At 37.4% G+C, this 72,089-nt stretch overlaps 3 protein-coding genes and 1 long non-coding RNA gene across 9 annotated transcripts; all 4 read left to right on the forward strand.

The window, feature by feature from the left end:
* The first annotated feature begins 5,065 nt into the window (after positions 1 to 5,065).
* LOC136233458 (glucan endo-1,3-beta-glucosidase 4) lies at positions 5,066 to 11,969 on the forward strand. Of its 5 annotated transcripts, none has more exons than XM_066023122.1 (6): positions 5,066 to 5,285; positions 5,401 to 5,484; positions 7,694 to 7,803; positions 7,941 to 9,188; positions 11,542 to 11,569; positions 11,653 to 11,969. In XM_066023122.1, exons 3-6 carry the CDS (start codon positions 7,737 to 7,739, stop codon positions 11,798 to 11,800), a joined length of 1,491 nt encoding a protein of 496 aa, XP_065879194.1. In that variant the 5' UTR covers positions 5,066 to 5,285; positions 5,401 to 5,484; positions 7,694 to 7,736; the 3' UTR covers positions 11,801 to 11,969. The 5 variants fall into 5 exon arrangements, with proteins under 5 accessions (XP_065879194.1, XP_065879196.1, XP_065879197.1 ...); XM_066023124.1 differs by having other exon boundaries at positions 5,455 to 5,484; XM_066023125.1 differs by lacking the exon at positions 5,401 to 5,484.
* Positions 11,970 to 14,781: 2,812 nt separating this feature from the next.
* LOC136232063 (constitutive photomorphogenesis protein 10) lies at positions 14,782 to 21,765 on the forward strand. Of its 2 annotated transcripts, XM_066021107.1 has the most exons (6): positions 14,790 to 14,827; positions 15,898 to 15,951; positions 16,042 to 16,273; positions 18,463 to 18,536; positions 19,513 to 19,660; positions 21,521 to 21,765. In XM_066021107.1, the coding sequence occupies exons 3-6, from the start codon at positions 16,066 to 16,068 to the stop codon at positions 21,616 to 21,618; spliced, it is 528 nt and encodes a 175-aa protein (XP_065877179.1). In that variant the 5' UTR covers positions 14,790 to 14,827; positions 15,898 to 15,951; positions 16,042 to 16,065; the 3' UTR covers positions 21,619 to 21,765. The 2 variants fall into 2 exon arrangements, with proteins under 2 accessions (XP_065877180.1, XP_065877179.1); XM_066021108.1 differs by lacking the exon at positions 15,898 to 15,951 and having other exon boundaries at positions 14,782 to 14,827.
* An 8,757-nt stretch (positions 21,766 to 30,522) lies between these two features.
* Positions 30,523 to 32,278, forward strand: LOC136231972 (uncharacterized). Its single transcript, XR_010690208.1, has 3 exons — positions 30,523 to 30,639; positions 30,830 to 30,932; positions 31,169 to 32,278. It is a non-coding gene; the product is annotated as an uncharacterized lncRNA (long non-coding RNA).
* Positions 32,279 to 43,224: 10,946 nt separating this feature from the next.
* On the forward strand, positions 43,225 to 56,647 carry LOC136232856 (probable CoA ligase CCL12). The gene is given in 15 exon segments (XM_066022300.1): positions 43,225 to 43,632; positions 45,910 to 46,039; positions 46,116 to 46,372; positions 47,706 to 47,760; positions 47,762 to 47,908; positions 49,450 to 49,490; positions 50,358 to 50,486; positions 50,645 to 50,718; positions 51,057 to 51,277; positions 51,386 to 51,480; positions 52,324 to 52,540; positions 52,645 to 52,770; positions 53,263 to 53,361; positions 54,433 to 54,639; positions 56,245 to 56,647. Coding segments are annotated over 15 exon segments (2,193 nt in total). The 5' UTR covers positions 43,225 to 43,351; the 3' UTR covers positions 56,359 to 56,647.
* The last annotated feature ends 15,442 nt before the right edge of the window (positions 56,648 to 72,089 follow it).

Raw genomic sequence — 72,089 nt, forward strand, 5'->3', positions numbered from 1 at the left:
TCTGATTATCCGTATCCACTCTGAGCTTCGACTGAATATCCCTTGACAAATCAACATCTATCAACACCCTGGCGTAATGGCCAAACTCTCTATTAACAGTATTATGGTCGAAACGAATAGGCACCCCTACCACACGTGCAATACTCGCAATGATCCCAGTGTCCCAAAATTCCCAAGGCAAATTGTAGAAACGTACCCAAACTTGCGCAGAGGTGGACTTGTGTGAGTCCGGATTGAATCCCGGTGTCCAAGGTGAAAACCGAATGATTCCAGGCTTGAGTGAAATGGGACCGAGCCCCCAAATAGTCTGTAGGGCATCCCTATCTGGCATAATAATTGTTGAAACACCTTTCCACATAATTTTGATTTGACAAAATTGTTTAAGTATAAATTAGAATACATATTCTAAACACACTAAGTTTAAATGCGTTGATTTATTCTACTAATGTGTTTGTTCAATGTTGAGTATAAATGTTATAAGTCATAAGGATTGGAAGGCCCAAGCCCAATACGAAAGCCAAGGCCCAAGTCAAACAACTCAGTACACTCGGCCCGCGTATGTCAAGACGCTGCCGTTTTTGTTCAAAACGCAACTCAGCAATCGGAAGGATCTAGAAGACCTTCGGGAACAACTTCAAGATGAAGCTGCTGAGTAGTCTCGACAAAGCGTACAAGACAGCAGCTGGCAAAGAAAAACTTCCAGATAAAGTGTTTCTTCTTTTGGCAAAGTTCAGACGACACAGTATGCTGTCCAGTTGACTTTACCATAAAAGGAGAGACCATCTGCTGTGCTGACCGAGGACAGAAGCTACACGATTGTGATTGGCCAAGAGCTCTGTGCAAGTCAGGATGACAACGACACATAGCCGTTTCCCTCCAACGGTTATTTCGAAATTCGAAATGACCGAATGGCCAGACGTCTCTATAAATAGTGCCATCACAAGCTTCACAAATACAAAACTTGATCAAGCCATTACGCTGTCCAAATCTCTACAAGTTCTGCAAGCAAGAAGCAAAGCAAAATTCTTACACTACAAAGTCTATTCATTTGTGTAAAAGTCTAGAGTGATTGTTTTTCAATCATCTAAGGTGTTCTAGCAATTGTTGTTTAGGACAAAATCTTTATCTTTCTAGAAGTAGAAAGGAGAGGCTGAGTACTCGGTTTTAAGTACTCAGCGGAGAGATTAGGATTGAGTAGAAGTATAGAGGAATGTACTCTTGTCATACTCAATTGCTGATATTGTAAAAGGAGAGATTAGGATTGAGTAGAAGTATAGAGGAAGGTACTCTTGTCATACTCAATTGCTGATATTGTAAAAGGTTTGAGGCTCTACCTTTAAAGAGCTCAGTAGAGGATTTGAAATCTCAGAGGTGTTCCGGGGACAGGACGTAGGCTTAGAAGAAGCCGAACCTGGATAAATCTGCTGAGTGAAGTTTTTCTAAACCTTAAACTCCTTATTCATTTTGCTTGCTTAAAACAAACTAAAACTGACCAAGTAAAAGAGGTCAAGCTGAGTTGTGCGCTACAAACGAGCAGGTTCAGGAATAGACTCTAAGTGCTATTTCCTGACCTAAGCAACGAAGTTGTCCTAGTCACTAGTTGACTAAACCAGTGTCTTGCTGAGTGTTAAGTGCCGCTGTTTTATAAACTTTTCTTAAAAAAAAGAAATCTGCCCAAATAAATTTAAAAAGGAAAAATAGTTCCTAACCCCCCCTTGGAACTATATTTGCAACCTTACAAGGGACCAACAATAATCTGGTAGAAACCCTTACCCAACGATATAAGCTTCCAATCCATATTTCTCTTCCAAAGCTGATTCAGACGCTGCTTCAATTCGGCATGCTTCCATGGACGATCTCCCTTATTTAGGGATATCCTCCCAATGACTGAGTGCTGAAATGCTTTAACTCGTTCCTCATAAATGGCTTGTGGGACTTTAATGGCCTTGAAACCCCCTTCCTCTGAAATTAAAGGCTGCGACGACGCTGGAATTGCCGTTGTGGTGATTGATTTCTTTACAATTGACGCAAAGGAAGGTGCGGGAGTTGAGGGATCCTTACTGATTGTAGTTTTTAGTTTGCTGTAAGACCTACGATTAAATAAATGGGCGATTGCGAAGGCATCTGATTCAGTTGCAGCGGTGGAAGCAGAAGCCATGGTGAATCTGATGAGAACGGTGACAAAAAAAAAGGCAGAACTAGGTCGCCGGCGGTCGGAGGTCGCCGGAGGTCGGCGGTCGGTGGCGCGCGGTCGGCGGTCGGAGGTTGGCCGGCGGCCCAAGGATCTGATGTGGCTGTGGAGATTAGGTCATCGTCTCATAAAAGAGAAACCCTAGGTCTCCAAAATGTTGCTGTGCGATTTTCTGCTTCCATCCCATAAAGGATAAATCACACACTAGAAAGTTGATGTGGCCCCGAAAAAGTTAACTGTGTAATTGTAATACTTTGCTTTGTAAATAAAACATGTCACAAATCTTTATTTATAAATTTTTAAACCACAGACCTGTTTGCAAATTAGACAAACCACGATTTTTTTTTTCGCACTTTTCCCTTTTTTTAATGGTTTAAAAAATAGATTGGTACCACCAGTTTCAGTTTCGGGTTAGAATATTCAAAAACCGTGGTTAACAGTTAACCGAACCATTTAATAAATATACATTTAAAAAAAAATTAATATATTATATAACATATATATATATATATTAATTTTTTTATAAAAAAAATTGCGCACATATGCTCTCAATCACTAGAATAAGAAACATATATTATTAATATTAATATTAATATAATGTACTTCAAAAAAATAATTTACCAAAACACATATATTATTACTTCAAAAAAAAATAATACAGTTCTTCAAAATATTAATCTCCTATTTAGTTCCCTTATTTGTTAATTTTTTAGCCATTGTTTATTTTTTTTAAAAGTAACTGTTACATTTGGCATAAACAGACAGATAGAAAATAACAGAATAATAAGTTCATTTTGTATTATATTATAACTGTCGTGAAAGCGAATATATGGTCGGTTAAAAATCTAAAGAAATAGATAAAAAGACCGAAGAATTAGACCTTGTTCTTTGTTACTTAATTTCAGTTTAGTAGCATTCAGTTCAGAAATTTATTATTATTTATTATTATTATAATTATTTATATATAATTTATTTTATTTTTTTATGGATATATATAAGTTATTTTTATTTATTATAATTTATAAGTTAATATTATCTATACACGATTCATCATTATTTATTATAATTATAATTATTTATATATATTATTATTTTTTTTAGGAAAGAAAAGAAAAAAAAACAAACAAACAAAACAACTCAACCCGGGATCAGCCTAGGAAATCTGACCCCCACCACATCCTCCAAGATCAAAGAAGAAATGAAGCCCGGTGGAGAAGAAAAGGTAGAAAGACCCAACAAACCAGAGTGCCCTTCCATTGCAAGACGGTCCGCGACGTGGTTCTGCTCCCTATAAATATGAACAAACTTAATATACTCAAAGGAGGACTCAATCCTTTTAATTCCTTTAATAATATTCAAGCTATTCCGGCAAACAGACTTGCCATCAGAAATCATTTTAACCGCTTCTTGGTTATCTGACTCAACCAGAAGCTTCTTCACCCCTAGATCCTTAGCCAGCTTCAGGCCAAAAAGAATCATTTATATATATTATTTATAATTTAACATTCTTTATATATAATTCATCATTATTTATTATAATTCTTTATATATATCATTTATATATTATTTATAATTTAGTATTCTTTATATATAATTTACTATTATTTATACATATCATTTATATATTATTTATAATTTAGTATTCTTTATATATAATTTATTATTATTTATTATACTTATAATTTTTTTAATGAAAGATTAGAACACGATTAAGAGGTTAGACATCCCAACTAGATTGACACCCCTAACGTACTTAATCAACCCTTAATATTATTAATAAAAAATAGAAAATTACAAAAGAGGGAGAAAATTAAAGGAAACGAACATGAACAACATTACAAAGGTCATCGAAAACATGTTGGCAAAAATAAGGTGCAGAGTACCACTAGTGGAGCGCTGACACAGATTTGTCAAAACAGAAAAGACGATTCGCATCTTGATTATCTTCACTGTAGATATGAGTGATTCTGCAGTTCACAGACGAGCAACGTGATAAGCAACTTAACCATTATTACTTAATCCTCCATACTTATAATTATTTATACATAATTTATAATTTATTATATATATAATTTATTATTATTTATTATAATTATAATTATTTATCCTTATATATACAATTTATCATTATTTATTATAATTATAATAAATAAATATAAAATTTATCACTAAAAAATAAAAAAATAAATATAAAATTTATCTGTGGTTCACGCCATCAAGGCAGCGGATCAAGCTCTATCCTACTTTTCTGACATTATTTTTGATTGTATTGCATTAATAAGCGAGTTAGGCAATATCTCTATCTCTTTTGTAAAACGTTCAGCGAATTGTGCTGCTCATAGCCTTGCTCGAACAGTGAATTCTGAGTTTGTTCGTATGGAGTGGTTTGAGAACCCTCCATTTCTTGTTACTATTCTTCCGGCTGAATTCAGCTAATAAAGTATTCTTTCGTTTCAAAAAAAAAAAAATTTCAATAAAAAAAATAAAAAAATAGTGCCTTAATATTGAGAAACGATAAAGATTTTATAATGTATTTTTAAAATAAAGAGACTAAGCACTGTATTACATAAAAAGTAGAGACTAATAAATTATTTACCCTTAAATAAAAAAGATAAATTTATTTCAACTGCATTAATTGTATAAGATTTATAATTAAATCAATTAAAATTTAATTTAGCTAAAAAATGATTAATAGTAGTAGTATTAATATCCGTTTATCTCAAAGCTAAGCCGTTTACTTTTTTTGACTTTTGAGTTTCTCTTTCTTTTTTTCAAGCTGAGCAAAATGACTTTTGGAGGGAATAAAATTTCAGAAAAAATAAAAAAGGCGTCTTTCACTCTCCCCTTTTGTCTTTAATGTTTGTTTAATACTCCAGTTCATTACCACTAATTAAGAACATAAATCATTTATTAATCTCAATTTTGATTTCCAAATTCAAATAAATCCTCCGAATACCAAAAAGATACAGTACAATCTCTACTCACTCAGTATTCTTTCAAAAAGATGCAAATAGGACAAACCAAAAGACAGTAAACATTTTCAGTCTGCACAGAGATTTATTTTTCTTTCTGTTGGCTACAGCTGCCATTAGAGGTTTCTTCTTAACTTAACTCTGTAATTTCTTCTAATTATGGTTAATTTTGTGGGGTATAGCTTGAATGTACTCTCTGTTTTTTTCTGGGGGCCTTTTGGGTGGGGCTGGCTGTAGGAATTTCAAATCTGTTCTTTGCTTTTAGGGCTTACTTCACTCTTTGATTTCTAGGGGACTTTCCGCTGAGCAAAATTAGATCAGGTACTTTCTTCTTCGTGAGGTTTCTATTCTCACTTGTGTTTATTTTTGTTCTTCTGGTTTAGTTGGGTTTAGTGTCTGGTTTTTTTTCCCTTTTTGGGAATTTTGGCCTCTTGGTTTGTGAGTTACTTCAGTTTTTGAGGTTCTTGAAACTAAATTGAAATAGATGCAGATTTATCTAGAAGTTGCTTACTGGAGAAAAGGTCTCTTTGTATCTTTTAAGGGTAATGCTGTGTTAATTTGGCAAGTTTTCAGTGTTTTTGAAGGTTGTTTTTGGTAAGTCTTTCAGTTTTACTGGTTCATTACCTTGTGTTCTTATTAATGGTGTTTATGCTTGTACCTATGTTGCACGGAAACTCTTCTTCGTTAGTGTTAGTTTAGTGTCAGTTTCCATCTCTTTTCTGTTTTCGTTACCATTTCGTAGCTAATTTTACTTAGAAATAACGTTTCCGGTATCTGTTTCGGTTTCATTTCCTGTTTCCGTCACTGTGCAACATAGGCTTGTACTACTCTGCCTCTTTCTCTTCTCTACACATGTTTGCATTTGTATCTTTTAATTTAGTTGGTGTTTTAAGATGTGTCTAGAGTTCTATTTAGTTTGATTTTTTTAATTAGAATTTAGAACAAGAATTGGAAACTTTCTCTTTTAAGTAAATCTTATAAGTAAGGTTTTTTTGCTTATTTATTTGTGTTGAGAGAGTTTTCGAGCTTGTCTGTGAGCTTTTCGGTGTAATAAGGTCTTATGGGATTTGAGAGTTAGGGACATAGTTGTTAAAGGCGCGCCTGACGCAAGGCACGGAGGTTAGAGGTTAGTGCCTGTACAGGTGTGAGGTGGGCGATGTCAGCCAGGCGTGCGCCTTAGTGTGTCTCGTGCCTTGACTCAAGGCGCGCGTAGGCACTGTTATAGTGGTTTTGGGGGTTTTTTTAAGGATCTTTTCAGCTTCTAATCACAGCCATAGGAAATCTTTAGGATTAAAGGCTCATATTAAATTAGAAAAAGAAAGAAAAAGACGACGACGACGACGATGATAATAGAAATGTTAAGTGGTGTTATTTATAATTGTATATGTTATTTTGTTTTGGTGCGCCATGTGTTGCTTGGGCACGCGCCTTAGCCTTGCGCCTAGGCTCCAGGACCCCTTGCGCTTTTCACAACTATGGTTAGGAACTTGAGCAACGGATGAGATTTCTTTACTATTGTATTGTTACAACTTGCCGATTACTAATGAATTATGTGCTTTTCTCACCTGTGGAGATAGCCAGCCGAACCATCCAATTCGTAAAAGGTGTATGCTTCTTATTTCTCATAATTTCGTTGTGCTGCCATAAGTGTATGGCTGTTTTCTTTCCCTATGTTGAAAGGGAAGTTAAAAATGTGGAATTTCTGTTGTTAATTGTTATGAGCTATGTTGCACGAACACTTCTTGTTACTAGTGTTTCCGTGTTTCATGTCCGTTTTCGTTTGCAGGCTATTTTATGAAGGTTATGTTTTAGAAATAACGTTTTCCGTGTCCGTGTCCGTGCAACATAGGTTATGAGTCTTCCTTGATATTTGTTAAGTTGGAAAGAGTATCCTATATAAGTGTTTATTTCTTGGTGAATACTTTGAAGGATATGGTGAACTTCATGTGTTTGTTTTCTTTATAAGTTCGAACAGATCACCACAAATAGGTTAATTGTTCTAGTGGCGGAGAAGGATGCATGAATTCGGTTTTTTCTAGACAGTGGTTATGCTGCCAATACTAGTGATATGATATTGATCCTTTTTTCTTAACTGGGGGTGTTCTTTACAGATTTATCCGTCCAATGGAATGAACATAGGTCTACTTTTGGAATTCGAATAACGAGTAATGGCAGTATTGGGGGTATGTTAGAATATGAAATGGACATGTCAACTTGCTGGTAGTTAGGCCTGGTCACTGACTTATTGAGCTTTTCGTTTGCTCTAAACATATGGTTTGTACCAAAAAATGGATCATATGGGGTGAAAAATGATTTATTGATGGTATGAGCGGGTTGAAGTTTTAATTAGATGCAGCTCAGTATGCCTATGATTCCCGGTAGTTTACAACTGTCATTAGTACTTGTCATTGCTGACTTGCTTTTATGTTTCGGTTAGTCTTGATGTTTGAATTACGCATCTAGTAGAAGTTCTCTTTTGCAGCTGTTTCGTGTTGTTCGATTTGGCATTAATTGGTTTATCCCTTGACAGGTTAGCACCAGCTAAGAGCGGAAAGCAAGTTTTCTTGGACCGAATGGTGCTCAATACATGGCTTCGAACTCTTCTTTTACTCCTTATTGGCTTGTCCGGCAATGCAATAGGTAGACAACTTGCATCGAAAACTTGTTCAAGTACTTTCCACTTTTGAAATTATTGTAGGATTTTGTCGTAGAAGAGGAGCTCGTTGATAATGATGATGCGTTTTGTGCTGTTAATGACTTGCATTGTTGAATTGTAGGTGCATATGTAGGAATAAACATCGGAACAGATGTTTCGAACATGCCACCGGCTTCGAATGTGGTAGCAATGCTCAAAGCCAATCAAATAACTCATGTTCGCCTCTACGATGCTGATGCTCACATGTTGAGAGCCCTTTCAAATAGTGGGATTGAAGTAATGGTTGGTGTCACAAACGAGGAAGTCCTCGGGATCGGTGAATCTCCGGCAGCAGCTGCAGCATGGGTCAATAAAAACGTCGCCTCTTACTTGCCTACAACCAATATTACAGCCATTGCAGTAGGCAGTGAAGTTCTTACCGCAATCCCGAATGCTGCTGCTGTTCTGGTTCCTGCAATGAATTACCTTCATAAAGCATTAGTCGCTTCGAATCTAAACTTCCAGGTCCGAGTTTCATCTCCTCAATCCATGGATGTTATCCCGAAGCCTTTCCCTCCGTCGACTGCAGCTTTTAATTCTTCGTGGAACTCTACAATTTACCAGCTTCTTCAGTTTCTAAAGAACACCAACTCATATTACATGTTAAATGCATATCCTTATTTCGGATACACAACCGGAAATGGTATTTTCCCGCTTGATTACGCTCTCTTTCGTTCACTCTCCTCAGTGAAGCAGATCGTTGACCCGAACACACTTTCTCACTACACCAGCATGTTTGATGCTATGGTGGATGCAACTTACTATGCTATAGATAACTACAACATGTCTGGAATCCCTATTGTTGTTACAGAGACCGGCTGGCCTTGGCTCGGTGGAGCCAACGAACCTGATGCAACTTCAGAAAATGCTGAGACATTTAACAATAACTTGATCAGGCGTGTTCTAAATGGTTCAGGTCCGCCGAGTCAGCCATCAATACCGGTTAATACATACATTTATGAGTTGTTCAATGAAGACAAGAGGCCAGGGCCCGTGTCGGAGAAGAACTGGGGCTTGTTTTTCACCAATGGATCTGCAGTTTATAGTCTTAGTTTGGGCAGCTCGGGACGAGTAACGGGGAATTCTTCAACTGTGTTCTGTATTGCTATTCAAAATGCAGATTCTGATAAGTTGCAGAAAGGGATAAACTGGGCTTGTGGTCAAGGCGGAGCAAATTGCGCAGCTATACAAGAAGGGAAGCCGTGTTATCTTCCTAATAGCATTCAGAACCACGCCTCGTATGCTTATAATGATTACTATCAAAGAATGCGTACTTCTGGTGGAACCTGTGACTTTGATGGTACTGCCACAACAACTCAACTTGATCCAAGTAAGTTTCTTATCATTTAGAAGTAGCTTAATACATCACGGTCCTATGTATGTAAGGCTGTAATCGAGCCGACCCGAGCTTTAGTCTGCTCATGCTCAGCTCGGCAGAAAATGGACGAGCTTGAGCTCAATATCATATTCGTGAGCTGCTAGCGAGAAGCTCGATTATTCGTTAATTAATCATGTTCATGAACTTTGCTCGCCCAACTCATTAATTATGTTCATTTTTAACACAAAACTATATAGTTTTGAAACGTATAAGACTAAAGTTTTCACACTAAACTACGTAGTTTTACATTTCCCTCCGTTATAGAAATACTACCGTTAAAACAATAATTGAACCAAACCTCATGAGCCTGTTTATGAATATTATAATTGAGCTTGTTCATGAATCTATAACTGGGCCTGCTCTCTAGCTTTCAAGCTGAGTTTTGCCGTCCTCAAGCTCGGCTTGTTTATAAATTGAGCCGAGCGTGGTTGAGCTTTTATCGAGCCGAATAGTGGCTCCGCTCATTTACATCCCTACATGTACTTGGCCAAATAATTTGATTGGCCCAATAAATTGAAGTTATCTCGTTAGCTATGTAAACTTACTTAAAATGACATGATCAACCTTCCTAAGTCCTACTTGGCAGAGTAAGTGGAGGATTTGAACAAGTTGAATCTCGTATCACTTTAAGCAAGTTTAGGGGGCAGTAGTACTTTGGACAAGTTCAAGGGTCAATATGTCATTTAAGCAAGTTCAAGGGGCAATATGTCACTTTACGTACGTATTGGACGTTTGATGTATTAAGCCTTTAAAAGTCATTAAGGAGTCTGAAAATGCTAAACATTTGCTAAGTATTCTGCTAATCAAGCAGTTTTCCTGCTTCTTGGGTCATGTGTAACTATGTTTATCTGAACCCGTGATCAATTCAGTTTTTTCCGTCCCAATCTTTTAAATCGGAGATTGATCAATTATTTTTTAACATATTAAGCTCCTATTGGACAACCTAGTTAATGTTATGTGTGTAAAATATATCTATGGCTCTTGAACTATAGCGTTACTAGCATTATAGGTCATAATCTTTATTTTGGGACATTAAAGTCCTTAAACTTTACATTATACTAACATTAAAGCCACAAAAAAAAGAAAAACCGCTAAAGAGTCTACCAAATGATGACTTTAAATGGGTACTTGAGCATAATCTATGGCGACACAGATAAAAAAGAGTAGAGGATTTAGGTTATCATTTAGTTACTTTTTTAAACTGATTTTCTTTGATTTAATTATAATGTTAGTATAATGTAAAGTTCAAGGACTTCTATGTCACGACATAAAGTTTGGAGGCCATAATATTAGTACGACTATAGTTTAGGGACCATGAATGTATTTTACTCCATGTTAGTTGCCACTAGTGTTCCTCCTTCTTTAGTCATGTGTATGTATGTAGTATTGTTTGTTCTTGGTAAAATGCATATTTGAACCTCTTATCCATTTAATTTTCACTAATTAAGCTCTCGACGCTTTAAATGGATACATTAAGTCTTTAATCAATTATTTTTGGCCTAATACATGTCTTGTCCCCTGTACTTGTCCAAAAACGTCAATTGCCCCCTTTAAAAATGTACTATTTACCCATGGACTTGTTTAAAGTGATCTATTAACCCCAAGTAAGGAGAAATTTTGAAAAATTTGAAATGGATACACTTTAAGCAAGTTCAAAAAGCCAATAGATCACTCTAAGAAAGTTTAGGAGGCAAATAGTCAATAAGTCACTTTAAGCAAACTTTTTCAAAGTGTAATGGGGCAACTGATTTTTTTAGACAAGTAAAGAGGCTACAATAGTGTTCACTCGGACCCTGAATGACCAAATGAAGATTCAAAGCATTCTAAGCCTTAGATTTAATAAGATTAGATCTTGATTCAAACTCCATTTAGCGTGCTTGGAACTGCGAGCATATCAACCCCTAAAACGACCTTACTGTAAACAGACCTAACTCACCCTAAAAGATTAGTATTGCCTCACATATCTAAGGAGCCATATCGCGTATGGCTTCCCAATTTAGCAATATGGGCAATATGGGATGTTTATAACATGCTCAATTCATTTGGTGCGTGATGCTATATGAGCGGTCCCTAATATTGAACCATGACTCTAATACCATGTAAACAAAGACCGAACTCACCTAAAATGTACCTCAAAGGATAGGATTGCCTCACGTATTTAAGGAGTCATATGACTTCTCAATTTAGTAATGTGGGATATTTAACACTTACCTCATTAACCCCAATGAATTGATCATCGGTTTAAATATGCGTTTTTCCTTTATTCTTCATGGAAGATGTTTGATTTATGAATGATCTTTTGCAGGTTATGGATCTTGCACCTTTACAGGAAGGTAAAAATCTATCTAATGAAGATTAATATAATAAATTGATTCATTTTTCAGAAAATGAAGTTGATTTATGATTTAATTTGCAGTTCAAATTCAAGTGGAGGAGGGGGAATATTCCCACCAGTAGCATTTGGTCCAGTGAGTCCTCAAGGAGGAAGTTCAAGTACAGATTTTCAAGCTTCAAAACTTATGGCTCTGTTTTCAGCTACTATTCTTGCTCTGTTTTTGCTTTGAGTTTGAACTTCTAAACATTTTTTTAGTTCAATCCTGCAATAGAGAGATTGTTCAAATGTCAATTCTATTATTTTCTCCATTGCAGATTAGGAATTTATTTGTTTTTTAGTCTCATTTAGTGTATTTTTTTTGTTCAGGCCTTGTCTTCTCATTGTTTCTTTTATCATCTCAGCTTTTTTTTTTTTTTTTTTTTTTTTTTTTTTTTTTTGTGTGGATGTCGTGACATTGTCGTGTCATTATCGTATTATCATGTAATCTATTTATATGCTTATAGATGATATAAATTCAATGAAAATGACAATTTTATCAAACAGGTCGTGTTAGTTGAGTAATTTTTTTTTTCTCAGTTTTGTAGGGTTAAATTCACCACTGGTCACTGAATAGGTCACTTTAACTTTAGTTTGTCTCAATAAAATCACATAACTTTGAGTTTTGTCTCACTCAGTCAATTTCAATGATTAAAAGTTGAGTGACTTTATTGAGACAAACTAAAGTTGAGTCACCGTTTTGAGATAATTATTTAAGTTCAGTGACTAATGGTGTATTTAACCCCAGTTTTGTGGTGTGGAGTAAAAGTGTCAAAAACGGATTGTTATGTTATTTAATCTATATATTTCACATATAATATGATATAAATGCAATAAAAATGATAATTATATCAAATACATAGGTGTCAAATGAGTTATCTGACTGCTTTGTTGGGGGAGGGGGATAATTTTACACCTGCTTATATAATTTTTCATAATTTTTCAAATAACTTCAATCCCATATTCTCACAATTATAATTTTACACCTACGTAGATAAATTATTCTCTATAATGATGGACATGAGGGGCTTGGGGTTCATGTACCTTTGGCAACCGGAACAATCCTTATCATGAGTGATTCCGGTCTTTTGTACCTGAAAAGTTAAAAATGAAGGTGGCTAATTAGCTCATTGAGTTTGTACGTAATTAAAATATCCAACTTGATTAATATATATAATAGGGGATGAATTTTTTTAAGTTCGTTTGAAACGAGTCAATCTTATTTTTATAGTCTAAATCCAACTCAATTTTGAGAATTATTACACTGGTACAGAAAAATTGGTTTTGAACCACTCGGATGATAACATGTATATACGGAAAAAAAAGTGTAGTCTAATTTGGTAATTTCTTTTTTTCGCATGTGATTTAACTTAATTTTTTTTTTGTGATAAAAATTAAGTAGTTTGTATACCTTGTATATGTAATATTTTGGTATAATATTATGTAAATATTATCCGTTTTGGTTTAAATTCAATTTATTGAATCTGACAATTTTAAAACGTGGTTATGTATTAGAAACACATTTTATTAATATATTTCAGTAACTCTCTCTCCATTTATCATGTGAGATTCATTTCATTTTTATCCCATCGCTTTCTTTAAGACCATTCCTTGCTGAGACGTTATATTCTCGCGCCACTACTCTGGATTAGGTTGTTACAGACTCACTAGATTGCCTAGTTCGTCCTTGAACCAACACGTTGTATATAAGGAGTTGGCTCTAATACTAATTGTAACAAACTGATCCAATACCATGTGGATAATATCTGTTTTGGCTCAAGTCTCATTCCTTGAACCTCGCAGCTTTCAAACGTGTCTACATATACTAAAAACACACCTTATTAATATTCCTTAGTGTCGTTCCTTGCTCAAAACTCTTACCCCGACACCATCCTCTTAAGAATGGATGTTTATAGGACCACCATCTTCTACCTACTTTGTCCCTAAACCAAAGAATTGGCGGGGTAGAGTACGTAATTGTTTTAACTCCTCAAGCTTATCAAGGGTCAACATAAAGTCAACTCGCTATTGGCTCTGACATCAACTATAATAGTCTGACCCAGTATCTATATATATTGTTTGCTTTGACTAAAATCGATATCAGTGGACCTCATAACTGTAAAACACGTCCACATATATTTGAAACCTATATAGTGTAAGTATTTTTGTACTTTCAGCGCTAAATTTTGAACGGATAGTCAATTAGATATAAATGTTAGGATAAATAATTTATTAGTCTCTATATTTTTATCCAACACATTGTTTATTCATCATATTTTAATAATACATTATTTAGTCATTAACTTTTGTTCTATTTAACAGTTAAGTCTACCGAGTAATTGAATTAATAAGGGACTAAATTGTTGAATAAAATAACAACTAATAACTAAACAATGTATTATTAAAATACGAGAATTAAACGGTGTATCAGATAAAAAAATATAGGGACTAATAAATTATTGAGTTACTTCTAAACAAAATCTCTATGATTATACTGATTTGCAAACGAGGAACCGTGGTTTTTTTATTGTCATATCGAGGACTATGCTTGTCAATATTTACAAAACCGAGTAATTTTTTTGTTGACATTGCCTGAGAAAGTATTTAATTTGTCTATCATTCTAGACAATACCAGCCATATTATCTACGGAATTCGGCCAATTTGATCGTTAAGGATCTTAAAATGAAAATTTTAAAGAATTAAAGTTATTTAATATCACATTTACTATGGAACCAAATCATCATTTTTGGAACTTTCTTTCTAAACATTAATTTTCTCTTTCCTCACCCAACAACACCTAAATGACCTCAAAAATAAAACATTGAAGAATTAAAATTGCTTAGAATATATCGAATTCTTGAAAATTTTCATTTTAATGCCTCTAACGGCCAAATTGGCAATATCAACCCAAAAGTTTTTGATTTTACAAATATTGACAAACATGGTCCTTGTTTTGATAACAAAAAAATCACAGTTCCTCATCTGTAAATCAGTACACATTGTTTTTTTTAGAATTAACCCTAAATTATTTAATCTTAATGTTATAATTAGAGTTTTTATGCAGAGAAATAAAATTTAGAGGCCACACTGATAATATCAGTATAGTTTAGGGATCATTAATATAATTAATCTTATCTATATATATCATGCGTTGTTTGTGCAATTGTGCACCATAGAAGAAAACAAGCAGGAGAAGAGGAGGGACAAAGCCCAATTTCTGTAATTTTCCCCCTCCATGTCTTTAATTTTGCAAATTCGTTGCTTTCTCATTAGTTTTTAGTTGTTTATTACTTGTAAATCTGCAACCCACTTGTCTTGATTTTTAATTTCGTTGTGAAAATTCAACCTTTGTTAGGTGTTTTCATCAGTAGCATAATTTCAATTTTTGCTGTACTGTATGCAAGATTGGAGGTTCTTAACTTCTTAAGCATGCTAGGTGTTTGTTAAGTTGCCTGTGAGAACCACAACCGAAATGTTGAGAAAACCCCCAATTTTTTAATACTCTGGAGCAGGGGCAGATACAAGGGGCCAGGCCCCCCTGCCGCGGGAACCATCCTTAGTATTAGGGCTGTAAACGAGCCGAGTCGAGTCGAGCTTTGACCTGCTCAGGCTAGACTCGTCAGAAAATTGATGAGCCCGAACTCGAGCTCACGAGTTGTTTGCGAGCTTGTTAACGAGTTTTTTCACGAGTTTTGTTCGCAAATAGCTCCTTAATTCAGTTCATAAACTTCGATCGCGAACAACTCATTAGTTATGTTCATGATTTGAATTTTTTTTAATACATAAAACTAAATTTTACACAAAACTAAGTTGTTTTACATTTTCCCTTTATAGAAATATTATTATTAAAAAAATAATCGAATCAAGCTTGCTCACGGGCGTGTTCACGAACAATATAATCGAGCTTCGAGTCGGCTCGCGAGCTTTCGAGCCGAGCTTCCTCGTACTCAAGCTCCGCTCATTTATAAATTGAGCCGAACTGGATTGAGCTTTTATCAAGCCAAACACCGAGCTTCTCATGAGCGGCTCGGCTCATTTACAGCCCTACCTATTATGGATGGTTTCGGCCCCTTTTTTGTTTCCCATAAATTAAGTTTCAGAGTGGTTAATTTGTATTTAATTAGAAAATCTAACTTGATTAATACATGATAGGCTTTGTTCAAAACGACCCAATCTTACTTTTACGGTCCAAATCTAGCTTAACTTTGAGAACCACTCAGATGATAACAGATATATATATATACGAAAAAATTTGAGCAAGTTCGATTTATCAATTTTTTTTTACTCAGGCACACGTAAAATTGGCCTCCCAACGGACCAATCCTGTATTCGACACTGCTGACGTAATTGACTGCTCAAATATTGCAATCTAGTTCTTTGATTTCTACAATTTCGTTGTTCTTATCTGTTCTCACATCTCTGGATATTTATAGAATTGGTTGTCCTGCTGGGTGGAGATGAACAATAGCGCCGGAATTTCAATATCTGGCGGAGGATCTGCTGCAGGAACAAGTTCATGGGTATCACCAACGGCGGTCTCAACTTCCGGGAGGCGGATTCAGAGGGAAATGACGGAGCTCAATAATGATCCGCCTCTTGATTGCTCTGCAGGCCCCAAGGGTGACAATCTCTATCACTGGGTTTCCACTGTGATTGGGCCCTCAGGTTCCATCTTTTCCTCCATTTCTGTTTTCCTATCAGTTTTATGAATTTTGATGCAACTGGAAACGGAAACGGACATTGAAACATTATTTCTAAAACATAACCTTTGTAAAATAACATTCAAACTAAAACACACGGAAACGAAAAGCAGGAACGGTACTAAAGAAAAGTGTCCGTGCAACATGGACTGACCCTTGAATGTTATTGGGGAAAATCATACCGATGATCACTTAAGTTCGGACAATGTTTTCAATCAGGTCAAATTTTCACTAGAAATGCTGACTAGGACGCTTAGTAAACTCAACTAGACTACATAAGTGCCGCAACCTTCATAAAATACCCTTCAAACCAAAATAGACACAAATCGAGAAATGCAGAAACGCTACTAAAGAGAAGTGTATGTGGGCTGGCCCTTGAATGTTTTTGGGGAAAATCATACCAATGATCACTTGAGTTCGGACGATGTCCAATAAGTTCATAAAAAGTTTATATTCAGGTCAAATTTTCACTAGAAATGCTGATTAGGCGTAAACACGGGCCTAACTCACCCAAAAGGTAATTGTCTCGTATATATAAAGAGCCATATAGCCAGTGGCGGAGCCAGAGCTCAAAGTCCGGAGGGGCTCCACTGCACGAACATTTTTTTTCTTAATAACAACTTAAGGCTTTGATTCATAGTAATCAAATCAAAATTTTCAAATTTTTGATAATGTAAGGGTAAATTTGATCTTAATTGGAAACGTTAAGGCGCGAAACAACTGAGCTTCAATAGAGTGAGATTCGAACATGAGACCAATTGTATGTGGAGGTTCCTTTAATTACCACTAAGACCAACTATGCAAACTTAATTTTATGTCACATAATCACGTCCTATATTATCAGTACTAACTTTAACTATCTTGGGGGGCTGTTCGGGACTGAACCACTGTTCCTCAAGGGTATTCCGGAGGGCCGGAGGGTCGGCCGACCCTCCTTCCCTCCCCCTCTGGATCCGTCCCTGCATATAGCTATCCAATTTAGCAATGTGGGATATTTAACTCTAGGACGCTTAGTAAACTCACCTAGACTACATAAACGCCACAAGTATTTACTTACTGCCACGTGGTGGCACCCATTTACTAGGTTAGAGGTTAAATGAAGCACCGACTCAGGTGCGAGTGTCGGCGTGGCAAACGACATTTTTAAAAAATACGAGACACGGGTGCAGTGGGACACGATAAATTTCTATATAATTAATTATATATATATTACATATAAAAATATATAAAAAACATAAATAAGATTTAAAAGTGATAAAAATACATAAATTACAGCACATTATTTCCTGCCTATAGAAGGTAAATGTGTCATTTTTCAGTCCAATTATTTTTCGGTATAATCATATTTGTTTAAGCAAAACTATTTTGGAGACTAACTTTAGGAATATTTATAAGTATAAATGTGTCATTTGTAGGCATACAAAGGGTAAATTCTGCTTAGCTCCTTACCCGAGAGGAAATAACCTCTTGGTTTTTTCTTTTCAAAAACTGGTCACGGTGGGACACGTTTTTTCTGGGTGCGATTCCGGCCTTGTCCCCGTGTACGACGAGTCCGACACCGTCATTCCAATTCCCTGGAAGAGTCTGTGCTTCATAGTCAAAAACTCTTATACCGGTGTTTGGTGAAAAACGGTTTGACTCAAACCACTAATTTGGAAAGAGTTGGTGAAATGAGCTTTTTCAAATGGAGGATTGAAACATTTATATTAAAAGACTATTTTGTCTCTAATAGTTACCCGCTATTAAGCAATAAACTAAAGATTTACCAAGTTTACGCAAACAGCTAGTCAAATCTCCTAAACAAAAAGTTAATCATCTAACCGCTAATGTAAAGCTAATTGCTAAACTATAAATTCTATTTGCCAAACAGGGCATTGTGTGCCAAGTAGCAGTGAATTAATACACGCGGCGGTTACATGGTCCGGTTGAATTGTCTAAGCGTCCTAATCAGTATTTCCGGAGAGAGTTTGGCTTGAAAATGTTCAAAGTGACTTTATTGGTACAAAATGCAAATATGATTTATTTTATCGATACAAATGAATTTTGGTGACCGTATTGAGATATTGTTCTAACGATAAAAATTGGTCTTGGAATTTTTATTTTTGCCTACTTTGATCATTATTCCTTTTTCTTTTTTCTTAAATACTTATGTAGGAACACCATACCAAGGAGGCATATTTTTCCTGGACATAACATTTCCAACTGATTATCCATTCAAACCTCCAAAGGTATGTTCTGCATTTGTATCTTATGATATTGAGCAGCTCACGAACAGAATTTTGAGCTGGAGCTCATCAATTTTCTGACGACCTGAGCCTGAGCAGGCCAGAACTCACTCGGCTCGGCTCGATTACAGCCTTATCTAGCAACTAGGTCTGGTTACATAGAGGTCATTGTTGTCGAATGACATGATTCAGTTCTATCTGTATTTGTTTTCCACGAAGAATTAAAAAAATACGAACGACTAATTCAGAGATGTAGACAAATAATATGCTACAAAGAATTGCTTTCTTTGTTTCACAGATTTGATTTCATAAATTTGACTCCGAATACATGTTTATAGTTGGAAATTTCAATAAAAAAGACAGCACTGTTCAAAACCAAGTCCGATTGGACCGCCTAGGCACTCGAAATTGAGAACCTGCCTGATTTTTTCCGATTAGTTCCTTTTGGCTATTTTTTGGCCCCTAGGCGATTTTTGGCCGCTTGGATGCCGCCTAGGCTGCTTAGACACCGCCTAAGCGGCACTGGACAAAAGCATTTTTTTTTACTTTATTATAATTCAGTTTTTTTTTTAGTTAGCCGACCCGGAATCATTTCAGGACTAAGGCTTTGTTGTTGTTGTATTATAATTCACTTTTGAACATTGTTGAATGATTATTCGTGAATTGTGTTTATTATTTTCGAATATTTTGGTTTAATTGCGTTCTCTGCTTGTTTCCGTGGTATGGTAAGGCTTTAAGGACACTATTTAATAACTTTTGGTGAATTATATTACTTGTGAACATTATATTTTATTTGTTTGAGTTGTTTCAATGATATTGTTGCCGATATGTTGATGTTTACACATTTTTAAAGATATATGGTATAAATATACGTGTTTTTGGATACTATAATACATATTTTAATTGAATTTATACACAATTTTGTTGATTTACAAATAAAAAATACAAATCCGATCATTGTAATAAGATAGCTTTGCAGGTAGTATTCAGAACTCGGATCTACCATTGTAATGTTGATTCTGCTGGCAACCTTAGTTTGGATATCTTGAAGGATGGCTGGAGTCCAGCTCTTACTCTAACTAAAGTTCTAGTCGCGATCCGGTCAATTTTCACCCAGCCTGACCCTTGTAAGTTCCTAATTCTATATCATATCTTCAAATGTGTTTGTAAACGTTCAGTTATGGTTAGCGATTCGGGCAATTGACTCGTTGAAAAACACATTCCTGTTAAGCTCAAGATATGTAACTAAGAGCTATGTTTCACGGAAACTGAAATGGAAATGAAACATTAGAGCATCTTCAATATCCTCTTAGTTGGACTCGTAAGTTAAAATTTGAGGAAAGAGTTAAAAACCAACTCCAACAGCTTCTTAGTGACTCATCAAATCACGAAGAGCCTCTCCATCATCTCTATTATTGAGGAGCTCTTAGTGCCTCTTATTTTATTTTTTATTAATAATTTATTATTGACTAGTCTCTTTCGTCTTACTATTGTTTAATATAAGGCCTACATCATCCCAAAACTGCAACTGACTCCATGAACTTTAAAACATTACAACTAACCTCCTTGACTTATTTATTTGGAACAAATAACCCCTCAAATTGGTTAATATATGTGATTTTTGGAAGTTTTTTTTTTTTTTTTTGCCTTTTTGTTAATGTATCAGCATATTAGTTAGATGTAGCAGCAGATATTTTGGACATTTTTTTATTTCTGTTGTACTATGAAGCACGGACACGGGTGCGGACACGGCAAACGGCATTTTTACACGGCAAATTTTAGGAGAACTGGCATGAGAAGGAAGAACCCAGGAGAGAAGAAATTGTTTCTGATTATTCCCAAACAAAAACGAAATCGTGATGTTAGGAGAACTGCGATGTACGCAGCACAGGGGTTAAATTCGCGATTTGCGCAGGAAGGAGAGAAGACCTAATTCTAATTCGTGCGATAGAGATTATAATTTAGGATTTTTGACAAATTGCATAATTGATCCTTAAATTTTATAAAAAAAATTAAAAAAAACCCTAATTTTTAACTTTTTTTTTACCCCAGCCGTGTCCCGCCGTGTCCCCATCCGTGTCCCCCGTGTCCCCATCCGTGTCCCATTTTCCGGCCGTGTCCCCGCCGTGTCACCGCCGTGTCCGGCCGTGTCCCGCCGTGTCCCGCCGTGTCCGGCGAGTCCGACTCGGCCACGGCGACCCCGGGGAAGAGTCCGTGCTTCATAGCTGTTGTAATGTTATTTGTTTCAAATAAGAAACTTGAGGGGTTAGTTATTCCAAATAAACAAGTTGAGGGCTTATTTGTTCAAAATAAGCAAGTTGGGGGTTAGTTATAATTTTTTGAAGTTCAGGGATCATTTACAGTTTTTGAACAACTTGGGGGGCTGGGGATGTATTAGGCCATAATATAACAATAATACTAATTTTAATGATAAAATAATAATTGAGTGAATAAGAGGAGTATTATGGGAGATAATATGTATTAGTCACTCCTCAAATCAGTGGTTTAGAGAGTGGACTTAGACCCGTTTGTTTCACATGTTCCTGTTTGCTGTTACTGATAGGTAGTAGATATTAGTTGATTTTTCTATTTTGAATTTTTACCAAATGCATTTTTGTCTCCCGTTTAGACTTAAAAGGAAAACAACAGTTCCGAAAATTGAAAACAAACGGGTACTTAGAGTCTCTTGTAGATGCTTTTATTTTTGAAAAACTATAGCTAGGAAACAGTAATGAAAACGGAAAAGAAACTGAAACGAAAACAGATACGAAATGTGAAAATGCTAATAAAGAAGAGTTTCCGTGCAACATTGATTGACTAACATCAACAGTTCTTAGAAGGTTTTCATTTTGGAATACTAGCATGATCTGATAATGCTTACTGCAGTCTTTGTTAATTCATCAGTTTGGTCCTTTTTTTTTTGGTTTCACTTTTTGTCATCCGAGAGATGAAATCGGTTTTTCACTCGAAATCTGAATATTCTGCAGACAATCCTCTCGTCCCCGCGATTGCTCATTTGTATTTGGCAGACAGAGCAAAACACGACGAACTAGCTGCAGAGTGGACAATGCGATTTGCCAAGTGAATCTGATTGAACTTTAATTAAAAAGAAGAGTTTCGATATCACTTTTTTGGCTCACGTCTCTTTGTAAATTATGAACTGTAGAATTGGTAATAGTGTAAGAGATACTGATATTTCTAAATGAAAAAGAAAATCCGTGTTTTATATTTGTTTTAACGGAATGCGACAGGTATCTTACGAGTGCAAAATTTATTGAATAAAATTTAGATTGTTGATATGAAAATGCTCCTTCAAATGTGTGAAGTAAACAGCAAAGGCTCTAATCCCTGCTTGCTTCGAGTTTGTAAAGATGGTCACACGACTTCCGGTATGGTATCCAATGAATAGTGGCGTTGGTTAGTGATGTTTTAAATGCTCATCGTGGTGACGAAAACGGAAACAACAATGGTTTTATCGTTGGGAACAATAGAACCCTATGGGTCCGGGGGACATTTCGAGGAGAATTGTTTGAAACTGCATGGTAAGCCTCCCAAGTACGCGGGTCAAAATAATAATAGCAAATTTGCAAATGTGGCTATTCACGATGGTATTTTATTGCTTCCCCGTTATCCTCACCTTTGGTCACCATTTCAACTTACGAGTATGCTCGTTTAACTAGTGTCTATCAACAAATGTCTACAACTTTTGATTCGCAACAACCATCTTTCTCGCATCATCTTGCCTATCTTTCTAACTCATCTCGTAGTTAGGTTATTGACTCGAGGGATGTTGATCGTATGACGGATAACACGAGGATTCTTTCTTCTTTTAAGTCTTCTGTCAATTTACCTTTGTTAGTTTAGCCAATGAATCTACAACGTCTTTAATCGAGCGTGAGACACATATCTAACCTAAACTCTACAATTATCATTTTTATATTTTATATGTTATTCCAATTCTGACGAAGCGAATAAAAACAGATTGTCGTTAATAGTTGATTCGATGCATAAATATCTTACTAGAAACCATCAAAATTTCACGACTTTGATAATGTAAAAAATCATAATTTCATTAATCAATAGTCTCCTTCTTATGAAGGAAATTAGGCCTTTAAATAGGCAAAATAAAACCCTAAAAGAAACTGCAGTCCTAATTGGAAACGGAAAATGAAATCTGAAGACAAAATGAAAAATAGGAAAAAATGAAAGAAAAATCCAAAAATCGCCAAAAACACAAATGAAATTGAAGGTCTTGAAGGTCAAATTTGGCAAAAAAGACCAAAAAATCATTGTGAAGCAGTGAGTTTTTCTCCTTGGTCTGTTTCCATGCAAAATAGAGTCCGAAATTGCAAAAAACGTAACTCTATAACTTGTCAGAATTTATCGAATTGCCATAAAACGTAACTCTACAACTTGTTCCAAATAAGCAAGTTGAGGGGGTTAGGTGTCACAAATCTAAGTTCGGGTCCGTTGCAGTATTGGGACAGCTTGGGGGACTGAGAAGGTATTAAAGCCTAAGTTCATACATCTCCATTTCGGTAATCTATATATATAAATATAAAACAGTAACGATGGAGCTGAGTTATCACTTGCTTCTTTTTTACTGATAAAAAATATAATATAATATATTAATTTTAATTATATTATTATATTTATCTATAAAAAGATTATTTTATCCGTACTATATCTAAAGTCCTACATAATTTAAATTAATCCCTAAAATCTCTCTAATTTTCTTTTGCATATCTATATATAATATAAAACAGTAATGATGGAGTTGAGGTGTCACTTGCTCTTTTTTTTACTAATAAAAAATATAATATAATATAATATATAATATATTAATTTTAATTATATTATTATATTTATCTATAAAAAGATTATTTAAAGTAAATGAGAAAATAAAATAATAATATTTAATTTATATAGTACCTTTGTATCATTAATTGTAATTATTAGATTATATTTTTGTTAATATTTATATGTTAAGATGAATCTGTGCATTGCACGGGCCAAAAGCTAGTTGTTTTTCTAATTCTAATCGATATAATTGTTATCTGATCATTCAAACTCTTTAGTTTAAACATAGTATATGATTCCTAATCATCAATTAAGATTAATTCTGCTCATACAACAACCCGTTATTTCTATCTTCAACCTTAACTTCAAGATCCAACTCACACATCGAAACAATCAAACCCCTATTTTTGTGACGGTCTCTGTTTGCATACATTTTCTGAATCATATTTACAATCTATCCATTGATTCCAATTGATCAAATCCCCTAAAACCTTTTAAAAAAAAAATTAGATGACCGTCTATGTATTTCAAATGAGTAAAAAACCAAGTTTATTGGCACATTATTTGAATGTTTTTTCCCTCAATTAATTCACTTAATGAGAAATTAATCTTACTCAATTTGTTCACATTAATGACAACTAAAACTATAGTAACCACTAAAACGATTACATAATTATTAATTAACATTAATTTTTTTTTTTTTTTGTTATTGTTGAACTATACTTCGAACGATCAATCAACCACACAGATAAACAAAGTTCACAAAGATCACAGATTGGATCTTGAAACAGCAATCAAAAGAATACACACAGAATTTACCCTGGTTCGACTTAACTGCCTACATCCAGCAACTTCACTAATCGATGGAGATTACAACAAGATTGAAACAGTTTCCTCTCTAGAAACTCTCGTGTTTTCCCAATCCCCAATTTCAGTATATCACAGTGTACACTAATGACTTAGTCTAAGAATAATCTCTTGTGTGAAACTACTTCCCAACCCAGACCTTTTATAGCCTTTACAAGGTTGTGAAAATACCCAAAATATCCTTACTCAAAATGTACTAACTCAGCAAGACCTACTGACCAGTGGTAACACAGCAAGACCATGTTGACCTGTATTAACACCTCAGTACCATGCTGACCACAGCCATGCTGACTTGATAACTCAGCATTATACCGACTTGTTGAATTACTTCATGCTGACTTGATTACATACAATAATGCTGACTTGATAACCCAGCACCATTCTTGTAATAGAAAACAACGACGACTTACAATGCTGACTTGTTGACTCAGCATCATCAGCAAGTGATAGAAAACAACGACTTACAATCTCCACCTTGTCTTTCTAATCACTCCATCAACTAGTGAAGAAAAAATACACTCAAGGACCACTGACCATCCTAACCAGTTTCAAGCAATGTTCAAATTTACTACTTGAAACAGATTTGGTCAGCATGTCGGCTGGGTTATCCTCAGTTCCCACTTTCACCACCTGAACAGTACCAGTGCTAATCACATCCCTGACGAAATGCATTCTCACATCTATGTGTTTGGATTGCTCGTGAAATACTTGGTGTTTTGACAGATGTATAGCTCCTTGGCTATCACAGTAAATCTTCAAACCATCAATCTGTGTCACTCCAAGTTCCGTTAAGACTCCTCTCAGCCACATTGCTTCCTTTACTGCCTCTGTGACGGCAATAAACTCAGCCTCGGTTGTTGACAGAGTCACAACTGACTGTAGACTTGCCCTCCAACTTATTGCCGTTCCAAACACAGTGAATACGTACCCGGTTTGGGATTTTCTGGTGTCAATGCTACCAACATAATCAGAATCAACAAAACCTGCTACATCATCCACTAGGGCTTCAGCTCCACCATAACTCAAACCTTTACTCAGTGAGCCTTTGACATACCTCAGCACCCACTTCACCGCTGACCAATGTGCTCTTCCTGGATTTGCCATGAACCTGCTAATGAGACTCACAGCATGAGCCAAATCTGGGCGTGTACAGACCATCGCGTACATTAGACAGCCTACAACACTAGAATATGGCACCCTCTCCATGTCTTCCTTTTCCTCATCAGTTTGAGGACTCTGCTTACTGCTCAGCTTGAAGTGACTTGCAAGTGGAGTGAGAACGGCCTTTGAATTCGTCATACCAAAACGTTCTAACACCTTGCTCAGATAAGCTGACTGACTTAGGAACAGCTTCTTTCTTCCTCTGTCTCGAGAAATTTGCATTCCTAAAATTTTCCGTGACTGACTTAGTTGTGCCTTTAACTGATTTATGGCTGCTTTGTTGTGACAAGCTATAAGCATGTCATCAACATATGGAATTCCTGACTTATCATAAACTCATCGAACTTCATGTACCACTGTCTAGGGGACTGTTTCAGACCATATAGAGACTTCTTAAGCAAACATACCCACTGGTCTTTATCTCCTATTTCAAAACCCTCTGGTTGTTGCATATATATGACCTCATCCAGGTTTCCATGAAGAAAAGCTGTTTTGACATCTAACTGTTCTAATTCTAGATCAAAACGAGCTACAAGAGAGAGAATAATCCTTATAGACCTATGTTTAACAACCGGTGAATAGATTTCATTAAAGTCTATACCTTCCTGCTGAGTAAACCCTTTGGCCACCAACCTAGCTTTAAACCTAGGTTTCTCTACACCAGGTATCCCTTCCTTTCTTTTAAACACCCACCTTGAACCGACCAACTTCTTATCAGGAGGTTTATCTACCAAAATCCAAGTTTCATTTTTATCAAGGGATTTTATCTCATCCTTCATAGCGTTAAGCCACTGTTCCTTGTCAACCGAATTTACAGCTTCCCTATAGGTTACAGGTTCAGATTCTTGTACTTCCTTAGCAACACTAAATGCATAAGCTACAAGGTCCTCAAAATCATATCTAACCGGGGCCCTAGGGACTCTTCTTTCACGGTCTCTAACAAGTCTATAGCTTTGACTGGACTCAGTAGAATTACCATCACTGACTTCTTGCTCGGTTTTACGGGTGTTTTCACTATTTTCTTCAAGCTCCACCTCATTCTTAACACTCTCAAGGTTTTGAATGGACTCAGGACTACTCGGTTCTAACTGAGTTTTCTCTTGGTTTTTCTGATAAGGAAAATCCATCTCATTGAACACAACATTTCTGCTGACTATGGATTTCTTATAACCAGGTTCTAGGCACCACAACTTATAGCCCTTGATTCCTATAGGGTAGCCTATAAAAACACATCTTAGAGCCCGAGGTTCTAATTTTTCCTGTCTAACGTGTGCAAAAGCTGAACAACCAAACACTCTAAGTTTTTCATAATCCTAAGGGTGATCAGACCACATTTGCATATGTGTTTTAAAACCTATAGCAGACGATGGGCACCTATTGATTAGGTAACACGCAGTTTGCACTGCTTCAGCCCAGAAAGACTTTGGGAGACTGGATTGGATTAACATACACCTAACTCTTTCTAGGATAGTCCTATTATACCTCTCTGCTAGGCCATTCTGCTGTGGAGTTCCAGGAACGGTATGATGTTTGGTTATACCTGACTTCTTGCACAAAGTGATGAAATCTTTGTCAAGAAACTCCAAACCATTGTCGGTTCTCAACCTTTTGATTTTGTTTCCTGTTTGGTTTTCCACTAACACTTTCCAATCCTTGAACGTTTGCAAAGCCTCATTCTTATGAGCTAGAATATAAACCCATACTCTTCTAGAGTAATCATCAATAAGGGTCATAAAATAGGTCCTCCCACCATGAGACTTAGTTCTTGTTGGCCCCCATAGGTCAGAGTGAATGTACTCAAGAATGTCTTGGGTTCTATGTGTTGCTGACTTAGGAAACTTGACTTTACTTGACTTTCCTAAGACACAGTTCTCACAGAAATCTATCTTTCCTATGTGATCTTTACCAAAACAACCCTGCTTCCTAAGTTCATGTAAACCAACTTCACTCACGTGACCTAGTCTAAGGTGCCAAAGATTGGTTCTATCAATTTTAGACTCGGTGAGATTTGCTGTAGAGACTAACACAGTACTACCTAAGAGTGTGTATAGGCCATTACTCATGGTACCTTTCATAACAACTAAAGATCCTCTAGCTATTCTTATGATACCCCATTCGGCTCTATAATTGTATCCTTGTTTATCAAGCGTACCCAAAGAAATTAAATTTCTTTTCAGTTCTGGCACATACCTCACACCGGTCATAATCCTTTCTTGACCATCGAACATCTTCAGCCTAATGGAGCCTTGACCCAGTACCTTGCACAACTTGTTGTTGCCTAGAAGAACCCTCCCACCTTCTTCTTGAAAGTCTTCGAACCACGTCCTGTTGGGAGTCATATGGAACGTACATCCGCTGTCCAAGATCCAGTCAGTGTTTGGATCTTTATCAGTGACAGCAAGAACTTCAGCGCTCTCATAACCTTCTTCTACCACAGCGGCTTCGCCTTGATCTTTAGGCTGACCTTGACTCTTCTTCCTTTCAGGACAGTTTTTCCTGAAATGTCCTTCCTTATGGCAGTGAAAACACTTGTAGACGTTGCCTTCTTTATTGCTTGAGGATGGAGTTTTGGACTTTTTCCCGTTCTTGTTCTTTGGCTTGTGAGAGTCCTTTTTCTCAGACCTTCCACGAACAAACAATCCTTCTGCAGCTTCAGTGTTGGTGTTGGCCTCAATCTGTTTTGACTTTAGAGCCATAAGAACTTCTTCCAGACTTAGTGTTTCTCTAGCGTACTTCATGGTTTCAACGAAATGACTGAAAGAATGGGGTAAAGAATTCAAGATCATTATGGCCTGATCTTCATCTTCAATCTTTACCTCTATGTTCTCTAGGTCAATTATGATCTTTGAGAAATCATCAAGATATTCTTCTACTGGCTTGTCCTCGTTCATCTTGAAGCCGAAAAGCTTTCCCTTAAGATAAACCCGATTGGTGAGTGTCTTCGTCATGTACAACTGTTCAAGCTTGAGCCAAACCCCAGCAGCTGAGGTTTCCTTCGAGACTTCTCTCAGCACCTTATCGCCAAGATACAGGACGATCGTACTGTTAGCCAATTCAAGAAGATCTTCTTTCTCCTCCTTCGTCATTGTCGCCGGAAGTTCTTTCTCGCCCTTCAGAGCCTTCGCAACCTTCATTTGAACCAAGATTGCTTTCATCCTCTGTCTCCATAGAGCAAAATCTCCCTTACCATTGAAACGCTCGATCTCGATCTTTGTAAAACCCATTGCTCTGTTTCTTGATTAGCTCTGATACCAATTGTTGAACTATACTTCGAACGATCAATCAACCACACAGATAAACAAAGTTCACAAAGATCACAGATTGGATCTTGAAACAGCAATCAAAAGAATACACACAGAATTTACCCTGGTTCGGCTTAACTGCCTACATCCAGCAACTTCACTAATCAATGGAGATTACAACAAGATTGAAACAGTTTCCTCTCTAGAAACTCTCGTGTTTTCCCAATCCCCAATTTCAGTATATCACAGTGTACACTAATGACTTAGTCTAAGAATAATCTCTCGTGTGAAACTACTTCCCAACCCAGACCTTTTATAGCCTTTACAAGGTTGTGAAAATACCCAAAATATCCTTACTCAAAATGTACTAACTCAGCAAGACCTACTGACCAGTGGTAACACAGCAAGACCATGTTGACCTGTATTAACACCTCAGTACCATGCTGACCACAGCCATGCTGACTTGATAACTCAGCATTATACCGACTTGTTGAATTACTTCATGCTGACTTGATTACATACAATAATGCTGACTTGATAACCCAACACCATTCTTGTAATAGAAAACAACGACGACTTACAATGCTGACTTGTTGACTCAGCATCATCAGCAAGTGATAGAAAACAACGACTTACAGTTATATTGAGCTTTTATAAAAAAAGATATATAGATTTCCAATTCCCAACATTTTCAAATATTAAAATCTCAAATCTCTCTTACTATCTATGTTCTTCAAGAAGGTATGATTTTCTCTTATGAAATTTCTATTAGAAAATCAGAAAATCCAATATCTGTCGCGAGGAATTTTAGATATGATTAAATTAAAAAACAGAAATAGAAAAATATATAAACAGTAAAACTGGAAATTAAAGAATGTATTAGCAGTTTTCTTAAGATAAATTCCGTCGCTATTGACGATCGTCTCCCAAAATATAATATAATAAGTCTCTAATAAATTTTTGACAGTTCCATTCGGTATAAATAGAACTGTAAAAGACATGTATACGAATATGGACAGACACGACTATTTGCGAATAGATACGACTATTCATAAACAAACACGACTATCCATAAACAGAGGTATTCGTTGATAAATAAATTAATTTCATAATTTTATTCATTTTTTCTAACAATTTCAAGGGTTTGGATTTACCATAAATATAGGGTAATTAATTTATTAGTCCCTATATTTTGGCAAAACATTTAATCCCTATATTTTCAAAAACACACGGTAAGATCCTTAATCTTTTTCTCTATGAACTGTTTCGTCCCTAGCGTTTTTCTCAGTGAACTGTTTAGTCCCTATCGTTAGACTCTCATGAAGATTCTGTTAGTTAATTTGGATTTAAGTCAAAATCTATTTAAAAAAATGTAATGTCTTAACTACCCTTTACCACGAAATCAAATATATAAGACCATTATCTTCATTGTTTCTCATCTCTGCGTTCTTCTGGTTCATTAGAGTCGGTTATGGGTTAGAGATTCAATCATTTCTCCATTTTTTTTAGCGCGAGTTGTGAGAGAAAGACATAGAGGTGTGAATTGCTTTTGACTGATAAATAGTAAATGGTAATTTAGTCATTTCCGAATTCATAAACGGTAAAAAAATCTAACAAACAGACGGAAGGACTAAACAGTTCACCGAGAAAAAAGTTAGGAACCTTACCGTGTGTTTTTGAAAACACAGGGACTAAACAATGTGTTTTATCAAAATATAAGGACTAATAAATTAATTACCCTTAAATATACGAAATCTCTATATAACTACCAAGATATTTGTAGTTCTATATTTGTAAAATTTTATAACTACCAAGTCATTATTATAATTACATGAAATCATAGGGTCTAATTTTGTAATTTGACCTTCAATAAAACCCCGTGTGTGCGTTTACAAGCTCGTTACTCAAGTTCCGTAGTGTTCTTAAACCCCAATTCCCAATTTTGGAACAGCAACACTTTCAAATAACTCCGACCACCGCTGATCTACCGCCGCTGAAGCTCTCTAGGTGACCTGCGTCGAGCTAACTTCTTCGAGGTATGATTTTCTCTTACGAAATCTCTATATAATCATCTTGTAGATTTGAAATTCACGATGTTGAAATAAACGAGTGGAGTATTTTTAGGTGTTTCAGGCAAAATTGTGCTGTGTTTTTCAGTCCTGAACTCAACGAATTCATGATTTCTTATTGCAATTATTAATTTACATTGAGTTTCTTTTTATATAGCATATAAAAGCAAAGAAAAGGGCGGCCGGAGGTTACAGTCTAGGGTTAAAGTCTGCGGACGCTTGAATCTATTCGCCGCAAACAACCGAATATACTACTTCAGGCAATTACTATTTTAATTAGATTTTTTGAATGCTTTTAATTAGAGTTTTAACTCTTGAAATACTGTTATATATACAGTTTTAGATTATTAATTTACACTCAGTTTCTTTTAATCCCTGCTATGTGTGTTTATGTAACTTTGGCTTTTTGCATTTTGTTGGAGCAGTTAACTACCAAATTTTGTTAGAGAAATTGATTATCCTAAAATTCTGATTGTTTATTCTTCTATGCTATCAGAACCTATTCAAATGGATAAAAAAGGGACAAATACAGAACAAGATGCTGTGGCGGAATTTATGCCGGAGGAGATTGTGATAGAAATTCTGTTGAGATTGCCAGTGAAATCTCTTTTGAGATTCAAGACAGTGTGGTATTCCATTATAAACAGTCCTGAGTTCATAAAGAAACATCTAAATCTTGCTCGTGCTGCCCGTTACAATCAGCACAAGAATTTCCTTGGCCTCCTCATTCCTGATGAGTATGCATCCTATCCCTGTCTTATGTACAAAGAAGATTCTGATGGCATTTTACATGCAAAAGAATTTGATTTTCCATTTAAGTCTTTTGATGGTCAAGGAAATGAGATTTATGTCCGCGTTTCTAACTCTTGTGATGGATTAATATGCTTCGTTACCCCCGAAGATCATAAGATACTCATATGGAATCCATCTCTCCCAACTGAGTATAAGATAATACAATCCCAATTGATTTTACATGCCGGTAATAATGTTGCAATCGGTTACGATCCTACCTCTGATGATTACAAGATTATAAATGTCTCTTCCAAATGCTCCTTTGATGAAGTTTACGCTGAATTTTACACTGTTTTAGTTGAAATATTTTCATTCAAAAGCAGCTCATGGAAAATCAAGAGAATAACTGGACCCAAATCAATCGCTACTTTTAGTTCAAAGTTTCTTTATGCTAAGAATGGTATCCACTGGGTTTCAGTAATGTCTTACTCTGAAGAAGTAGAAGAAGAAAAATACCGAGAAAGTTTGAATTATATGAATTTGCCTTCCAAGAGTCCATTTCAACCCTTTCGATGATCCTTGATTAGTTACAAGGAGTCTATTGCAATTTTAGATCTTACTGAAGAACAACATAAACTATGGGTCCTCGAAGACTATTGTGGGATGAAAAGCTCATGGAACAAAATTTTCAGTTTTAATTTTATTGCCCGTTTTTTCTCTTTCAACACCAGCTTTACATTGAATGAAGAAATGTTGTACTTCACACGGAAAGGTCAACTTAGAAAATTTGATCCACAGGATGGTAGCTTCAAGCCTGTTGTAGTTCAGGGTGATAAGATTACATACAATGAGAAGTGTTTTTACTCCGTTTTTGTATCTTCATATGTTGAGAGTTTAGTTTCGCCGATACGGTTGCAGTAGCTAAGGATATTGGCCACGTGATATTAATTGTTTTTTGTTTTATGATTATGTCTATTAATCAAATGACATATGTAATTTGGTTAGAAATAGCTAACTTATATTTCTGTTTTAATCAGAGATTAGCCATTATGCTTTTGCCTATTTAAAAGTGTTAAAAAATTCAATTGTACTGCGTTCCATAAACTGCTTGAGTTGAGAGAGATATTTTATGATTACTGCATATGGATCTCATGGCCAAGCTCTGAGAGCTTTTGATTAAACATTTGCACCAATCTAATAGAAGCTTTTTGACACGAAAACACGATTTATGGGGACAATGATAATTGTTTTTGTGTTATCTCTATCGTATAGCGCTGTCAATCAGTTGGAGATTTCTCATTCCCGTTGGAGACTTGGCTCGTTGGGGACGGGGAATCCCCATGGGGCAGGGATGATTTTTATTTTGTCCCCGATAGTCGGGGACGGGGTGGGTATAGTTACAAGTGTCCCGTTCCCGTCTCCGAATGTCCTTAATGGGGATCCCTAACGGATCCCTGTCTAAATACCTGAATATAAAAAAAAATTAAACTAAAAAAATATGTGATTTAGGTAAATAAATAAATAAAAAAACTAAAATGATTGAGAAGTAAGAGCTCTAACTAGGTTGGTTTAAAATGGAAACGATATATATGCAATTAAGAGTGGAAATTATAAAATTAAAAGCGAATAAATAATGCATGCACGAGAGATGAGGATCTTGGATAACCAGAACCTTTAAAACTTTGAAAAAAAAGTAAAGAAATTATAAACTTAAACGGGGATGGAGATTCCTCGTGGGGGGGGGGGGGGGGTGATAGCCAAATTTTCCCCCCATATGTTATTCGGGGATAGGGACGGAGAATTCCTGATAGGCCAGTGGTCAGGGATGGTTAATGCAATCCTCACCCCACCTCGTCCCGTTTACAGCTCTATTATCGTATATAATCATGTATAATGTATAAATCTCTCAATCCGATTATGACTTAATTATCAGTTTTCACACCCAAAACAGTTCTACCAGTATTAATTATGTATCACACAACTTGTTACCGTTCTATTAGTATTAATTATGGGGTTAAATGCAACATTGCTCTGAACTTATATGATTACTTCAAAATAGTTGTCCAACTTCAATTTGTTTCAAAAAAAAAAATCACTCAACTTTGAGTTTTATCTCAATTAGGTCATTCCAGCGATTTAAGTGATTAAAAAATATTAAAATAATGATATGAGTGACACATCAACATGAGTTAACTTATATCTCCGACCGAAACGAAACGTGACAACCACATGTCGGTTATTTTTATGAAAAAAAAAACTAAATTTTGTTTTTTTTTCATAAAAATAACCGACATGTGATAGCTAGGTGGCGCACACATGAATGTGATGTGTTGTTTCGATCAGAATCTGAGTTGACTCATGTTGATGTGTCACCTATGTCATCATTCCGATGCTTTTAATCACTGAAATTGCCAGAGTGATCTAATTGAAACAAAACTCGAACTGGATTGATTTTATTGAACCAAGTTGAAGTTGAGTGACAACAATGTAAGTTCAATGACCAATATACGTTTAACCAATTAATTATATATGTAAGTTGTTTTAAATATATATTTTTAAAGTCAATAGATCATGGTAAATAGAACTGATAACATCGGGATATTATCGCAAGGACCAAAAGAGATAATCGCCTCAAATATGCCACGTGGCATAGGAAACCGCCCTGCGGATCCCCCTGGGTTAGCTCTAAGAGATCCGCTGGCGGATCTCTAAGGCGAATCTCTCCACTTACTTAAGTAACGGCTAACCGTCAACTCGGCCATAATGATCATTAAATGAATCATTAATAGTCTTAACCCGCCAGGTTAAGAGTAACTTGTAACCGCCATTAAATGAGCATTAATGGAGACTCTCTAGTTACCTAGAAGTTACAAATCCATCTACTATAAATAGCCTACGTCTAGGCTATCAAGGTACATTCACTCATACTTACTTTTCGCTAAGCTTTGTCCATTCAGTTTATTCACCATATTTGTTACTGACTTTGGCATCGGAGTGTCCCCGGCCGATCCCAACGGCGCCTCACAGGGACGTGATCCAGTCAGAAGTTTCACTAGTGTTATCAATTGGTGTGGTGAAGGTGGAATCCTTAACCCAATAAAGGATTTTTCGGTCACGTTGAAACATCATGAATGATGAAATACTAAATCCCTCCTCAGGGATCGAGTCGCCAGTAATCACACCATCCAGTGCTGGGCACACGGGTACGACCGCTCCCACAATGAATATCGATGGAAATATGCCCCCAGCATCCTTCCTTGATATGTGTGTTCTGGATATCGAGGCGCGATATGGGATTGAAATTGGAGACCGCCTTCGAGCGTTCACAACTATTCCTTATAGTAGTACGGTTTCTACGTCAGTGGTCTCGTCTCTACCTCCGTTAAACTTTGGTCTAGGACCAGGGGCTCGTAGCTCTTCATTCCTTCAAGCTCATAACGTTGACTCTACGGTAACTACCACGGCGCCAAGTGGATCACGACCAGTTATGAGGGAGCTGTTTCCTGGTGAAGGAAGCCGTAGGAATGACGTGGTCCCCCCTGGCGGATCAGAAGTTCCAAGGGTTAATCTTGATGGGCCGAATGTACCCAGACGACCACGGACGAATTCGTCCCTTGGGGGATTTAAAGAGCCCATTCACAAAAAGCACAGAAAGAACAAAGATAAGCAGCCAAGATCTCCTTCGCCCCGGCGAACAAAATCTTCACGCCGTGGCAGATCTCCTCCATCTACTGGTCGTAAAAGGAGTAAGAGACCGGAAAAAACGTCTCATTTAGGAGGACCGCCACCCCATCCATCTTCGGGAACTGTTGGACACACTTTGACAGGAGGTCAACAAGGAGGAAACGAGCTGAATCCTCCAAGCAAAGGAAGTGGGGGAGGAGGCAATGGAGGAGGAAGGGGAGGCGGACGAGGAGGACATTCGCCATCGGATTCATCGTCCGAATCGAGTTCTTCATCTTCTCCGAGCAGATCGCCACGAAGAGATCGTCCCAGGGCGGAGCCGGAGAATTTTGATGACAGAGTCAGAGCCCTAGTGCTTCAAATGAATGAAGAAAATGCTAGGCATAATCCATTCGCCAACAGGGATTCGCCTTTTGCGGCTTGGATTGAAGCAGAGGAAACTGAAAGAGCGTTTAAAATCCCTAATCTGGCAATTTATACAGGTAAGGACAACCCGGAAGCTCATGTTCGAAAATACAGAATCATGGCCAGACTCAATCGAGCCATCGAACCTGTGCTTTGCAAAATGTTTGTCACCACGTTAGGAGGCCCGACTTATTTGTGGTTTCAATCCCTACCTCCAGGCTCAATAAACAGCTTCGATCAATTGAGCAGGGAATTTTGTGCTAAATTCGCCGGTTGCATTCCTGCAGTGGTGAAATCCGGAAAACTTTTTGAGTTAAAACAAAAGGCGAATGAATCCCTCCGAGACTATGTAGACACTTTTAATCAATTGTGTATACAGATCGTTGACGTAGATATCTCCGTAGTTGTGGAATGCTTTGTGAGAAACACTACTTGTAAAAGTTTGCAAGAAGACCTCATCCGCAAGAAACCAACCAGCATGGCGGAATTAATGGAACGTTGCAAAGATTTTATAGAGGTAGATGATATTCGCCGAGGCTCACCATCATCGCCAAAGAAGGATCGAGGCGAATCCCGCTCCCGAGACTGAGATAGGGACAGAGACAAACGTCAAGATTCTCCTCGAAACAAACGAAGAGATTCCAGGAACAAATCAACATTTGTCACCTCCTTCACACCTCTTAATGCTTCTAAAAGTGAGGTTCTTATGTGGATCGAGAATAGCCAGCACAAACGGAGCATTTCATACCCCGAGCCAAAAGGGGGGGAATATACCAATAAAGGCAAGGATCCTAAAAATTATTGCAAATATCACAGGAAAAATGGCCATGATATGGATGCTTGCTGGGAGTTAGCTCGAGAAATTGAACGACTCATTGAAAGAGGTAAATTGGATCGGTTCATCCAAACGGAAGGAAAAGACGATGATAGATCCAAGGAGGATTCAAAGAAGAAAGGAAAGGGCACTATTAATGTCATAGCTGGCGGACCTGGTTATCAGCCAGCATCAAAAAAGGCAAAAATAATCAACCTTGATGGGATATCGTTAAATCGCCCTTTCTCAGACGCATGTCTGGAGATTGCACCCCATGCGGATGCACTGGTCGTCACAATGATAGTTGAAGGCTGGGAAATTAGACGGGTGATGATTGATACGGGAAGTTCATGTAACGTCATCACTCGAGAAGCATTCATCAAACTCAAAGTTGATCCTGTCCAAGTGGAACCAACTATGGTCGATATTCTGGGAGTCACTGGTCATACCATTCAGACGAAAGGCCAAGTTATTTTGGAGTGCGAACTTGCTGGGGATGATCAAGTTTGGAAAGGAGATCTGGAGTTTTCAGTCCTAGATAGACAATTGGCCTACAATATTATTCTCGGACGACCATTTATCTCCGAAGTTGCAGCCCTTATCTCTATTCGCCATCTAACACTTTACATTCCTACGGTCAAGGGGGGAGTGATGGTTAGAGGTTGTCAAAAAGTGGCTCAAGAGACTTATTCGGCTTCGTTAATGATTCGCCCTCAATCTAAAAAGGAAACAGAAGAGGAATGCACTACAATAGCAGTGGATAAGGATGATGCGGAGGACAATACGTTACCACACATGGCGAATCTCTTGTGCCGACATAAACACTTGGTCAGAGAATGAAATGCACCTATGGTCTTGAGTACTCTTTTTTCTTTAACAAGCTTTTTCCCACGAGGTTTTTCTTGTTAAAGGTTTTAATGAGGCTCATTTGCAAAGACCTATTTCCTGTAATAAGGTGTTTCTTCCATTAATAAAGATTGTTGGTTTTATTATCCATTTTCTTTTTTATGATTCACTACTGCAATATCAATATTCCAGTCATAAAAAGGAGGAATCTAACGCTCCTCACAATCACAACAGATCCTCCACTTGGCAGATCATGGTCACCAATAGAGTTAAAACGATCCTTGGACGCAAGGTCTTTACACTCTCTTGTCCTTCCCTAAGAAGGACTTACAAGTCCTACGGGCGGATCGTTTCACCTCAAAGATAGGTGGCAAAACGAACCCCTGGGCAGCTTTACTTCCTCTAAGGAGGAATAGAACAGCTTCAAACCTTCACAAAGGTTCATACGGTGAAGTATGGCTGGCCACCTACTTCAAACAAAAATCCTGAACATATTCACATTCAAAACACTATCGGGCACAAAGTGTAAAAGTGAATTAAATAGCAATGTTTGGAATCATACTGGTTTTTACAAAAACTTATACAAACAAAAACTAAATGATAGCAGGGGCATCCCCTTTTGCGCTTCCCTCACCCGCAGGGCACACCGGAGGATCCTTTTTCTCCACAGTTGTAGATTCGCCACCAAGGGATACCTCCTTGTCCCCTTTTGGTTCTGAATCAGCCTTGGACGGTATCTCCAGAAGATCATCCTCCACAGCTATGGTAGAAGGCTTAGCCTCAGGCAAGGTTCCTTTCATCCATCTTCTTACATAATCGCGGAGATACCCCTTGGCATCAGGCATCTTCTTGAACCTCGCCACATCCTCCGGCTCAGGAACGGCGAACTCAGGATCTGTGAAATCGATTTCGGGGTGAGCTAAGGAGAAATACGCCATAAGCATCTCTCCATAAAAGAATGCTTGTTCGCCTGCCGTGTATTCCGCCTCCCCGAGAGCATCTTCATGATTTTTAGCATCGGAGGCTATCTTTGCCTTTAACTTCTGTATCTCCTCGTCTCGGAGAATCAAAGCAGCTGTGGCAGAAGCCAAATTCGCATTAGCAGAAGAAAGGTTGGCATTGGCAACGGCAAAAGAAGAATTGGCATTTGCCAACTCTTTTTCCAGCTTCTCAACAGTAACCCTATCCTGAAGCAGCCCGTTCTCCAAGGTACGTAGGCGGGCGTACAGCTGAGAAAAGCAAAACAAGTTAGCCAAAAAGCAGAAACAAAGAAATCATCACACTCTTCCAAAAAACTTACTGAAAGAAGCTCTGATTTTCCCTTTTGGACATGGATCGATCTGGGGATTTGGTCATAACCCCTTTGTACTTCTCCTACTTGTCCTAGAGCTTCGTCCAGGTTATTCAAAAGCGATTCATCATCGAAAGTTCGTCCAGCCAACTTGACGGACCAAGATTCGCCAGTACTGGGCTTCGCCGTCTGCACAAGTAAGAAAGACCACACGCCACTTCAAAATCCGACAAGTAGGAAAAAGAATTAAGAGATGCATTACCTGAACCGTTTTTTCAGTAGTCTTGGCAGATTTAATGGCATCCGCCATTATCTTGGTACTCCCAGCGGTATTGGGCCGCCTCTTCTTTAGTGGCGGGTCAGTAGTCGTCTCCATAGGGCGTTTGCCCGTATCAGTTTGAGGGATAGCCTCTTGATTTTTCTTGCGGGCTTCCTCTTCTCGAAATTGCCTGCGCGTCTCTGCAAGAGCACGATTTGCCTTAGATGCAGCCCTGCCAAAAGAAGATATCAAAATAAATTAAAGCTCCAAAAATAAATAAGGTACCTTGATCAAATTGAGTTATTTTCGAGTAAACAAGTTGATCCTCCACTCGGCGGATCAAAGGAATGTCGCTCATCATGAAGGCTAAGGCATCCTCATAGGTCCAGGCATCCGCCTTAATTTGCTTCATGAGATCCGCCACAGCCTCATCACCAAGCGTTAAGATTCGCATGTCTCCCACCATATGTAGTGGACGAGAGTTCCAGACTAAAGGAAAGTCCAATGGCTCGTCCTCCTTTATCCTCACATAGAAGAAACTCTCATCCCAGCTATGCACGTTAGACATTTTGTGGTAGAAGGGCGAATAAACACCAAATTTGGCGAATGTAAGATAGGACTCCGACTTCCTCTTAGAAGGTTTGTGAAAGGCTCTGAAGATACAGCCATTATACGTTACGCCTAAATTCGACGCCAGATAACAATCCAAGGCCATATCAAGCCAACCATTAGGATGTAGTTGGCTGACAGCGATGTCAAAATACGAGAGGATATCCGCCAACATCTTGGGAAGAGGAAGGCGAAACCCTCTCTCAACATGACTACAAAAAATAGTAAAAAAGCCTGTCGGCGGATTGGAAGGGCGTTGATGTGAAGCAGGGAGTTGGGTTTCGTAGTTTTTAATCCACGGAAAGCGATCTGATAGGTTCGCCAAATCCGCGGCACTCATGCGAGACGAAGTGGATTCTGCTCGAGGTTTCTTCTTCCTAACAGGAACAGAAGAAGAAGCCATTGAACCCAGAAACCGGTTACGGACACCGGCCGGAGCGAAACTAGAAGGAAAAGAAGGATTTCCAGAGGAACGAGTCCGATAATGGCTCTGCGTCGAGTTATTGAACTCAGCTAAATCGGAATTAATTTCTCCGTCGAGAGATTGGGAATCCTCCGACGAAGACGAGGACCAACTAAAATCTACTTCAATGCGAGGAGAAGATGGCAAATTAAAAAGTTCTGAAGTTGACCCCGAAGACGAAGATGAACTTCTAAACATTCAAAAAATGATGTAAAGAACACTTACATGGAAATGCAGAAGCTTGAGGTTTCTGAGAAAAAGCTCCGAAAAGCAGAAGAAAATGGAAAGCAAGGGAGAAAGAGAACTCCGGAGAAGGAATACAGCTTTTTAAAAACGCTCCTAGGGCAGTGTGATTACACGTGTCAACCATCAAAGAACCTCGAACAGAGTGCACATTAATGCGGAAGCGTGTGACGGCGCGCAGAAGTCTAAAAGCCCTAAAGGACTTTAAAGGCATTTTGGGGGGCTTCAGATAACATCGGGATATTATCGCAAGGACCAAAAGAGATAATCGCCTCAAATATGCCACGTGGCATAGGAAACCGCCCTGCGGATCCCCCTGGGTTAGCTCTAAGAGATCCGCTGGCGGATCTCTAAGGCGAATCTCTCCACTTACTTAAGTAACGGCTAACCGTCAACTCGGCCATAATGATCATTAAATGAATCATTAATAGTCTTAACCCGCCAGGTTAAGAGTAACTTGTAACCGCCATTAAATGAGCATTAATGGAGACTCTCTAGTTACCTAGAAGTTACAAATCCATCTACTATAAATAGCCTACGTCTAGGCTATCAAGGTACATTCACTCATACTTACTTTTCGCTAAGCTTTGTCCATTCAGTTTATTCACCATATTTGTTACTGACTTTGGCATCGGAGTGTCCCCGGCCGATCCCAACGGCGCCTCACAGGGACGTGATCCAGTCAGAAGTTTCACTAGTGTTATCAAGAACTTTTTTTAGGCTTAATGTATCAAAACCTGTCAAAAAAAAGTTTGATTTGTTCCTGAATTTATAAAGTGTCCCTGTTACCAATTGGGGACTGCTCAGGTCAGTAATAAGGAACAGACGGATAGACCCATATTTTTCTATCCGGGTAGTTTGTGGTGAAGCTCTTAGCCTAGTGGTTGAGAGCTTACCTATGCCTTGGGAGGTCATGGGTTCGAATCACATCCGGGTCTGGTGGGGATTTTTCTTTCTTCTTGCATGTTTATGTGTTAGATCATAGGAATAAATGAGTCCTACTTGATCGAGTCTGGCGTCGTAGTTAAATCCGAAAGACGGATCCCAATGTCTCGTGGTTAACGTTTATTGCCTTGCAGGTTTAATAGATTTACTTCCATAGCCCTAAATTTGATGTATTAGGACAAAATAGTGCAATTTGTGAAATGATGTAATAATTTTACATTTCAGTATTTATTTATCGCTTTTAAATGCTAAAACGATATCTAATTGAATCTGAAACAGAAATATTATGGTATTTTGAACACATTAATTCAATAATTAATACCCCTACAACAACACATCTTCCTTTCCTTCACTCTTAGATGAGAGGTTTGAAAATTATTTTAAACTAAATTTCGAGGACTTTATATTTCTACCCCCGACTGTACATCTAAGACGCCTCGTTATGTTTCGGGTCTGTTTGGCAATTAGCTGATTATATTAGTTGTTAGCTGATTACCTTTTTTGTTAACTGATTTGACTAGCGGATTGTGTAAACTTGTTTGGTAAAACTTAGCTGATTTGTAATAGTTGTTTGTATAAACTGACAAATAAAGATATAATAAAGACTTTATTTGAGGTTAAAGAGTAATAAAACTCTTTAACCTCAAAACTAGTTTTTTGGACCCAATAAATTCTTCAAATATTTTTTTCACCAAACACTACTGTTAAGGTTTAACTAGTCAAAACCTCTAAAATTGTTAAAACTGTAAGTTTAACCCACATTTATAACAATTTTTATTATTATTAATGAAGCCTTCCATTACACTATTTGCTAGTTTATCCCAAAATCAATAGGGATAAGGTCAAATTTAGTCTTAATGTTTTAAGAAAATTGTGGATTTAGTTATAATATACGAAATAGTAAATTTAATCCTAATGTTTTCAAATAAGATCAATATCAGTTTTATGTTATCGAGAATTTGAAAATATTTATTCACTGTTATTTAACTGTCACATCGGACATTCTAAACAAGTTTATGGATAAACTGAAGTAGTTTCGTACATTTTTAGTTGATTATTTATAACTATATTAGTATATAATAAATATTTTAGAAACTTTCACAAAAAAAAAATTGTGATTAACCTATACGTGGCAGACTTAGTTGTTAGCATTTAATATCTTAGATATAATTGATGTTTGAAAAGTCTGAAGCGATAATTAAAACAGTTTTTTTAATTTTTTAATAATGTGTGGCTAAAATTGGTCTCACTTGGAAACGTTAGGGTAAACTTGTTCATTTCGTACATTAGGACTAAATGTGCACTTCCTTTGAACGTTAAGGCTAAATAATTTCTATTTTATCCCAAATTAAAAGGGTTAAATGCGCCGTTGGTCACTGAACTTAGATTATTGTTTCAATAAAACCACTCAACTTTGAGTTCTGTCTCAATTAGATCACTCCGACTATTTCAGTGATTAGAATGGATGAGAATGATGACATGTGTGACATCAAAATGAGTCAACTCATATATCTAATCGTAACGACAGACGATATCCATTTATGCGCCACCTGGCAGTCACATGTCGATTATTTTCTAAAAAAAATAAAATTAGTTTTTTTTCATAAAAATAAGAGTAAATAATTTATTAGTCTTTTATTTTTTTATCTAACGTACTGTTTAGTCCCTTATTTTAAAAAACACATTTTAAGGTCTCTATCTTTTGTCAATATTAACCCTTTTATATATTTTTTTTAGATTTTTAACCGAACATATCTTACCTTTTAGGACAGCCACAACATAATACAAAATGACCATGTTACTCTGTTATTTTATATATGTCTGTTTATACCAAATATAACGGTTATAAGTCTAACAAAACTAGACAAACAGACCAAAAGGTTAACATTGATAAAAGCTAGAGACTTTATAATGTGTTTTTCAAAATAGAAGGACTAAACAGTGTGTTAGGTAAAAAGTAGATGACTAATAAATTATTTATCTTAAAAATAACCGATATGTAGCTGTCACATGTCGGTTCGGTTAGACATCTAGTTAAATGATGCTCACGTATCAGCGATGACATCATTCCGATGCATTTTAACTACTGAAATCGTCAGAGTGACCTAATTGAGACAAAACTCATTGATTTTATTAAAATAAAATGAAGTTGAGTGACCATTTTGAGATAACCGTGTAAGTTCAGTGACCAATGGTACATTTAACCCCAAATTAAATTAATACATAAGTTTCTGTAGTTAGATCACGTGGCTCAACCTCACTCCTCATTTTCCACCTAACCATCTCTCTCTCTCTCTCTCTTTCTCTCTCGCCATGGAAGATGATTTAGCTGCAATGGAAGTAACAGAAAGTGAGTTTGAGTGAGCAAACTGTTTGAATTCCAGAATAATGGAGAAGAAAGCCGTTACTCAAATTGAAGTAGATGAAATTATCAAGTCTGGTTTATTATCAGTGAAGGAAGCCAAACAATTCCATAAAACCCTAAGAGGAGCAATCTTTGAAGCAAATGGATCAGATTCAGAGCCAAGAGAGATTTGGGGAAGAATTGTAGATAAGAGAATACTAAAGCCATGGCATCCACATGCTCTTCATCAATTGGTTTATTACTCTGTTTATGCTAATTGGGATTCCTCTGTTCATGGACCTCCTCTTTATTGGTTTCCTTCTTTGTGAGCTTTCTAAACTTACACTATAAATTTTCATTTTTATGGGTTTCTTTTCAATTTGTTAATGTTGAGAAGAAATTATCATAGCTAATGCTAATATTTGCTGTTTGGTGACTTGATTAGTGTTTTTTAATAGATGGAATATGTTAGAAGAAAAATTATCGTGTTTTTCACGAACTTTTCTCGGGTACCACTCATTAATTATTAATTATGTTCATTTGCTTAACACAATATATGGTTTTGAAAGCTATAAAACTAAAATAAGTAGTTTTAGATTCCCCTCTATAGAAATAATATTATTAAAAAAATAATCGAAGCAAGCTTGCTCAAGAGAGCTTGTTGATGAACATTATAATCGAACTTGTTTATGTTCATTTGAAATTTCTTTCAATTTGTTAATGTTGGGAAGAAATTAACTAATATTTGCTGTTTGATGACTTGATTAGTGTTTTTGAATAGATGACATATGTTGGAGAAAAACTATCAGTGTTAGTAGTGTTTCGTGTCCGTGTCCATTTCGTTTGTAGGCTATTTTATGAAAGTTATGTTTTAGAAATAACTATGCCCTTGTCCGTTTCTGTGTCCATGTCTATTTCCGTGCCCATGTCCGTGCAATGTAAGTCTTTTTTAGTTCAGGATATCATACTAGATAATACTCTTATGAAGTTCCAAACTTAGGGTTCGCTTGTTTACTGTTTGCTTTCTGTAGTTGTTGTTTAGGATTACTGTAATTGAGCCGAGCCGAGCTTAGCTTTGGCCCCGGTCATCCGCTCGTCAGAAAATGGATGAGCTCCAGCTCGTTTATTTGTTTACGAGAGCGAGTAGTTCGTTAATTCTGTTCATGAACTTTGCTCGCGAATTATTTGAAATTTCTATAGTTTTAAACCTATAAAACTATAAAACTAAAGTTTCAGACAAAACTAAACTACTTGGTTTTACATTTCCCTTTTTATGGAAATAATGTTATTAAAAAAATAATCGAACCAAGCTTGTTCATGAGCTTATTGATGAACATTATAATCGAGTTTGTTTATGAACCTATAATCGAGCTTGCTCACGAGTTTTCAAGCTGAGTTTCTCTGTGTCCAAGCTCGGCTCGTTTATAAATCGAGCCGAACACGATCGAGCTTTTATCGAGCTAAACGACGAGCCGCTCATGAGCGGCTCGGCTCATTTACTGCCCTTTAATGCAAAAACATGTTTCTAAAGGAGGCCCTTAAATTGATTATGGTGTGAAGTCCATATGAAGTTATAAAGGCTAATACAGCTCCGTTTGGAGATTTTGTAGAAGTTGATGTTCAGGAGGCCAATAGATCACTTTAAGTAAGTTTAGGAGGCCAATAGGCCACTTAAGAAGTTAACAGATTTAATAGGTCAATTTAAGCAAGTTCAGGAGGCCAATAGATGACTTTAAGCAAGTTCAAGAGGCCAATAGGTCAATTTAAGCAAGTTATAGATCACTTTAAGCAAGTTATAGATCACTTTAAGCAAGTTTAGGGGGAAAATAGGCCACTTAAGAAGTTAAGAGATTTAATAGATCAATTTAAGCAAGTTCATGGGGTAAGTAGGACGTTTATCAAAGTATAGGGGGCAATTAACTTTTTCTGGACAAGTACAAGGGCCTAAAGATGTATTAAACCAAGTTATAGTATGCAAGTTTTACCTAATACATTCCTAGCTCATTCTACTTCTTTAGAAAAGTCAATTCCCCCTATACCTTGGAAACATCCTATTTACCCCTTCGAACTTGTCTAAATTGACTTATTAACCCCCTAAGTCTATGTAAAAGATAGATTTTGGACAAATTGAAGCAAGTATCACTTTAAGCAACATCAGGGAGCTAATAAATCATTGTAAGCAAGTTCAGGAGCTAATAGATCACTTCAAGAAAGTTCAGGTAGTCAATAGGTCACTTTAAGAAAGTACAGGGTGTAAATAGGATGTTTCCAAAGTATAGGGAGTGGTTGTTTTTTTGGACAAGTACCGGGCTAGGAACATATTAAGCCGTGCAAGTTCACTAGTCAATGTTCAATTTGGTTATGGCTTGAGAATGGTAATACATTTAGTTTTAATCAATGAATCAACCTTTACTTATCATCTCCTAACCTCTGTTGCACGGACACTTCTAGTTAGTAACATTTCTGCGTTTCGTGTCCGTGTCCATTTTCGTTTCTAGGCTATTTTATGAAGGCTATGTTTTAGAAATAACGTTTCCATGTCCGTCTGCGCGCAACATAGCTCCTAACTCATTTAGTATTATGAATGTTCTTTACATGCCAGAGATCAATCGAAACGTACTAACTTAGGACGGGTTATGGAAATCTATGGTCCTAAGTTCTTAGGAGCAGCATACAAAGACCCCATTTCAAGTTTTCGCCTATTCCGGGAATTCTCTGTTCAACATCCAGAGGTAAGGGTTCATATTTTTCAAATGATTTATGAGTTGCATTACATTCTAAATCTGTTGTTTTGCAAATTATTTCCAGGAATACTGGGAAATTTTTCTGAAAGAGCTTTCAATTGTTTTCCATGAAGCCCCAAAGTGTATTCTTGACTCCACCAACAAATCAAAGCCTGGGGGAACATGGCTTCCGGGTGCAGTTCTCAACATCGCTGAATGTTGTTTGCAGCCAGCACATCATCGTGGAAAAACTGACGACTCCGTGGCTGTTGTGTGGCGAGATGAATTTGATGAATCAAATCTGAATCATATGACACTTCGACAACTTCGAGAACAAGTAATGTAATATTCGCGTCTTATGCTTGCTACTACTACTTGTTCGAAATTTTGCATCATAATTGTGGCGAGTTGCTTAATGAAACACAGTAATTTTTATGTTTGTCACATAAAATGCATAATATATGAAAAGGTTGCAAAAAACACTAGGCGCTAGTGGGGCGGATATGGCCCTCGAGGATTAATCGGGGATTAATTGAATTTGTATTTTTTATTTGTTAATCAATAAATTTTTATATAAACTCAATTAAAATATGTATTATTCTATCTAAAAATAATATAAAATTACTTAATATAGAAAAACACATATATTTGTAACATATATCTTTAAAAATGTGCAAACATCAATATTTCAACAACGTAAAAGTGAATTATAATAAAGCAACAAATAAATTCACAATAAAAAAGGCTTTTGTTCATCATCACTTAGACGGCGCCTGGCTGTCTGTCGAGGCGGCTTAGGCGGAGCCCAAGCGCTAAAAATTGCATAGGGGCCAAAAAACACCTAGAAGGACTTATCGGAGAAAATCGGGGTGAATTCTCGATTTCGAGCGTCTAGGCAGTCCAGGTGGCCTTGGTTTTGAAAGTAGGTTAAATTGACTGATAGTGGGTTTAAAGTGCGGGTGCAGGCGGGATATTTAGGACGTCATGTGGTTTTCCCTGGGGCTGTTTTGCGCTAAAATTGACTCCATGTGACGCCCTCAGCGCGGAATTATGGGCAGTGATCTATGCCATTAAAGTGGCTGCTGCTTGCGACTGGTTCCCTCTTTGGATAGAATCAGACTCTCTAGTAACAGTGAATTTGTTGAAACAAAAGAAAGCCGAGGTTCCATGGAACTTGATGGCTGATTGGCTGCTCTGTTTAGACATCATTCGTACCCATGAGGTGGTTATTACTCATGTTTTCCGTGAGGGAAACATGGCCGCTGACTGTTTATCTCGTGCTGGGGCATCAGCTTCGTTGGATCGGTGGTGGAGTGGATCTCCGTCGTTTCGTTCGATGCAGATCTTTAGTGACATTAGCAGAACTTCATATAGGAGATTTTATTAGTCTATTGTTTTCCTTTGTTTGGGTAGTTATTCTTTTTTTTCATTCTTATACTCTTTCTTTGTAATTCTTTCATTTTTTTAATAATATCTGGTTTGCTGGTGATCGGGTTCCGGTTCTGGTTCCAACCTAGTTGGGACGAGGTCGGTTCCCTTTTCCCTGGTTTTCCTGCCTTTACTTAAAAAAAGTGGATGAAACTGGTCTTGTTACTGATGTCTCGCTCATTCTCAAAATGGTCTTTTCTGAAGAATGTGAAGAGCCTTAAAAGATTAACCTTTTTTCGATTCGTAGGTTGGTGGCAAATGCTCTAGATGCAACGTTTACGAAGGGTGATGCAATCGCAATCTGACATGCCAATGACGGTCAATGCTGTTATCATATACTTGGCCATTGTATTAGCAGGATATGTTGTTGTATCAATAGCTGATAGCTTTGCAGCCAAAGAAATTGCCAGTCGTTTACGCATTTCGAATGCTAAGGCCGTCTTTACCCAGGTTGTTGTTCTTTTAATTTATTATGTAGTTCATGAAAAACACAGAATAGCTTAATTTCACTGAATCTGGTTCCTTTAGTGCCTCCTTTTGCTGAAGATAGCTTTGTTGCAAATTTTGGAATGCCTGCTTAGAACCAGCAAACCAAAATGTTGAAAGATTAAATCCAAATTAAAAAGTGAAAAAGCATCACGAGGTCCTGATCATTTCGATTTTAGTGTATTGAGCCCCTTATCTTTTATTTAAACATATTAAGCCCTTTGATCTTTTATTTTATTTTTTTATCATAAGGAAGGACACATATAAACCATTTCCAACATTACTCTTCTCATCGGAGCCCAACAACTCCTCTTCATTTTCCTCGAAGGATTCCATGACTAATCTTGCTCCGAGCCCAGACCCGATCATGCTTACCCTATGGTTAGGCAATGGATTACGCCTAGTGGAAGGGTTCGCTGACGAAGGATCAGATATCTTCTTTTTCTCAATCAAATCCTGAATCTCGTGCTTCAACCTCTCACAGTTCTCAATAGTGTGCCCATAATTACTGTGGAACTCGCAGTATCCCCTAGCTTGTAATAGTGTGCCCATAATTACTGTGGAACTCGCAGTATCCCCTAGCTTGTATCTGCGGAGCAGGCGGTGCCTTGTTATAATGAGTGAGGGCTTTCAACAACCCTTTTTTCTGCAACCGTTCGAAAACTTTTGCGTAGGTCTGCTCGAACTTGGCAAACCGCCTCTTCTCGATAGCGTTAAGATCAAGCACTTTCACTGCGGCAGATTCTGCACTCGCACTTGGCCCTCCGGCACTATATCCAGACTTCGTCCACTTGGTATAAGCTTTCTTCGGCTCTCCGTCCCCCTCAACTGTCAAGGCGCAGCTATACATCTGATTGAAATCGGTAAAAGGCATATACCGCAGCTCACTCTTAATATACGGTAATGTGTTGCTAATCCAAATTAGTTAGTTGTGCACATCTAATTGAGTTAAGAGAGCTTTACTCATTTCTTTTGTATCTTAAATTATATTGTTTTAAGGGTCGAATTAAGATCTTTGTAGTTTCTGTATAACCATATCACACATAAAAAAAACTGCTTCCAGATTGTTAAAAATATAAATTTCGAACGTAGATGATAGATGAAATAAATAAGGCTTAGTACATTTTAACTTTTCCTAAATCTCTACTTACTCCGCCACGTGGATCTTAGGGGGTTAATAGGTCACTTTAAACAAGTCCAGGGATAAATAAGACATTTTAAAAGTATGGGAGGGCAGTTGGCTTTTTTGGACAAGTACAGGGGCTAGGAATGTATTAGGCCAATAAATAACGCTTTGGTAATAGAGTTTTATGTTAAAAACCGACTTTTATGGTTATTAGGGGCTTAACGTGACCAAAAATAAAAGATCAGGGGCTTAGTGTGTTGAAATAAAAATCAGGAGCTCAATGCTCCAAAATGAGAATAATCAAGGGGCTCAGGATATTGCATTGTGGTCATTACTTAGCTTAGGAAATAACATTTCCTGAATTTTTTTTTATTTTCAGGATTTTATTATCAGAGGAGGCCGGAAATTTCCCTTGTATAGGTAAAGACTACTTGCTACTTGTATACTACTTATAAGAGATGAAATTATTGTCTGAATGCTTAAAGTTGCTATCACGGTAACACGAAGGCACTCCCCGTGCTTAATATGCATTTCTAGTACTTCTGCATATTGTTCATACATTGACTGATTAGTAGTATGCAACCGAGTCCTGTTTATATCTGCAATTTATATGAACTTGGCATTTTTTAATTTTTGGCCTTGTTGTCAACTTGATAGTGATGGAACGGAACTAGTTTGAGTTGATAACTTGATAAATAACAATCGGACTAGAGGAGAGTCAGTTTAGTAGCTAGTGTAGTTGAAGTTTTTGATGAACGGTGATGAAAATCCGGCTCGAAATAGAGTTGAATCGAATCGGATGATTCGAATCACGAATTGTAAGATTCTATTCTAATTTAGATTCCCCTGATAGATCCAACTCGAAATAGAGCTGAATCGAATCGAATCATAAGATTCTAATAACAGTTTCGGAAAGCATTAGCATGGTGGCTTCACTTACATGGATCAAGAATAACTGACACATGTTCTAGATCTACCTCTGTCGACACTATTCTACGTCCTCTAAATTTCTATAAAGAGAATCCAGAATGCCTGTTCTGAAAGCTATGGATTTTACCCGAAATTCGACCTGATTTCTGCAGAAAACATGGTAAATGAGCTTTGTATAGTGATACTTGTGCTCAACATTGAAATTGCAAATACTGGTTTAATGTTTGAGTGCTTCCTTGCTGTAACAAGGTTTCCTCGTCATGAGGCGCTTTGAACTCTTCCTTTCTCAGCATGTACCTCCATTATTTATGCGATTTCCCGAGCTGTTGGCTAATTTCAAGCCTGTTTTTCTTATAGTCGTGTCATAGAAGCGGCTCCTCTTAAAGCTATTGTACTTCCCGTGATTGGAAACGATGTAGGAATGCAAGTAAGGAAGCAGGATCTATCATGGAAAGATTTTCTGTCCTGTGTTAACAACCTTCCAAGGTATTTTTTTCTATGATTTCGCCGTGGTATGTAAAACAGCTTATTGCTATCAGAATTAATCATTTTGTTAATTGTTCTAATTAACGGATAATGTACAGCTAATTAGGAAAATTTAGTAACATTTCATGTGTTTATATAATGAAATCCCTTCCTTGCAGACCAAATTATTACTCTGCCATTTATCAACCAGCAGATTCTACGACTAACATATTGTTTTCATCCGGAACAACAGGTAGAAACAGTTATTGAAACATCTATGGGTAAATTTCATACGTGTGTACAATGTTTACCCCATTTCACACTTTGGTGTACCCCATTTCACACTTTGGTGTACAACCTTCATTTTGTCTCACTAATATGTACGACTTTATAGATGACCTCACACTATGGTGTACAGCACGTAAAAATGAAAGTTGTACACCAAAGTGTGAGGTCATCTATAAGGTCGTACATATTGGGTAACCTTTGTACACCACGATATAAAATTTACCCAAACATCTATAGTTAACTCTACTTGACTGTTCCAGTTTAGCATCTGATTGTTTAGCTTATTTTGTTGGCTCAACTAAGGAGAACCGAAAGCTATCGTGTGGACCCAACTTTCTCCAATTCGATGTACCCACGACGCGTGGGCCCACATTGATGTTAAAGTCGGTAATGTTTACTGCTGGCCTACTAACTTAGGATGGGTGATGGGACCAATTTTGCTTTATTCATGCTTTCTAAATGGTGCAACTCTTGCACTCTTTCATGGGTCTCCTCTTGGCCGTGAATTTGGAAAATTCATTCAGGTAACCAGTCGAGCATGAATTTCGGTTTCCGAAAACGTAAAACGCTTTAAGATCAAAGTTCCTGTGCAACATAAAAAAAAGAACTGATTTTACTTTTACACTGTTCAGGATGCTGGAGTTACTATTTTTGGTACAGTTCCGAGTTTGGTGAAAGCTTGGAAGAGTACCAACTGTATGGAAGGCTTAGACTGGACAAAGATAAAGTAATCTTCTCCTTTAACACCAATCTAATAATATATGAAGCACCGATACTTCTAAGAGGTATCCGTACGCGTCGGATACTCCGGCGGTACTGCTAAACAAGTATCCCTTTTTTCTTTTAATTATGGGGATACGCGGGGATACATTTAAAAGTTAATTAGGCAAAATTTAGGGTTTTTTTACATAACTTTACAAAAATAGGGGTTAATATATAAATCTCTAATATAAATAATTAATCAAACCAGCCCGCACCCACTCTTTTATTTGCAAATAAATAAATAACTAAAAGGTAATCATTATAAAGATCATGAAAATGTCTTAGAATAGTCCTTAGACTTGGTAGTTTAAATAGTTTGAAGTATTAAATGTTCGTTTTTATGAATTAATGACTTATTAGTTATTATGAGAGTTGATTATGGTTTTATATATATATATATTGGCGTATCCCCGCCGTACCCTTCTCTCATATTTTTCAAAAACGCGGTTTGCCGTAGCTGTACCCGTACCCGTATCGGTGCTTCATGAAATATTATTTTTTAGGGAAAAGTCCAAACATAACAATTGTGTTTTTGCCGATTTGCAGACGGCTGCCTGTGGTTTTTTTTGTTACAAAAAAGAACTGAGGTGCTCGCCGTTGGCAAAAACCAAGGGATTTTAAATTAACGGTATCAGTTTGACCGTTAATGACCTCAAAATAACAAATTTTCTATTTTGAGGTCATCAACGGTCAAACTGAGACTGTCAACATAAAACTCGTTGGTTTTGCTAAAGGTGACACCTCAATCCTGTTTTTGCAACAAAAAAAACTACAGTAACCCATCTGTGATAAGGAAATGTTTATGCAGATCCTTCTGCTCCACTGGCGAAACCTCGAATGTTGATGATGACCTCTGGCTTTCTTCGAAAGCTTATTACAGACCGATTATCGAATGTTGTGGGGGTACAGAGCTTGCATCATCCTATATTCAAGGGAGTCTGGTGCAGCCGCAAGCTTTTGGAGCATTCAGTGGTCCATCAATGTCAACAGGCTTTGTTATCCTCGACGAAAATGGCGTTGCTTATGTAAGGACAATTCCTTACTTGTTTTATAAATGTGAATGAGTCAGTTTGAATACGAATTTATGTTTCTCTGCGCAAATATTTTAGTTTTTTGATGTATGTGGCAGCCAGATGATCAACCTTGTGTTGGCGAAGTCGGTTTATTCCCGGTGTACCTAGGAGCAAGTGAAAAATTGCTTAATGCTGATCATTATGAAGTCTACTTCAAGGGAATGCCAACGTTTCAGGGAATGGTAGGGTTGTATTTTTTCATGCTTACGACATGATATAGTGCCTGTTTGATTCTCGTTTTTGTTTTTCTTCTTTTTTAGATGTGTTTGATTAGGATTGAGAAACAAGGGCGTATATAGCTATTTTGGAAGGAAAATCAGCTAAAATCTAACTTATTGGTTATTGATGTTCTTAATTTTTTATTCCTTATCCTCGAAAATTGTTATCTATCTTGATTCTTTGAATTTGAATTTTGATTATTGATGTTCTTAATTTTTTATTCCTTAATTTAATCTTTTTGGTTGTTTTGCGACAAAAAGTCATCTCCTTCCCTTAACATGTCTGTTCAAGTCACGTTTTCGAGCTAATCTTAGGCTCCGAACCATGTTTCATAGACAGCAAACTCTCTTGCTACATTGAACTTCAATTTTATCTGTTGATTCTCGTAAAATACTTCATAATCCTAGAGACTCGCATAATAGTTACACTTTGTGATGTTGCAATTTGATTTGCAGCCGCTAAGGAGACACGGAGACATCCTTAAGAGAACCGTCGGAGGCTATTTCATTGTACAAGGAAGAGCTGATGACACCATGAATCTTGGTGGTATTAAGGTATATGATTCTCAAAAAGCACATCAACAACGTTTCTTTACTCTAAATATGTTATGAGCCTAGTGTAAGGGGGAGGTAATTAGCCTGTAGGCTAATTACCACAATCCTGAGGAGGTTTCAGCAAGAAGTGTTGAATGGAATATAACAATGGTTATTCCTACCAGATCCCAAGTTAGGATACAGACTACTGTAGATGACAAAGACTCTTCGGTGTAGGATCTTTGCCACCCTTAGGCCAATGAATAGACACTTGGCTTACGTGATCCACCCTATAGTCCATTGGCGACTCGGAGGTGGGAATCTTGTCTTGGGAAAGAGAGGCAGGATGTCTGCATAGGAACGAGTCCTATGGGGCAGTTGGGCCCATAGCGCTTCTATGAGAATCGATGTTTGATACACAAGGGAATCATGCGGGACCGTATTTGGAAGTGGCTAACAAGTATTGCTTAGGTCTAGCTATACTCTCGTCTCTCTTTCCCTAGACAAGATGCCCGCCTCCTAGTCTTCGATGGACAAGGGTGGATCATTTAAGTCAAGTGCATGTTCTTCGATGAACAAACACTTAGCTCCACGTGATCCACCCTATAGTCCATCAGCGACTTGGAAGCGGGAATCTTGTCTTGGGAAAGAGAGGCAGGATGTCTCCATAGGGAACGAGTTCTATGGATACCATGGGGCAGTTGGGCCCTTAGTGTGCGCTTCTATGAGAATCGAGGTTTGATACACAAGGGAATCATGTGGGACCGTATTTGGAAGTGGCTAACAAGTATTGCTTAAGTCCGGCTATATTCTCGCCTCTCTTTCCCAAGTCAAATGTTCACCGGTCCAAGGGTAACAGAGATACTACGCCGAAGAGTCTTTGCTCCTATACTAGTCCTTATACTAACTTGGGGCCTCAGAGGAATAATTTTTAATATGTTCCATTCAACACTCCTTGTTGAAGCTTTGTCGGGCTGTGCCAATTCCTCCCCCCTCCCCCCTTACACGTAACATGTCGATTCTATCACTTCTTTTAGTTACCGTGCTTGAGCTGATTTTATGAGACATTGAATATTAAACATATAAATGCAGACAAGTTCTGTTGAAATTGAGCGGGTATGTGATCGGGCTGATGAAGGTATTATGGAGACTGCTGCAATTAGTGTAGCACCAGTAGACCGCGGTCCGGAACTCTTGGTGATTTTTGTGGTTCTGAAACAAGGTATAACCAGAGAATCAGATGAGTTGAAAATGAAGTTCTCCAAAGCAATTCAAGCTAACCTCAACCCTTTGTTCAAGGTTAGTTTTCTCTATCAAACTCTTCTCTCCTTAACTATTTCGCACCCGTGTTACATAGAAACTCAAACGGAAATGGACACTGAGAAATGATGTGTAAAAAATTATAGGAAATGGAAATGTTGGGAAAACATGTAAATTATAAAAATACAAGGGTATGTTTATAAATTTTTGGCTTAATACATCTTTAGCCTTCTGTACTTATCCAAAAACCCTGGACTTCGAAAAAGTTTTATTTACCCCCTGAAGTTGCTTAAAATGACCAATTGATTCTCTGAAAGCTACCTATTAGACCCCTGAACTTTCATAAACTGATCTATTAGCCTTCTGAACTTGCTCAAAGGTACAAATTTCAACTTTTCCAAAATCTCTTCTTACTGCGCCACCTGGATTTTAGGGGGCTAATAAGTCACTTTAAACAAGTTCGGGGGTAAATTGTGCCACCTAGATTTTAGGGGGCTAATAAGTCACTTTAAACATGTTCAGGGGTAAATTAAACATTTTAAAAGTATAGGGGGGAAATTGACTTTTTTGGACAAGTATAGAGGGCTAGGGATGTATTAAGCCTAAATTTTTAAAATTATAAGGATGTGTAGAATATAATAGAGGATAAAAAGGAATATATTTTTGAGAGCTTGTAAAAGATGATCGAGAATATATTAGGGATTCATCGGACATGTGATTAGCATTGATCTACTTCAAAAAAACGTGGTCCGAAACGTTTTGTACTAGTTTCGATTTTTGAAACGTGAAACGCTTTAAACACTTTACAATGGTGTAAAGGGGGCAAGTCTTCCCCTGCTAATTTTTTTTTTACAAGAGACTGCTCCTAAGATTCGTTTACTGTTAGGCTAGCCCTCAAATTTCAACGCATTAAAACTATACTTAGTGAAAAGCATTATTCTCTTTTTTGGATGATGCAATTTCTGAATACATTCTGATCATATTTAGGAATTTCGTTGATAGCATTTTCTCATGTTTGGTGACCCAACGCATCTTGTTTTCGTCAAACATGTAAAGAAATTAAAGTTAGAGGAGTTGTTAAAAATTAGCGATATATGGTTAATATGTTATAATAGAATATTTGGAGGACCATATGTGTAATTAACCTCTAACGTGAGCATATTTGGCTTATACTTATCACTATGCAAGTTTTAAGTGGATAAGAAGTCTATAATACTCTCGTTGCAATACACCCGACCAATCAAAAGAATTATGTATACATATCACTTCATAAGAGATGATTGGTGTTAAGAAATAAATGTGTTCAAGTGATATCAATAAATTGGTTGGATGTATTACACCGAGAGTTCTATAGAATTTCTTGGATAAGATAGCGAGTAATTTGTTTTTTTTTTCTACATGCTAATAACAAAAGAAAATAACATATGCATACCCTTTTCGGGGAGTTTCTGATCAGAGGTATCAAAAATGGGTAGTCGTATTATAATCATGTTATATAATTTATATATTCTGCAAGAATATATATGATGAAAATATAATAGAAATGACAATCGTGTTAAAAAAGTTGTTTCTGTAAATTGTGTTATCGAGTTAGAAATTGATAATATTTTGTTAGTGAAATTGTTTTACCATGATTACTAACAGGTAAGCATAGTTAAAATAGTTCCGGAGTTTCCTCGAACGGCTTCTAACAAATTATTGAGGAGAAATTTGAGGGATCAAATGAAGCATGATCTATCCTTTCAGAGTAAACTATAGTTGAAAGCTATGTTGTACGGATACATAAACGAATACCGAAAAAGTTATTTGTAAAATATAACCTTCATAAAATACCCTTCAAATGAAAATGGATACGGACACGAAACAAATATAAAACACAGAAATGCTATTAAAGAGGGGTGTACGTGCAATAGGTTGAAAGTATCGTGAAGTCATTGTAAATTTAAATAATTCCACAAACGTTTTCATATAATTTGGCAATAATTTGTAATATCATTAAATTTGTAATATCCTTCCACTTTAATGGATGTCTTTTGTGTTTGTTTGACCCCATTTCTATATTGTATATGGCATCTACTATATATCCGGCTAGGCTGGGCCGGTCTAGGCCCAACCCGTAGGAAAGCTGGACATGATTTGGCTCGGGTTAGATTGAGCCACATATACAATACATATAACTAGGGATGTAAATGGGGCGGAATTACATTTTCCATCTCGTTTCCCATCCCGTCTCCAAATCCTAAGCGGGAAATTGCAAGCTTGGATAGGGTGAGCAAAACCAGCCCTGAAAGGATTTACATTTTTTTGTCTGCTTTTTGTTGCAAAATAGGAATTGCGTTTTGCAATTTGTTGCAAATCGATTTTTTTTTTTACTAATTAAATCGAGGATTTTTTACTAACTCTCAAATCAAGGATTTTTGGCTAACTCTCAAAACGTGAATACAAGGCATGTTGAGAATTAAGGGAAAGAAATAATATTAATGTGGGCACCATTAATAATAATATTAGAATTTTTGTATCGTTTATTATGAAATAATATTATAAATATCTTCTTAAATCAAGTTGACTCGACTATTTGTAACGATTGCATATTTACTTATTATAATAAACATTTTATAGTTCATTACAAATGTTTTGGTTAACACACAATTGATTGAGTATTTGTAACGAGTTTTATGATTAACCGGATAAAAAAGCTATATTTATCATGTGGTAAATGATTTTTTCGAAAATTCATAACCTCTTAAAGTTTATTTGCATGTTATGTTTCCATTCATTGACACATTTTCATATGTCTGCTTCTCGAGCGATGCACTATACTCTCTCTATTACAATATGTTTATCTCATTTGAACCTTTGTCTTTCATCCCTTTCTTTCGCTTCTCTGATTGCGTTTTCATGGAACCATTTTTCTTATTATTTCGTTCTTGTTGGAGTCTGTTTATTTATTAAGTTTACAAGTAATTTTGTTTTGGTTATATATATGCTTATTGTTTTGTAAATTTGGATTATGGAACAAGTTTTTGTTGTGTTTGATGTAGTTTTCATAGATTTCTAAAATGTGTTGCTCGTCAAATTCATAAGCTCTATCAGATTAAAGGTTTTTGGGTTCTTCGATAACATTTACATTTGACAGCTCCCAAAAGAGGTTTAAGGAGCTTGCAAAAGAGAAGAATAAACTGAAATGACATAATGCATATTTACACTCTTAAACTTGACACGTTTTGCTTAATGACATTCTAAACTTTTAAAATAACTTACCATACATTTATAGTTGGCTTTAAAAACCTATTACACACATATAGTTGACTTTAAAAACATATCTCCAATTTAAGAGCAAAAGACTAAAAGCCCACACTAGGGTTACAAGTCTAGTTAGTACATCTAGGGGTAAAATAGGGGTAAGGAATAATTAATGGCAGTACTGTAAATAAAGGATAGTGGCAAGACAGTAAATAAGAGGTGGCAGCCTGGTTCCTTGCATGAAGAACTTGGGGAGGAAGTATTCCTCAACCCAGGCACACTCCGCGTGGAGGGATTCACGCTCCGCGTGGGTGAGTTCCTGAACTTGGTTCGTGTTGGCTGCTCTTTCCACGCTCCGCGTAGGTGAATCCCTAGACTTGGTTCTGTAACAATGTGAATAGCTCAGTGATTGTTATTCATGTGTAAAACGAATATATACAGAGTATGTGATTACATTGTAGTGAAATACTCATCCTATATCCTAGGCTATAACTAAGGAGTTTAGTTGTGTATTGAATATACAGATAAGTGCAAATAATATACTCTAATACTCCCCTTAGTCTTAAGGTTCGGAGGCCGAACGTTAAGACTATCCCGAAAATCTTCAAAAAGAGGTTGAGGGAGTCCCTTGGTGAAGATGTCAGCGATTTGATACAGAGAGGGGACATGGAGGACGCGAACTTCTCCTTTGGCAACACGTTCGCGGATTAAATGAATGTCCATCTCGACATGTTTGGTTCTGTGGTGTTGAACTGGATTGCCTGTGAGATACACGGCGCTGACATTGTCACAATAAACAATAGTGGACTTTAGAATAGGGCAACGAAGCTCAAGGAGAAGGTTGCGGAGCTAACACATTTCAGACACTACATTGGCAACCCCGCGATATTCAGCCTCTGCGCTTGATCTGGATAGGGTAGGCTGTCGTTTGGCGGACCATGAGATAAGATTGTCCCCAAGAAAAACACAGTAGCCTGATGTCGAACGACGTGTGTCAGGGCAGCCCGTCCAATCCGCGTCAGTGTAGGATGTCAATTGACTCGGGGAGGATGCAATTAAAGTAAGGCCGAGGTCAATTGTACCTTGAATATACCGAAGTATTCGTTTAAAGGCAGCCATGTGAGAGGTCTTAGGATCATGCATGAACAAACAAATCTGCTGAACAACATAGGAGATATCCGGCCGGGTGAGAGTCAGATATTGCAAAGCCCCTGCCAATTTTCGGTACTCTGTGGGGTCATGGTAGGCTGAACCGGAAGAGATGCTAAGCTTCTGTTTAGTGTCGACAGGCGTAATCGCTGGGTTGCATGATTCAAGACCGGCTTTTGCAATTATTTCAGAAGCATACTTTCGTTGTGACAGAAATAAGGAACCAAATGAGTGAGTAACAGAGATTCCCAAGAAGTAGTGGAGCTGACCCAAGTCCTTCATTGCAAATTCTGATTGTAATTTGGAGAAGATAGAGGTTTGAAGCTTGTCAGAAGAGGTAACCAGAACAATGTCATCAACATATAAGAGTATATAAGCTGTGTCGGTGCCATGGTGATAGACAAAGAGTGAGTGATCTGAGATACTGTTTGTGAAGCCCATTGAAATTACAAATGTGGCAAAGCGTTGATACCAGGCCCTCGGAGCTTGTTTGAGGCCGTAAAGTGATTTTTGGAGGAGGCAGACATGATGAGGATGCTTCGAATCTCAAAACCCCAGTGGCTGATGCATATAGACTGTTTCATTAAGGTTGCCATGTAAGAACGCATTTTTGACGTCCAATTGGCGAAGGTTCCAATTCCGAGAAACAACAATACTCAAAACAGCTCGTATGGTTGTCGGCTTGACCACAGGGCTAAAAGTTTCACCACAGTCTACTCCAGCCAATTGTCCTGATCCATTTCCCACTAGCCGTGCTTTGTATCGTTCAAATGATCCATCAGACTTAGTTTTGTGCCTGAAAATCCACCAACTACGAATAACATTAGCATTTTTGGGATGGGGTACGAGTACCCACGTCTTATTTTCAATAAGAACCTCAAACTCATCAGTCATGGCTTGTATCCAATTTGGGTCATGCAATGCAAAGGCTGGTGTTTTGGGAATTGGAGAAATAGCAGGTGACACAGAAGTTGACAAATTAAGCATACGGTGTGGTTTGTGGATGTCGTGTTGTGCGCGTGTTACCATGTTATGAGTATGTGGATTAGGAATGACAGGGTTGGAGGACTCGACAGTACTTGTTGTGCGAGTGGGAGAGGATAAATCGGGAATGGTGGATGGGGAGAGCCGTGGAGATGTGGTGGAGGTGATGGCAGGAGAAACTAAATCAGACAATGAACCGACCGACTGACGGGACGAATTTGTGGAGGAATTCTGTTTTGACGTGGACGAGGGAGAGGACGAGACCGGACTGGTCGACGCAGACGAAGGAGGAGAATGGATAAGGATAGGCGACTCGGACGGACGGGGAGGTGGGACAGACGAGGAGGACACCAGGTATGAAATAGAGAGCAGAACGGGCGTGGACGAGCGGGAAGACGAGTGGACGGGCGACGTTGGGGACGGCAAGAGGCCGTCGGATTGGGACGAGGCGATAGGCGCCTGATGTTTATTTTCTGGTTGCGGAAAAAATGGAAATCGCGTTTCGTCGAACACGACGTGACGAGATACAATGATTTTATTTTTAGATAAATCGAGACATTTGTAACCTCTATGATTTGCTGGATAAGCAAGAAAGACACATGGGTAGGAACGAGCCTCTAATTTGTGACGAGATTGAGTAGGAATGAGAGGGAAGCACAAACAGTCAAATGTCCTTAAATGTGAGTATGAAGGGTCCCGTTGGTATAGTATTTTGGTGGAAGAATGGTAACCCAAGATTCGGTGAGGGTAAATATTAAGTAGATAGGTGGCGATTTCTAGACCGTGTTGCCACAAATGAAACGGAACAGAAGCATAATTCATTATAGTAAGAAGTACATTATTGATGGTTCTAATTGTGCGTTCTGATTTTCCATTTTGAGGTGAAGTATAGGGACATGCGAAACGAAATTGGATACCATTATTTTGACAGAACTGACGAAATGAACTATTGTTGAATTCACCCCTATTATCGCACTGCAATGTTTTAATGTCGCGCTCAAATTGTGTGCGGACAAATGACCGAAAATGAAGAAATATGGAAAATACTTGTGATTTTTGAGCTAAAGGAAAAGTCCATAGAAAATTAGTGTAATTATCTAGGAATATCACATAATATCGATGACCACTAGAGCTTAAAACAGGAGATGTCCAGATATCACTGTGAATTAAATCAAAGGGCATACAAGCAGAATTATACGAGGACTGAAATGGTAATTTAACCTGTTTTCCATTAACATAAGACGAGCAAACAGAAATATTCTTGATCCTATTACAAGAAATCAAATTTTTATTCAACAAGTTATGCAAAATTGGCGGTCCAGGATGTCCCAAACGATTGTGCCAAATATCGGAAGTTAAAGCAGGAAAAGCTGAATGAAATGACGGTAAGTTGGAGGAGATAGACATGATTGGATAGAGGTCCCCGGTACTATTACATCTCATGATAAAATTCCTCGTCTGTAAATTCTTCACAGAAAAACCCAATGGATCAAATTCCACATAAACTTGGTTATTAACAGTAAATTGACGGACTGAAATAAGGTTCTTAATGAGTTTTGGTGCATGCAAGACATTGTTCAACTTTAATGGGTGAGATTTAGTGTTTAAGGATGCATAACCAGAACCACAAATAGGAATACAATGACCATTACCGACAATTATTTTATCATTGAGGCGCGAATCAAAATAAGAAGTGAGCGTACCTTTGTGAGCCGTGGCTCATGTGTCCATGTGCCACTGATCAAGAGGTGGTGTGATTGACATAGTATGCATGGCAGCGGCAATATTAGTTGGAGCATAAGCTGGATTGGCTACATTAAGATGTGTTTGGTGCATATTAGGCCGAGGACCAAGTATCCCTAGTTGAGATGGATTGCCGGAGGGCATTGGGTTAGCCCATGTGTTTGTAGGGTATGGGCATGGCGGGGTGGCCCATGGTTGTTGTTGTGGTGGCCAGGGAGAAAACGGAGCCCATAGTTGACTGTATGGGTACCGCGGGTGGGATCCGGCGGAGCAAGATTGGTGTCGTCCGCCATGTCTGCCGCGACTGTACCACCCTCCGTTTCTGCTGCCGCGCGAATAATAGGGTGCACGGTGGTGCGACGACCGCGCAGAAGAATAGGAAGACGGTGGAGGCGCTGAGGCGGCGGCAACCAGTGCGACAGAATCCGTAGGGGCGATGGATTTTCGGGCACGGGCTGTTTCTTCGAGGATCAGCATTGAACGGGCTTTGGGAAATGTCGGAAGGGGGTCTCCGTGTCGGATCCGTGTTCCAACAATATCATAAGCTTCGGTCAGTCCAGAAATGAGTTGCAGAACCATCTGATCATTAGTGACAGGGTTGTCTACGTTGGATAATTGATCAGAAATAGATTTGAGGTGTTGACAGTAAGATGAGATGTCAGAAAAATCATCTAATTTTATTTTGGAGAACTCTTGTTGAAGGAAGGGGGCGGGAATGTTTGTTGTCAGAGAAGATATCCTGTAGATGGGTCCAGGCTCTAGCGGCAGTGGAATCATGTTCTATGATGGTGTGAAGCAAATCAAGTGAGATAGTGCTATATATCCATTGTAGGACAACAGCGTCAATTCGAGACCAGAGATCAGGGTTTGTGGTTAACATAGGGTCGGCGGAAGCAGGAGGGATGATGTGGTCAAGGACCTAGAAAGCTTTGGCATGAAGCTTGAACAGGGCAGCCTGATAAGTCTGAATTTATAATAGAGAAAGAGAACAAGATAGAAATAAGAAATAAGAAGATATATTGATGAAAAATGGCTACCTCTTATTCAATCAGAACTGACTATTTATAATAGTCTAACAGTAACAAACAATTGCTAAAAGAAGGAAACACTACAACCACTAATACCAAAATATCTGGGAAATCCACTAACGGCACAATCAAAACAAATAGGATAGAAATGCTAAAGACTTGGTAAAACTCAACTGACTTTATTCACTTATCATTCCTTCCTCCTTTAAAGGTCCTTGTCCACAAGGGAAAAATCTGGATAGGACTTGGCAAACCGCCACTCATTTTCCCAAGTAGCATCTTCCCTCGAGGCCCCTTTCCATTTGACTAGGATCTCATGCTTTGGACGATACTTTCCTTTTTGTATGACCCGTCGATCGAGAATGGCTTCAGGTTGTGCAAGGATAGTTGAATCATTTGATAATGGTGGAAGCTGTCCCGGAAGTGTGGTGTGAACAGGACCCAAATGTTTTCGTAGCAAGCTGACGTGGAACACGTTGTGAACTTGAGAGCCTTCAGGAAGTGCTAAACGATATGCTACAGCTCCCAATTTTTCAGTAATCAGGTATGGACCATAAAAACGGGGAGCCAGCTTCATTGATGCACGAAAAGCCACAGAAGTTTGGCGATATGGTTGCAGCTTGAGGTACACATAATCACCAACAACAAATGAAACTTCTCTTCGCTTCTGATCTGCTTGACACTTCATCCGGTTGGTAGCCATTGAGAGGTTCTGACGAAGCTCCCGTAAAATAGTGTTACGATCACGAAGGTATTCATCAACTGATTCAACGCGAGCAGTGCCTGGGATGTAATTCGAAACATGTGGTGGAGGAATTCCATATACTGCTTCAAAGGGAGTCATTTTGGTGGATGAATGGACGGAAGTATTATAGCTGAATTCTGCCCAAGGAATCCATTCACTCCATTTTCGTGGCTGATCACCTACAAAACAACGTAAATATTGTTCTAATGTACGATTTACCACCTCCGTTTGGCCATCGGTTTGGGGGTGGTAAATCGAACTCATACAAAGCTTAGTTCCCTGTAAGCGGAACAATGTCTGCCAAAATGAGCTGATGAACACCTTATCTCGATCACTCACAATAGAAATTGGAAAGCCATGAAAACGAACTATGTTGGCTATAAACGCCTTGGCCACAATAAGAGCAGTATATGGATGCTTCAAAGGAACAAAGTGAGCATATTTGGATAAGCGATCGACAATTACCATGATAATGGAATAACCATTTGATAGTGGCAACCCCTCTATGAAATCCATTGATACTTCAGTCCATATCCGTGAAGGAATTGGTAATGGTTGGAGTAAGCCGCCTGGTTTCATAGTATCAACTTTGCACCTTTGACATGTTTCACATTGCTGCAGAAATTCTTTTACCCCCTTTCTCATGTTAGACCACATGAAACTAAGCTTGATGCGTGCAAGGGTTTTACGGAATCCGAAATGACCTCCAACCGGTGAAGAATGGCAATCAGCAATGATTTGTTGGATTAAGGGTGAGGTAGGACTCAGGTAAATTTTATCTTTCATAAACCAGACCCCATCTCGTTGTGTCAACTGCTTGGGCATTGTCAAGTAACTCAATTTCTCATAAAAGGGGTCTTTTTGCACTTCTTCCTGCAACTTTGGCCACCAGTCCACTTGTGGTGCAGAGATGGATATAAATTGAAATTCAACCACACGAGAGAGGGAATCAGCTGCCTGATTTTCAGCTCCACGCTTATACTCAATTTCGTAGTCATACCTAAGTATTTTTGGAAGCCACCTAGTCTGAGCAGGAGTGGTGATTCGTTGCTCAAGTACTTGAGGCTTTTATGGTCGGTGCGGACGATAAATGGCTTACCAAGAAGGTATGGCCGCCATCTCCGAATTGATTTGACAAGGGCTAACATTTCCTTCTCATAGGTAGACAGAAGCAAGGCTGACCCCTTTAGAGCTTCACTATAGTAGGCTATGGGTCGATTATTTTGAGAGAGTATCGCTCCAATTCCTATCCCACTCGCATCACATTCAATCACAAATCATTGAGAAAAATTTGGCAGGCTTAGAACTGGTGGTGCTGTTAATGCTTCCTTGAGTTTTTGAAAGGCATGATCAGCTGCACTATTCCACTTGAATCCGTCTTTAGATAATAGTTTATTTAGGGGGGCTGCTATAACACCAAAGTGACGGATAAATTTTCGATAATATCCTGCAAGCCCAAGGAAGCCACGTACCTCTCTTGTCGTGGTGGGAGTTGGCCACTCAAGAACAGCTTGTATTTTTGTCGGGTCCACCGCTACTCCTTGATCGGAAATTATATGACCCAAATAGTCAACTTCAGAAACTCCAAACCTGCATTTTTTTCTTTAACAAATAATTGGTTAGCTTTCAAAATGGCGAAGACTATCCGGAGGTGTGATAGATGTTCTTCCCATGACCGTGAATACACCAGGATGTCATCGAAGAAGACCAAGATGAACTTTCTGAGATATGGGCGGAATAGGTCGTTCATGAGGCTTTGGAAGGTGGCCGGTGCATTTGTAAGGCCGAATGGCATTACCATGAACTCATAATGTCCCTCGTGCGTCCTAAACGCTGTTTTAGGAATATCATCTTCATTAACCCGGATTTGATGGTACCCCGCTGTTAAATCTAACTTTGAGAAATATTTTTCCCCATGGAGTTCATCAAGGAGCTCATCAATTACAGGAATGGGATATCGATCTTTGACAGTGATGTGATTCAACGCTCGGTAATCGACACAAAACCGCCAGCTTCCGTCTGCCTTTTTCACCAATAAGACAGGTGATGAGAATGGACTATTACTTGGCCTAATTAAACCTGATTGTAACAACTCTCTGACCATGTTTTCAATTTCTGTTTTTTGGTAGTAAGGGTAGCGGTATGGTCTAACATTTACGGGTTCAGTGTTTGGTTGTATGGGAATACAGTGATCATATGATCTTTGAGGGGGTAAGCTTGTAGGCGTATTAAATACCTCGGAGAACTCCGATAAGATTTGGGATAGCTCATATGGAAGGGAATTGGAAGAATGATTGGAAGGAGAGAGTGATATTTGAAAGAAAAAACTTGTAACCTGAATGCAGTGTGATTCCTTATTAGAGAGAGCTTCGAGCGTATCTTGCTTGAGTCCTTGGAATGTGTGAGCCTCTCCTCCAATTTTAAAGAACATGGTTAGTTGCTGATAGTCCATCTCTACAGGTCCAATGGTTTGCAGCCATTGTACTCCTAACACCACTTGACAAGCTGCAACAGGAAGCACATAATAATCAGCAGTTATGGGTTTACCTTGAATGTGTATCGTAAGAGCCTGACAAAGGCCCAGACATTCAATTTGATCCCTATTTGCTATTGTGACTTTGAACCTCTTATCTTGTCGAACTGGCAACCCATATTTGGTGACAAGGCCTTGATCAATGAAATTATGGGTACTGCCCCCATCTATAAGCACTGTCACATACTTGTTTTTGAATTTGCCCAAGACACGGATGGTTCGAGGATGGCTAGCTCCGGAAATGGCATGGAAGGATATTTCTGGTAGGAATTCTTGGTATTCAGATTCGGCTTCCACAGGATCATCCTTGACATTGTTCAATTGATTGCAATCCTCTATCATAAATAACTGTGGACGCTTACAGCGATGACCAGGAACAAATTTCTCATCGCAATAGTAGCATAACCCTTTCTCTCGACGCTCCCTTGCCTCTTGATTAGTGATTCGTCGGACAGCGGGTGGGTTAAGACTCGGGTTTCCTCGTGGAACTGGTGGAGGACCAAGTATTCCAGGAGCTGCATTGGAACTTGTCTTTGGTGCGGCTGGGGATGGTTGGGCACGATTGGAATCTGATGGCCTTTTCTGCAATTGATTTCGTTCCTCCACCAGTCATGCAACTCCTATTGCATCCACCAATGTTTTGGGCTGTTTAATTTTCACATCCAACCGAATATCGTCTCGAAGACCTGCAATAAAACAACCCACAAGAAAAGTCTCAGGTAAGCCATCAATTTGATGGGAGAGTTTCTCAAAAGCTTCTTGATAAGCTGCTACAGTAGAACTTTGTCGAAGACGGTTGAGTGCTTCCGATGGGTCCTCATAATCTGTTGGACCAAAACGAGTGAGAACCGCTTTGGTGAACTCATTCCAATTTTGAGGCCCACGAAATTTCACCAGCCATCGGTGCCATTGGAGAGCAATGCCCTCTAGATGGAAAGAGGCTAACTGGACTTGTTGATCAGGATTAATATTCCGAAATTCAAAATATTGTTCAGCCTTGTAAATCCATCCACTAGGATCTTCTCCGCAGAATTTTGGGAAGTGCAGCTTAAATTGATGATCACTGTTGTATTTAGAGCTTCCCTCTTGGTGAAAAGGGTTTATTTCAGGATGAAGGGTAGTGTGGGGGCGATTGACTCGTAAGGCTTGCAACTCAGTTAAAACGGTTTGCAGGGAGGCGTGGATTTGGTCGAAATTGGATTCATGTCGAGCTAAGGCGTCGTTGACTTCGGTGCGAAATTCAGCATTGGATTTACCACGGGTATCCATTGCCAAACCTAGGACCTGTGGGCTCTGATACCAATTGATAAGTCTGAATTTGTAACAGAGAAAGAGAACAAGATAGAAATAAGAAATAAGAAGATATATTGATGAAAAATGGCTGCCTCTTATTCAATCAGAACTGACTATTTATAATAGTCTAACAGTAACAAACAATTGCTAAAAAGAAGGAAACACTACAACCACTAATACCAAAATATCTGGGAAATCCACTAACGGCACAATCAAAACAAATAGGATAGAAATGCTAAAGACTTGGTAAAACTCAACTGACTTTATTCACTTATCACAGCCCAGGTTGGGTAAGGTCCTTTTTCATTGTCTAAAGTAATTTTGATGAATGTCGATATATTAGAAACTGTTAGGGGTGGGTGAGTGTTGGTTAATTTTTCTGGATTTGTGTTTAGGGTTTCGGAATTGTGGGTTTGAGGAGTTTCATTGTTCGAGCTTGCGGAAGTGTTTGTCATGATTTTCGGTGGGGAGGAGATGAAATCGGCGACTACGGTCGAGAGGAGGAGGGGTGATCGGCGGCGGCCGAGAGGTGGATGAGCTTTAGGGTTTCGGTTTTGGGAAGATAGAAGGAGAGAGAGGTAGGTTAGGTTTTAGTCTCTGATATCATGTAACAATGTGAATAGCTCATTGATTGTTATTCATGTGTAAAACGAATATATACAAAGTATGTGATTACATTGTAGTGAAATACTCATCCTATATTCTAGGCTATAACTAAGGAGTTTAGTTGTGTATTGAATATACAGATAAGTGCAAGTAATATACTTTAATAGGTTCGTCTTGGCTGCTCGTTCCACGCTCCGCGTGGATGAGTTGCTGAGTTTTTCCTTTTTGGCTGGGCTCTCCACGCTCCGCGTGGATGAGTTGCTGAGTTCCTCCTCCTTGGCTGGATCTTCATTGCCCTCACGAGCCTTAAAGCCACGCTCCGCGTGATTTGGCTCCGGGTCAGTTGAGAGGCAAGCGATGTCCTCATCAATTAAACATTAAATTTATATAAAACAAAGCATCAAATTAATAAAAAAAATGAGTACAACAATTCATAATTTGAATTAAATACAAATAATATATATAAAATTTCTAATAAGTGTTATAAATATAGATTTAATAACTATAAAAAAATTAATATTTAAAAATATATGTATAATTTTATTAATAATTTCGAGAATTCCACATAAACGAGAATGGAAAGAACATATCGTGTCTCTATCCTACCTTAATTTTATCTCGAACTCATAGAATTTCTTTTCGAAAGTTTCTCATTTACGGATATCCCTAGCAGACACAAAATTATTATCTCGTTTACAATCCTAATTATATATTTAAAAACATGACATAAAACAAGTTACAATTTATATTTTCATTATTGCCTTTTTTTTTTTTACAAATAATTGCTAATAAATCATTGAATGTTTTACTTTCACTAGCACCTTCTTCATCATTTATGTCAATGATTTAAAACACTAAAACGTTTGTTTGACATTAAATTATATTTAAAGAATTGGTAAAGGTTATGTTTACTTTGTTTTTTATAAAGTAAGACTTACTTTGCGTGTTTTCACCGTTGGATTAATTTTATATTTCATCATTTATTGGTGAAAACACACAAAGTAATGGTACTTTATCAAAAACAAAGTAATCATTGAAGACACCGAAAAGAATATACCCAATTAACAAAATTAATTATTAAAATATTTATAACTTTAGAGATTTTCTGTTAGAGTGTATTTATTAAAGTAAAGCTTTTTTTTTGGCAAAAAAATTATTAGTTGAAGCTTTGTGATAATTAGTGCAAACAAGATCCTTGGCTTGTCACATTTGCAAAAAAAAAAAAAAAAAAAATTAATAAACAATAAATAAACTACTATTTTAACAATGTAATATCTATAATTGAAGTCCTAATAGTATTAAGTTACAAGTCTTTAACTTTATAAAGAAATATACATTAAAGTACTAATTGAAGTTTTGTGATAAATAATGCAAACAAGACCCTTGGTTTGTCATATTCATAGAATACAAAATACCCAAAATTAAATAAGGGACGCCATTTTACGTTTTTGCAGATCGGTACTTATGGATTTTTTTTGTTACAAATTGAACCGTATAGTTTGCAAAATTTTCATTTTGTTTTTGTTTATTTCGCCAAATTTAGCGGATAACGATCTTAAAATGAAAATTTTCAAGAATTAAAATTGTTTAGTATCATATTTACTATGAAGCTATATTTTTTATTTTTCAAAATCATCATAAATGAAGGTAATCAGAAACAAATTTAAAGCAGCCCAAGACAGACAGAAAAGCTATGCAGATCAACACAGAAGAGAGATGGAATATGATGTATGAGAGAAAGTATTTCTTCAAGTATCACCTTGGAAAGACGTGATAAGATTTGGAAAGAAAGAAAAATTAAGTCCAAGGTACATTGGACCGTATGAAATTCTTGAAAAAGTTGGTGCTCTTGCTTACAGATTAGCATTACCTCCAGAGTTAGCTCAAATTCATGATGTTTTTCATGTAAGTATGTTCAGAAGATACCGATCAGATCCTACATATTCTCTCTCTAAACATTAACTTTCCCTCTCCTAAAAAACAATACATAAATGACCTCAAACTTAAAAAGTTGAAGAAGTAAACTTACTTAAACTATCATTTAATTCTTGAAATTTTCATTTTGAGGTTATTATCGGCAAAATCTAACAAACTCAACAAAAAAATGAAAATTTGCAAAACACACAATTCGGTTTATAACAAAAAAAAAAATCATAGGTACCGATCTGTAAAAACGTAACATATAAATGATTTCAAACTTAAAAATTTGAATAATTAAAGTTGCTTAAAATATCATTTAATTCTTGAAATTTTTTATTTTAAGATCGTTATCGGTCAAATTTGGCAAAGTAGAAAAAATAAAAAATTTGCCCTATCAAAACCTATAAAATGGTTAAAGCCTCTAATTTTACCCAAAAGCTTACCAAACAGGGCCTCTATATTAATTGTATTTTATAATTTGTGTGAAACACCTTACAATGACTTGAGAAGTTACTAGAAGACCATTGAAGTTGATTTTATCTTTCACTCAAATTTTAAGTTAAGAACCCAACAAATGAGTCTCTTATACTACATCATTTCTGATGCAATCACCTTTCGAAGTTATCAAAACTTAAACATTATCTCAAAATATATTACTTTCTTTCTCATTCACATCACATTTGACAAAAAAAAAAAAAAAAAAAACTCTAAAAGTTGTCACTATAACCCCACAAATCATTATTTTATATATAATTTATTTTAGTTATAAATATTGCTATAAAATTCCACCAATAGTATACGATTAAATCATTTTTTATATGAAAAAAAGAAAAAGTAAGGATATAAAGAGGTGCTAAAAATTGACAACATTATCATAATGATAATTTAAGCAACTTTTATTACTTTAATGCAAAACATTTTTTCACATACCTTTTAGATACCTTGCATTGGAGATGCTCTCAACAGATTGTTGGAATTATTTATTTAGCATTTTAATTCCGAGTTAGTGAAAGAAGCTCTCATTTCTCTCTAACTTCTCTATCTATTCCTCTTTTATTTTTCAAAGTTTCATTTCTTCAACTCTTCATCACCATCATTATCTTTTCAACCTTTCCGATTTTGTTTCTGATCTGATTTTTCTAGAGGATGAAGAATGAAGCTTCCTTCTTCATCCTCCCATTTATGTTTAGTTTTTAGTTTTAAATCCACTTTTTCGGGTTAGTTTGAAATCTATATTCCTTATTGAACTTCTTTTCCGTCAAATCTACACACGTGAGCTATATTTCTTTCATTTAATCTTTTTTCGGTCTGAACAAGAACGGAAAAGTTTTATCTTGTCCGTAGATCTATAGATCTGTGTAGTTGCAAAAACAGAAATTACTCAGATCTGAATGTCCAGAAGAGCCTAAATGATGAAGCATGGATTACAGAGGTTTTTCAACGGGATTCGACGTACGAGAATGATATGATTTTTTTGTTTGTTTATTTGTACATTTTATGGTTGTTATTACTCTTTGTAGTCCTTTTATTGCTTTTTGTATTTCTTCCCTTTGTGGATATAACCTATATGGATTGGAGGTTTTATTCTTATTTATTCTCGTGATGTATTTATACTTTTTAAATTAATTGAATGATATGGCTTTTTATATAAAAAAAAAAGATCAGTAATAAGGGGAATTGGCGTGGTATAGGCTGGAGTACCGTGTTTGTCTACACCATCTGGTGGCTGTGGAGATGCTCGGCGGTGTTCGATCCGGATATTGTTGTTTGTCGAAATAAACTGGAATTTGTGTATGGTAAAGCTGGGGAATGTCAGAAAGCCTTTTTAGATGAGCAGCGCATGAGAAATAGAAGTAGAAGGACTGTCATGGTTGGTTGGAAGTCCCCGTCGAAGGGTTGGATTAAGGTGAATAGTGATGGCGCTTGTAAGGGAGCCCCGGGTCCGGAGGCTGTAGGAGGCGTTGCTCGGAATGACAATGGAGTTTGGGTAGGAGGGTTCGCTATTAACTTAGGTATTTGCAGTGATGTGCTTGCGGAGTTATGGGGTCTGTACTTTAGGTTGAAGTTTGCTTGGGATAGACATTTTCGTAGAGTTGTATTCGAAATGGACTCGCTTGTGGTTGTGGAATTGGTGAAGAATGGTAAGGATCATAGGCATAGGTTCTTTTTGGCTGATTGATGAGTGTCAAAGATTGTTAAGACAGTACTGGGAATAGGTGAATTATGCAGGAAGTTTACCCCTGAA

This window comes from Euphorbia lathyris, chromosome 6 (assembly GCF_963576675.1).
Source record: "Euphorbia lathyris chromosome 6, ddEupLath1.1, whole genome shotgun sequence".
Lineage (NCBI taxonomy): Eukaryota > Viridiplantae > Streptophyta > Magnoliopsida > Malpighiales > Euphorbiaceae > Euphorbia > Euphorbia lathyris.

Excerpts from the sequence above, each read along its gene's own strand:
- LOC136233458 (XM_066023121.1), top strand. The coding sequence starts at position 5,648 with ATGCAGATTTATCTAGAAGTTGCTTACTGGAGAAAAGGTCTCTTTGTA. Across the intron at positions 5,758-7,693 it reads GTTTTTGAAGGTTGTTTTTG|GTTAGCACCAGCTAAGAGCG; the intron begins GTAAGTCTTTCA and ends ATCCCTTGACAG. Across the intron at positions 11,570-11,652 it reads TCTTGCACCTTTACAGGAAG|TTCAAATTCAAGTGGAGGAG; the intron begins GTAAAAATCTAT and ends TTTAATTTGCAG.
- LOC136232063 (XM_066021108.1), top strand. The coding sequence starts at position 16,066 with ATGAACAATAGCGCCGGAATTTCAATATCTGGCGGAGGATCTGCTGCA. Across the intron at positions 16,274-18,462 it reads CACTGTGATTGGGCCCTCAG|GAACACCATACCAAGGAGGC; the intron begins GTTCCATCTTTT and ends ATACTTATGTAG. Across the intron at positions 19,661-21,520 it reads TTTCACCCAGCCTGACCCTT|ACAATCCTCTCGTCCCCGCG; the intron begins GTAAGTTCCTAA and ends AATATTCTGCAG.